General features: G+C 42.6%; 1 protein-coding gene and 1 long non-coding RNA gene across 8 annotated transcripts; one reads left to right on the top strand and one right to left on the bottom strand.

Moving 5' to 3' along the window:
* Nucleotides 1–14,686: 14,686 nt before the first annotated feature.
* Nucleotides 14,687–65,936, bottom strand: prkaca.S (protein kinase, cAMP-dependent, alpha catalytic subunit S homeolog). Of its 7 annotated transcripts, none has more exons than XM_041587443.1 (11): nucleotides 65,854–65,936; nucleotides 64,339–64,446; nucleotides 33,488–33,549; nucleotides 31,805–31,933; nucleotides 31,584–31,682; nucleotides 31,389–31,471; nucleotides 26,661–26,787; nucleotides 26,272–26,367; nucleotides 18,558–18,680; nucleotides 18,114–18,278; nucleotides 14,687–16,378 (listed from the first exon to the last, which is right to left on the bottom strand). In XM_041587443.1, the coding sequence occupies exons 2-11, from the start codon at nucleotides 64,382–64,384 to the stop codon at nucleotides 16,253–16,255; spliced, it is 1,056 nt and encodes a 351-aa protein (XP_041443377.1). In that variant the 5' UTR covers nucleotides 64,385–64,446; nucleotides 65,854–65,936; the 3' UTR covers nucleotides 14,687–16,252. The 7 variants fall into 7 exon arrangements, with proteins under 7 accessions (XP_041443377.1, XP_041443378.1, XP_041443376.1 ...); XM_041587444.1 differs by having other exon boundaries at nucleotides 65,819–65,929; XM_041587442.1 differs by having other exon boundaries at nucleotides 64,339–64,496; nucleotides 65,854–65,877.
* On the top strand, nucleotides 53,145–54,659 carry LOC121402122. Its single transcript, XR_005966569.1, has 2 exons — nucleotides 53,145–53,341; nucleotides 53,643–54,659. It is a non-coding gene; the product is annotated as an uncharacterized LOC121402122 (long non-coding RNA).
* Nucleotides 65,937–72,089: the final 6,153 nt, after the last annotated feature.

The raw sequence follows: 72,089 nt of genomic DNA, 5'->3' as shown, positions 1-72,089 counted from the left end.
AAAGTCCATCCAGATCATTACAACCAAAGAAAAAATCAAATATGCTGAATAAATCTGATGCCACTTCTCAGCTGCCAGCAAAATCTTTAAAGAGTGCACCCTTGAAAAATAAAAAAATAAACAAAGGGGAAAAAGTTGAAATACCTCCAAAACCAGTGGAACCAGTAGAGTGTCTTGTGGACCTGGTGGAGTCACAAATACACAGTGAAATCAAACCAGAAGTTAAAGAAAGTGAGTCAGTGGATAAATCTATTGGTGCAACAAAGACACAAGATGAAAAGTTGAATTTAGACCCAGCTACTGAGCATGTGACCCAAGTGAAAGATGAACTAAGAGCATCAGAGACAGATTTAAACACTTATGTTGTAGAAACAGCTCATCATATCATTAGGCCATTACAGCCCTCAGAGAGAGCTCCAGCAGAACTAAGAGATAGTCTAATGGTCCAATTAAATTCCCAGATTGAACCAGGAGAAAAAATAGTCCAATCACCATTGTCAACAGTTTCCATAAATGATACCTCTGAACAGCTACTAGCTATTAATTCTTCAGTAGAAACCTATTTAACAGAGACTCTGACTGAATCAATGCAAACTAAAGGGCCAGAGACCCTTCAAGTGGACTCATCTGATAATACTTTAGAACAAGATGATAATACTATTTATTTCGTACAGCTATAAAACACTACACTGGGAACTGTGGAGAAGTCAGAGGAATCTATAACACCAGTAATGGAACTAGAAGAAATTCCACTGCAGCCTGTCAATGAGACGGATAGAGGAGAAGAAGTAGAGATTGAACCAGAAAAACAATTAGACTGCTTTATGACATACTTGGGAAGTGTAGACTCATCACAGTTTCATTCAGAACTTCTTTTACATAAAGTAGAAAATTGTTCAACAAGTCAAAATAACACAGTAGAATTCAGATTCAAGAGAATCAAAGAATCTTCATTGAAAGGGATCCCATCTCCAGAAGGATCCTCATCAAAAGAAGGAGTAGCCTTTGAACAAACAGTGAGACCTATAACTCCTTCAACAGAATTAACTGTGTCTCCTATAGGGCTAGACCAAGAATCATTAAAGGCTCCCATAGAATCCCAGACAGAAGCTGAACCACCAGAATCAACCACACCTGAAAAGACCTGTAGACCAGTTAATGATTCATTAGAGCAGGTACTGTTATTAAACAATGCAGATATATTGGATTTAACAGTGGAGCCAATAAAGCCTTCTAGGGATCAAGTCAACATACCCACTGAAATGAAAACTATGGCATCTCACAGAATTAGCAATATCTGAGGAGGAACACAAAAATGAACTTAGTTCCAAGAATATATTAGTTAACCCAATAAACATTAACCACCAAGAAATACATATTGACACCAAGCCCATTTTACAACCATGCACTAGCCCAGGCCATGTTGATATGAAAACAGAGTCAATTAAGTCTCCTGCCAAATCATTAATATCTCCTAAAGAAACAATGATATCTTCTCAGCAATCACTAACCTCCATCACAGAAACATTAACAGAACCATTAGTCCAATCTACAGTGACAGAACAAATATCCTCTTTATTGCAAGCAGCAGTAGAGGGTCCATGTGATGTTCCTCCAACAGCTGATGTTAATATTAAAAAGGAAATATATGCAACAAAATCTGACTTACCAATTACCTCCACAAATGAATCAGAAAAAATTCAAGAGTCACTAGGACGAGATGCTATTCATTGGAGATCACAAGAGCTACAATAATGACTTCTATAAAGGAAAGAAAATCAGTAGTGAGTCCACTGATACTACCTAAGACTGCAATGGCATGTGTAAATCCCTTAGAAGAAACACTAGAATGTCCCTGAAGCAAGGGGTCCGCCCTGCGGAAGACTACACACTGGAGTTCCGGCAATGGGCGGATGATACTGAATGGAACCCTGCAGCACTAAAAAAATCAGTATCGCTTTGGGCTTTCATCCGAACTGAAGGATGAGTTAGCCCGTACTGGCATCCCTGACAGTTTGGAGGACCTCATCCTCCTTTCTATCCAACTTGATCAGAGGCTCAGGGAACGTAGAGAGGAAGAAAGGGCGGAGAAAGCGGGCCTTCCACCTCAAACTTGGATGTTACCATCTGCTCCTCCTCCGGTCCGAATGCCTTCCACCTTTCCTCCAGCTATGCCTCCACCCGTCTTCAGTACAGCTCCAGAGCCCATGCAGATCGGTGCCATTAGATCTGCTTTAACTCCTGAGGAGCGTATCAGGCGCCGCAGACTGAACCTCTGCCTTTACTGTGGACAAGCAGGCCATTTGCTTCGGGGTTGTCCGATCCGCCCAACGGGTAAGAAGTTGCTCGAAAAAGACTTTACCTCCTGCCATGGTCCTGTGCCTCTCCTGACAGTTTCTTTGTCTTTGCAGTGGGGAGACCAACAGGTAGATCTCCAAGCAATCCTTGACTCTGGGGCCAGTGGGTGTTTTCTGGACAATAAAGTAGCACTACAATTCCAGATACCGCTCCAGACCAAGAAGAATCCCGTAGCTCTCCGTGTGGCTGATGGTTCTCTGATTACCTCAGGTCCTGTGGTGCAAGAGACTGTTTCTCTTTTTGTTTTGCTGAATAAAAGGCATGCTGAAGTCATGAACTTTGATGTGGTCTCTTCTCCTTTATTCCCCGTTATCCTGGGATTACCCTGGTTGCAGAAACACAACCCATCTATCAACTGGGCTACCGGTGAAGTAAAGTTTCTTTCGAATTTTTGTTCCTCTCGATGTATTTCCTCTTCAAAAAGAGTCTGTTCTTTATCACCTGCCTCTGAAATCCATGAACTTCTTCCTCAGGTTTATTGGGAATTTTCGGACGTTTTCAATCAAAGAGGGGCTGACAAGTTACCTCCTCATCGTATTTATGATTGCCCTATTAATCTTCTTCCTGGGGCCCAGATTCCTTTTGGACGAGTTTATCCTTTATCCGAGTCTGAACTTGTGGAACTTCGCTCTTATTTAGATGAGAATTCGTCTAAAGGGTTCATTAGACAATCTTCTTCTCCAGCAGGAGCCGGGATTTTCTTTGTTGAGAAGAAGGATCATTCATTAAGGCCATGCATAGACTATCGGGTTTGAACAAAATCACAGTCAAAAATCGTTACCCACTTCCTCTCATTCCTGAACTATTTCAACGTTTGGCGGAGGCTAAGATCTTTTCTAAACTGGATCTCCGGGGCGCTTACAATCTGGTCAGAATAAGAGAGGGCGATGAATGGAAGACGGCCTTTCGTACTCGTTACGGGCATTTTGAATATCTGGTCATGCCCTTCGGTCTCTGCAACGCTCCTGCAACGTTTCAGCATTTTGTTAATGATGTTTTCAGAGACTTCCTTGATATATTTGTCATCATTTATTTAGATGATATTCTTGTTTTTTCGAATTCTTTGGAAGAACACAGATTACACTTAAAGAGGGTCCTGGCTCGTCTGCGCACTCATCAGCTGTATGCTAAGATCGAGAAATGTGTGTTTGAACAATCATCTGTGGACTTTTTGGGTTTCTTCATTTCTCCTCAGGGTATCCAGATGGACTCCAGGAAGATTTCTGCAATTCTTAACTGGCCAATTCCGTCTTCTAAAAAGGCCGTTCAACGTTTTATTGGCTTTGCAAATTTTTATAGAAAATTTATAAAGAATTTTTCCCAAGTTATCCTCCCAATCACTGAGTTGACTCGCAATAATCAAAAGTTTGTTTGGTCCACACAGGCTCAGGAGGCTTTTGAGAAACTGAAGTCACTCTTCACTTCGGGCCCAATTCTTCACCATCCGGATGTCTCCCTTCCTTTTATTCTGGAGGTAGACGCATCAGAACTTGCGGTGGGTGCTGTGTTGTCGCAGAGAACTGGGTTTCAAGAGGATCTTCATCCTGTTGCTTTTTTTTCTCGTAAATTGGCCAAGAGTGAATGCAATTATGATGTAGCTGACCGTGAATTACTCGCCATCAAACTGGCACTTGAAGAGTGGAGGTATCTTCTTGAAGGGTCTAAACATCCGATTCTAATCTTTACTGATCATAGGAATCTGGAGTATTTACGTTCGGCTAAGAGGCTGAGACCTAGACAAGCAAGGTGGGCTTTATTTTTCATGAGATTTAATTTTCATCTTACATACCGACCTGGGTCTAAGAATGTTAAAGCAGATGCTTTATCCCGAATGTTCTCTTCTGAAGACGAGGTTCCTTTGGCTCCTGAGACGATTTTAAACTCTAACAACTTCCTCCTGTTACAGTCTACCCTGGTAGATGGAATTAAAGACGCTTCCATAAACATCTCTGAACCATCATTAGTTTCCAAGGACGGTCTTCTTCTTCATCAAGGTAAAATTTTTGTTCCAGAACAGATGCGTTTAGAGGTCCTTAAGAATATTCATGATTCCAAATTGGCGGGTCATCCAGGTATCAAGAAAACCATTATCTTGGCTAAAAGAATATTTTGGTGGCCTGGGATGGCTAAAGACTGTTTTAAATTTGTTGCAACATGTGAAGTTTGCTCTAGATCCAAGGACTCTCATTCTAGGCCTATTGGTCTTCTTCAACCTCTGCCAGTGCCTTCCCGTCCATGGGGATCAGTTTCTTTGGACTTTATTTCTGATTTACCATTGTCCTGTGATTGTTCCACCATTGCTGTTTTTGTTGACCGTTTAACCAAGATGGCTCATTTTAAGTCTTTACCAAACCTTCCTTCTGCTTCTGAGACCGCTGATACTTTCATTAAAGAAGTGGTAAGGCTCCATGGTCTTCCAGATGAGGTGGTGTCGGATCGGGGAGCGCAATTCACATCACAGTTTTGGAAATCGTTGTGTGGAGCACTCAAGATTTCAGTATCCCTTTCCTCCGCCTTTCACCCTCAGTCCAATGGCCAGACTGAGCGAACTAACCAAACTCTCGAGCAATATCTGAGATGTTATTCTTCGTACCTCCAAGACGATTGGGTGAATCTTCTTCCTCTTGCAGAATTTGCTTATAATAATTCCCACCATTCTTCAATCAATCAGTCCCCTTTCTTCGCAAACTATGGTCTTCATCCAGTAACTTTTCCCTCTGCCATTGTTTCTGATATTTTAGCTCCTGCTGTCAAGGACCGATTAACTTTTCTATCCAATAATTTTCAAAAACTTCAAGAAAACATGAAGAAGGCTCAACAAAATTTCAAGATTTATGCCGATCGGAGGCGGAGAGGTGACCCAGAGTTCAAGGTGGGTGACTGTGTTTGGTTATCAACTGTTAACCTTAAGCTTTCTTGTCCCAGTAGGAAGTTGGGTCAACGTTTCTTGGGTCCCTTTCCTATTATTCGTCAAGTCAATCCTGTGGCTTTTCAGCTTAAGCTTCCAGCATCCTAGCACATCCATCCTGTGTTTCATGCTGCACTTCTGAAACCGGCCTCAACGTTCCGGTTTCCTGGGCGTTCGACTCCTCCTCCGCTTCCTGTGGTGGTCGATGGTCAAGAAGAATTTGAGGTTGAGGAGATCCTGGATTCCAGATTAAGAGGCAAGCGTCTTCAGTATCTGGTGAGGTGGAAGGGTTACGGTCCGGAAGAGAATTCTTGGGAACCAGCGTCTAACATCCATGCTCCGGAGTTGCTGGAAAAATTCCATGGAACTTACCCTGGTAAGCCTTCTGGTTGTCGCGTCCTGAGGCCGCCCCTTGATGGGGGGCAATGTGAGAATCTACGCATGCGTCCTGTCCGGCGCAGGCACGGGCGCGTTAATGCGTGCCGGCGTGTGACGTGGGACGCCGGCGACGGTCGCGGACCCGAAGGCGTCGGCGACGGTCGCGGGCGCAAGGACGTAAGCGGAAACGCCAGTGATGGACGTGCTGGCGTCAGTTCCGCGACGTCAGCGCAATGACGCCGGTTTGGCGCCAAAGTATCAGTACTTAAACCAAATCCGGACTGTGATGCATTGCCTGGTTATTAGGTTATTTTGACTGAAACCCTAGCGTCTTTATACTATTGAATTCCTGTTGTTGACCCTTGCCTGTACCTGGACTACGATTTCTTCTGCCTGCCTCGACTCTTCGGCCTGTCTCATCGTTTACAAACCTCGCTGCCTGCCTTTGACCTCGGACCTCCTGACCACGACTCTGCTTAATCCTTTTGTACTTCGCTTGATCGTCTCATTGGATACTCTCCACAACCCTGCTCCCTGTTCCACTCCAGGTGGGTAGCGGTTGTGTGAGGCGCTTGTGGGTTCAATATCTTCAGCTCCAGCTCCTTCTACGTCTGGATAATACCGGTAAGCCTGACAGACTCTTATGAGCAACTAGAAGAAATCCATTTTGCAGAAACTGTAAATTATATACCTGAAACCTCGATACCTTCAATAGAATCACAATCTGCCACAGAAATAGTGAAACATCTACTAGAACCAGACGAAGACATAACATTTCCTCTTAAACCTTTATCACCAACTGTAAAATCAGTGGATTTAGTGGAGGTAGCAGGGAAACCTTTTACACAGCCTTTAATATCTCAAGTGGAACCTCTGATATCTTAAATGATAACATCTCCAGTTGAGTTTCTAAATGAGTCAATTGAACCAGCAAGGCCTTTGGAGGGCATTTACCATCATCAGCTGAAATAGTAAAGTCTCCATTAGGCGTAGTATCGCTTTCAGTAGACTCTGTGAAAAAACAACCTATAATGGGAGCAGTGGGTTTAGTAATACCTCATGAGCAAACTCAGTTGGAAGCAGCTAGTGTGGAAGAAACTTTAATAGATTCTGAAAAATACCTGGCAGAACATGAAATGTCTTCAGTAAAACCTACACATAAATTAAATGAAGTAGGTCATTCAGCAGTGAAATCTCAGATAGCATCTGAAAATGACACCGAAAATAGTTTTGGCATTAGTAGATACAAAATGCAGTTTGGCTACAATGGGACCATCTACAGATCTAGTACAACAGGAAAGAGGCGATTCTTCCCTGAAATCAGAGAACATACCGACTAGCCTGGTATCAACAAGTGAATTAGGGTCATCAGATATCTCATTGGAAATGGTGAGATCTGCAGAATCAGTGGAACCAATGAACTTATTATGGGAAAAGGCAACATCTAGACATACGATAATCGTTACTGAATGGAAACCATCACGTTTTCCCTCTTCCAGTGTGGATATGCCATTTCCACAACCAGAAGGTATTCCCCATGGCATAACACAATTAAGTGATGGAGCTAAACATATCACTCCAGGTGACACTAAAGATACTTTTGCATCCTACCTTTTTGTCACAGACTCCTGCATATCCTCAAAGGGGGAGGACAGTGAGCCTTGGGTTTTGGTAAACAAAGAGGAGCTGGCTGACTTTAAAGAGTCTGAGGAAAGACCACACCGACCTGTCTTGCTAAGCCATGAAGAGAAAGAAGTGTGTGAGGAGAAAAAAGTTGAAGAGGAAGGTGAAACTATGGCCTCACAGTGCAGCACACTTAGTGACCCCTAACTTGCTGATCAGAGCAGTAGTGAGACTAGTACCCCAGAAGAGCTCAGGATTTATGAAGATACAAGCTCAAGGGTGGAATCACACTCAGGTGACATGGTTACATCTCCATCTACTATGCTTACACCTGATCCTGATTTAGGTATCCACATGGGTCAAGAAGAAACAGGAGAAACCTCATTTGAAACTCCAGTCCAAAAAGGTCAAGAGACATCTAATCAGCTTCATGATGACCGCATGGGGGACAGATCGCAGGAACCAGCTTCCCCATTAAAATGTCATCCCTTAGAGACTGACACAGAAAGAAGAAAAGGGGAGGTTATTGATTTTACATGCACCCAAGCAGAAGCTGGAGGCAATGAGGAGGAGGATGAACGAGCTGGGACTCTCAATGCCCAAAGAGGTAATTGACATTTTATTGGTGGTAGCAGGAACAAGATTATAATAAAAAAAATTTTTTTTAGAAGCAAGCTTTTGGTGCTGTTAAACATGCTGCAGTTGGTTGAGAATATTTGATCTGGGGGTCAATTAATTAAGGGACACTTTACAGATACAGTATGTAGCAAACAACAGTCATAAACCATCCGAGCCACTTTTTAGTCCTTAGCCATACTTGTGTGCCTTCAAAAATTTAATTGTTTGTCGATTTACCTTTTCATAACTTTGTGTTTTCTAGTTGCCTGTCCTTCTTTCCTTTCTTCTAGTTTTATAGTTTTCCTTCTCAAGCAACTACCCTCAATCCTACACCATTGCCCTTAGTTCTCAGTAGGTCTCGTTCTTCTCTGCACTTCTTCCTTCCCGTTTCTTGTCTTTTCCCAGGTGTATCAATTTATTTTCGCTGTTATACCTATAAATTTCCTTTAATAAACTTTCATTTGTTTCTACAACTTGTGACCTGTTTTATTTGTGCATGTGTCCTGTGTGTGTGTCATTCTTTTTGTGAAGTTTTGTCACTTGTGTGGTACTGTGTTTTTTGTGATTTGTATAATTTCCTGAGTTTCGTTTAAGCTATGATATCTAAAATAATAGTAGCATGTCTGCCCTACTGTCTTACCCATATACAGGCCTGTCCTTGCATTCTGAAAAAGACACATTAGGGAATGGGTCGGGGGCATCACTGTATTCAAAGGGTGAATGCAGGTCTCTTTGTTCCATTTTAGTGACACAGCATTAAAAACTAGGACTGTCCCTGGATTAAAAGGACACTTGACGGCAGCACAATGAGCTCCTGCGTATTTCTTGCCAAATTTTTATTTTGGGAATTATTGGCCATTTCAGACTGGGGTTCCAGGGCCCACGGGGCTGCCACCATAAAGGCCCTAACACACATCTCTGGACCTCCTGCCCCAGATGTTTGGTCCACCCAGGGTGTACCTTGTTGAGCACCTTGTTTTCTATCTTTGCAGGCTCGATTGGGTCCGGGGGGAGGCCTGGAAGCAGCACCCAGCGTTTCAGTGGGAGAGAGCCTGAGGCCGAGTCCAGCCCTGTTTATTAGTTCCATGGCCCCCCACAGATCTTAGAGTTAGTGAAACTCTCATAGTAGCTATAATAGTTTGTATATAGGCCTAATCTGATCTCCTAAGTGTCTGGCCATGTGGCATAGTAGTGTGCCTTAACTTGTTATAAAGTTGGGCACTTCTTTGAGAGTTTCTTGAGGTGTTGCGGACATTATCTTTGGATAGTCTCTTATCGTACATATGGTAAATAGGCCAGTGTACAGTAAAATGCCATGGGTTTGCTTTACATGCCACTAAAACCAGCCTAGACTGTTAAATGAATTGTTTTCCCTACCCCTTTCTCCAGGTGAAACCATTGCCCCTCCTGCTGAAGGACTCTACACCATCTATGAGTCGGAGCGAGGAAGCCAAGCGCGTAGCCCCAGAGGAGCAGAGCTGGGCTTGGTGGAGCAGATCATTGGACGGACCTTGTTACTGGTAGCCTCTGACGGAGGGAGTCACAGTGGGCTGCGGGGTGCTGAACTTGGCAAGTGGGCAGAGCTGCTGTCCCCTTTGAATGAATCCCATGCCAGCATTACATCAGTCACCAGCTTTTCCCCAGAGGGTGATGCATCACCACAAGGGGACTGGACAGTGGTTGAGGTATAAACATTTCACTGATCTTGGTCTGACCGACAAGGCCATGCAAGCAGTGAGCTATGTCATGTGTGCAATATGTGTGCAGTGGTTTGAGTGAACTGAGCAGTAAATGTGTGTGTAGAATTGTTCATGTGTCAGAAGCTTTGCATTGCTTTCAGATCCTGCAGATGTTCCATTTGGATGGGCCTTGCTGCCTGCCCCTTGCTTCAATCCCTCAGTGCATTGTCATTGTTATGACAAACTGCCACATATGGGGCAAGGCGGTTACTGCAACATCAAACCCTATCAGGCTCATCCTAGCAATGGTAAATGTGGTCGTGGTGGGGTCGCCTTAAGCAAAGAAATTATTTTTTATTTCTGTGATTTCCATTGTTTAGAGGACCTGGGTATGAGAGTATAGTAATGAGAACGTAGTAACCTATAGCAACCAATCAGTGTTTAGCTTTTTGAAGCCAGCTGCAAGTATAACAATGAATGCAGCAATCTGATTGGTTGTCATGGGTTACTGCCCATGGGCAAATTTGCCCAGTGTTGATAAATGACCCCCATTGTGTTTAAGATTATATATATATATATATATATATATATATATATATATACATATATACATATATATATATATATATATATATACACTAATTACACTTGTACACTAATTACACTTACACTATTAGTATTAATTGTGCCCATGTACAGTAGATAAAACCCCTATATATCCAATCATCGACTCTCTAGCTCTTGTGAGATCACCACTCTCAGCATTATTTGGTTGGGCCACATAAAGGTTCATGGCATGGAAGAGGTTACGAAGAAGATTCTCAGATATGAGATATATATTGAATATATTCCATACACAGCCTTTATCATTGGCAAAAGAACAAAGAATGCATTTAGGGGCTTACCTACCTCCCATTTGAAGAAGAGCGTATTTATAATTCATTTGTCATTATTTCCAACGATAATACTGTCTGGCCAGTCTAAAGGCCAGTAAGGGTGATAGTTAGGTAGAATTTTTTCTCTTAAATAATCCTGAGTGCCAACCCCGAAGCTTAAACTTTATTTCTTATTTTCTGACCAAAGCCATGGATTCAAACCATGGTTAAACAGCCTACTCAGCAAGATTTCTATGCATGTGTAAACTTATGAAGGAAGAGTAGAGGTTCAAAAAAATGTTGGACCTCCAAGAGGAAGCTTAACATTTATTTCCAAAACTGAGCCTTGCACCATGCCAGTAATTCATTATGGTAATGAGAAGCACAAACATCTGATGGCCAATGACATTCTAAATGCATTTGGGAGAAGTCTATTCAAACCAACTTGACAAACAAAAGTGAATGAGTGTATATAAAGGCAAAACAATACAGACAGACCAGAACCAGTCTTAATGAGGCCATAGCCATAATAATTGACCTTTTCTAAGACCATTGGTTGCAGGAAAGATCATTAATTTTCAATAAAGACATTTAGAGATGAATCATTAGATATACAGACAGAAACAGTAGAATTCTACCTGTATCTAACGGTTCAGCAGTAAAGACTTCAAAGGTGCCTGATCACAATTTTCCGACTTGGCCAATCGATGAGTTGACAGACAGCTAACTCTTTTGCCGATAGCGGCCGGCTCATTTTCCGCCATCCACACTAAATCTATATGTGCACTTATGCTCATCAGGCTAACTCAGCTCAGTGTTTCCGAATGGTGGTTGGGACAAAATGGCAATGCCAAAGACAAACTGAAGGGAAGATTTGTGTTCACTGAATATTTCTTCTAGATAGAATATTACCAAGATGGGCGTGACAAAATATTTTAATCCAAATTGCGTAAAAACAACAGCTTTAACACCTCTAGGACTGTCTATATCAGTTAGAGCCACCCTAGCGAATGGCATATAACGGAATAGAGGTCACCAGTTCGATAGAACAACTTGGCCATGTTTGCTTTTATGCGGAGGCCATTGTAAGACAAGAATGAGAATAATGCGAGCTAGAAGAGTACATCAAGAACCAATGAACTAAAAGGGACATTTTAAGGGTTTGAGGCTCAAATGCTAATTATGAGTGTCTTCTTTCAAGAGTCTATTGAACACAAAGCTTTAACTTTAGCATGCAAAGGACGGTTGGTGATTTTGGGTTCTTGGCTGGGCATCACCCAAGCAAAATCTCAGAAAGCTTTGGACGATTTTCATAAATCGTTAAGACAGTCCATGTGAGACATCACAGATTTTGGGGCTGAAGATCCCCATGAAAAGCAGTATTGGATTTGAAACGGTTTGTGCCTTTGGAGAGTAGCTTCTCTACTGGAACTAGCAGTCTGCCTGGTGTTACAAATCAAAAAAAAAGGCAGTAAGATCCTATTACAAGCCAGTGTGGAATGTGGGCAAGGAATGGATAGTTACCATGTACCTATTGTAAATATTCCGCTGCCAGAACTTGGGTTATTCTTCTCTTAAGTTGAACAATTTGCTGATAGGCGAAGGAGATAAATATAAGCTCAGACCTTTTTCTAGGCCCACTGCCCCCCATAACATTAGTAACATAAACAGTGAGCACTGGAGACAGACAGGGCAGGAGATGTTATAACTGAATTATTTGCCAACTCCTGTTCTATTTCTGGTGGTTTTGCTGTTCCATCAGTGACAAGCCAATTGGAGAGACCGCACACCCAAACAGCGTGTCCTGGTGCTCGGTGGTAGGGGAATCGGCAACCACCCAACCAAGGTACGTAGAAGAATCACCAGCACACAGGAATTCAGTTAGCAGGGAAAGCCCTTGCAATTTTATTAATGCAGTGCATCGTTTCGGGTTGACAAAGTTTTTGCTTGACAAAGGGGCGTGCCCCGAAACGTTGCACTGCATTAATAAAATTGCAAGGGCTTGCCCTGCTAACCGAATTCCTGTGTGCCGGTGATTCTTCTATGTTCCATCAGTGATGCAGCCAAAGGGTTGTGTCACCCTAAGACTTTCTATCCGCAGGTTACAGATTAATGTAGCATACAAAGAAAATAATAACAGCCTGAGGCACAGACGTTGGCACCTGCTCTTACTTCAACTACAAAGAGATTGGCCTTAAGTGTAAAAGGGGCATTATTCTAGGTTATGTTTGGGTCACACCTGCTTTTACATGAATAAGGGGATGGATTGCACATCAGCGCCGTTCGTTGTTTCTTTATACCACATTCCCAGAGGGAGGTACCTTCTGAAGCAACAACTGCACCCAAGGCCAGAACGAAGTAGGTAAAATACCCATGTTGTTGTAGGCCAGATGGGCACAAGCAGTTCATATTTGGTATTTCTTATCTTTCGATTTAGTCCCTCTCCCACTCATCTTCCGTTCCGAACATAACAACCTAGAACAGAATTATCAGATGAACGAAACAGCGCAATTTTTTTTTAAACAAAACTTTATTTATTTGTCTCAATTGTTTACAGTATAACACATGTATGAAGTGAGTGCCATAATAACTATAACATATATATATATATATATATATATATACACACACGCACATATATATCTGTATGTATATATAGATATATGTAATAGCTAATAGGTTCAAAGTGAAAAACTTAACTGAAAGTCACAGATCTGCCTCAAGATGACCGTTTCTCCCACCATCTATGACTGTGAGGGTGCCCGCATTTGATTGGATATATATATATATCCGCAGGGGTTAAGAGATATCTGACCTTCACATGTAGGTCTAATAAGCAGGTGCTTAAGAGTCACTTACTGTACCTGCCAGAGCTGCAGGCTTCCTGTCTACGCACAAGAGTGGCGCCATCTACAGGGAACTCTCATTGTTCGTACACAGGCTAAGCTTGGGTTTCAGGTTTGGCCCTACACAAGGATGACATTGAGGTGCTGGGTGCAAGGCCTGGCTAGATTCCATGGATTAAAGAGGAACGTTACATGAAGTAGTTTGGGGTAGCAGTTCAGCTGGCGTCCCTTGTGGAGCTGGGCATTGTATCTCCCACTGCTGACATTCTACACTTAAAGGACCAGTAACATCAAATTTTTTTTCTTCAAAATTCGTTAGTATAGAACCAAAAAAACACACCAAAGCAAATAAAACTTTTAAATTGCAGAGCCTTTATTAAGAGATAACTTACCAAAATGCCACTTCTGCTCCTCTTGTAAAACGGCGAAAGGGCGACCATCCATGCAGCGGTATTTGATTTCTTCTCCCTGGCTATTCTAGTGACAGTTGGGGGAAGGCCGTCAGGGAGAGCTTATTGAGGCTGCGAGATAAAGGAGTGACGCGCTGGATAGTGAGGAAAGCTGTGAGAGAGGAGAAGAGCAGAGGGAGGAAGTCGAGTGAAGCTGGCCTGAGAGAAAGCGGAGAGACTGCAGCAGATGTGGAAGCTGCCTGCAGTTCGATCTGCTCATCACATGTGCTTGGGGCGGAAACCTGGCACTGACTTTTTTACGAGCATTTACTATGAGTTATCACCGTATTAGCTCAGATCCCGGCTGTCAGCCAGTCCATGCCTTACGTCAGGGCACAGTCTCTGCAACCTGTATATCAGATCTCCAGACATGCGTGCATTACAGGCCCCAACACAAGGGGTTAATTTTAGTCAGTCTACAGCCCACCCGTTGCTCCCCTCCTGCCTTTACTCATTGAAAAGCAGCTTTCTAATGCCGGAGGTAACATGGCCTATCAGCCAGCCACCAAGTGCAACTCCCGAGTCTGTGCCCCAGAACACCCAGGTCTCGCACAATGATTGGGCCGACTTGCTAAATAATAATTAAAGTTCCATTCCATTCTGTGTAGCGAACTGGGCGCATTGATCAGCATTAGACAGCCGTATCCACCCCTTGTATGCCTGTGGTTCGGCGCTCCGAATAGGGGAAGTGCTGCAGAGCGGACCTCAGCCTCCTTCACATACTTTCACTAGAATAGCCAGGGGGAAGAAATCAAATACCGCTGCATGGATGGTCGCCATTTTGCTGTTTTAGAAGAGGAGTTTTGGTAAGTTATCTCTTAATAAAGGCTTTGCAATTTTAAAAGTTTTATTTGCTTTGGTGTTTATTTTTCGTTCTATACTAACGAATTTTGAAGAAAAAAAATTTGATGTTACTGGTCCTTTAAGAAGGCCCTCGTAATTGCCCCCTGAACAAAAGCAGGGCCTTAGGGTATGAGCCGCTACTGATCTGTGTACACCGTGCCAATCAAACCCTTCATTCATTGGCCTGCATGGAGTGTGTGCAAGTTACAATAGCATTCCATTCATATAAAAACTAAAGCAGAAGGAGAAACATGATGTAAGATTTACAGTGATAAGGGCGGTCCTCTTAGACTCTAGCAGCCCGTCTACAGACTAAGCAGTGATTGACTCCAAGTGTGTGTGTGTGTGTGTGGGGGGGTGTTTGGATAAGACAATTGTGAACTTCCAAAAGTAACCAATCCGATGGTTTGCTACAATATTGATCTTAAAAGCTGTACAAGGATTTATTGCCTTTTACGATGCTTTACTGGATGCATAAGCCACCTATTGCAATCTTTTATACCTGTTGGCTGCCTTAAATAATAACCCTCTTTCTACCCAGAATTCCTCACAAACGTGTCACATGGTATAGGTGAATCTGTGATGGTCATTTGCACCCTGACATATATAAACAGAAGAAACTGTTTTCTCAGGTCCCATCTAGTTAGCGCGGAAGGCCTCCTAAAAACTGCTCCTCTAAATGTGATGGGGAGTTCGTATTTCGTAAAGCCAATGATTGGATAAGGAAGCCAAGGCCAAGATTTTGCAATGGAGTATAATATCAAGCACCTTCACAAATTCAACACCCCAGAGACTATGATGGCGATAATTCGGTCACAGCATAAATACGGAATGTTGTGCCCATTAGATGTAGTCATGTGACACGTCAGTCTCATTGGCTACCGCTAACAATGTGACACCCAGACAAAACCTGTTCAGGTAATGTGAATACTGAGTTGTATAGGGAAAAATGTGCTGGATGAATAGAAGGCATAAGAGAGGCCATTGTACAATTCCAACAGCAGATGCCCGGAGAGTGTTATGTAATGCATTTCTGATCAACCACCAGATTTCTAACTTTAGTATCAAAGCAGAGGGTTGGCTATTTGCTTAGAGATATAAGGACAAGAAACACCACACCAAAGATGCTGGAAAAAACAGGTAAAGACAAAAAAGGGAGATTTTTGGGTAAAACTGGCACATTGAAATTAAAAATCCCTCTACAATAGGCTATGAAGAAAAAGAATATTGATGGGGGAGGAAAATGTTTAGATTAAAACAGTTTCTCTGTTTATATACTATGTAAATTAATCAATAAAAACCAGTGGCTGGCTTGCTCCGAAGAAAATGGTTAAAAAAAAAAAAAAAAGAAACCATACATCGCCCATTCTGAGGGTTGAGGCTCTGCCCCCAAGGTTCTGACTCCACCCCAGAGGATCCAGTCACATTTAAATAAATTCTTGGCCCCTCAAATCTGTCACAGAAAGAGAAACAAAAGTGCTCAGAACCAGCACCACCAGATCCAGGATAAAACAGGATGGGTGCCATGTCTGAGCTACACCACCAATAAGCTTAGAAGGGATGGGGTAGTGTGAAAGGGAAGAGGTGGTTGTGTGCCTGTCAGAGCTGCTTGCTCCAACGGTCTCTCTTGCTTGATGGGCGTGTTTGGTGACTGCTCCGCCTTTACGGGTGCAAATTAAAAGTCAGAGAATTCTTTAGCGCATTTTTCAGTGATTGAAACTCTGATTTCTTCTTCTTCATAGTCGTCAAAATTACTGGTGTCTCCAGGACCCTTACATTTAGGGATGAAGGGAGCTTCCACCTACAAAGAAAAAATATTAGGGGTATAAACACAAGTCTGCTAGAAAGTGAGACGATGGAGTTAACACAGCATTCCTCATCTCTAAACTGGCAACATACCGGTAATAGTTGGCAGCAGGAGAAAGTGTGCCGCCTTAAAAACTAACTTACATACTGGTGCCCTCGGTTTCCCTCTAGAACACTCATGAGCAGTGCCACTGGGTCACTAACTATATGGCTGGTTCAGACAGATCAGGTGATTTTACAGCTATCTTGAGGACAGAGTTTATATTTAGGAAAAACAGCATTATACATTCTGATTGGCTTATATGCGATTTAAAGACTTGCATCAAAACGTTCAATATAATGACATCCTTGCCTACCGGCTGCCTGTATCATAAGCATATGGATAAAGAGAACTCACTATGCAGAGGTTTTAAAGGAGAACTCAACCCCCCCAACTAATAAAAGCCCCTACCCAGTACCCAACATACTCCCCCCCCATCCCCATATAGGTGATAACACCTATACGTGCCCCTGATCCTTTACTCTCCTATAGGTGCAGAGTAAACGCAGCGGAGCTCATGGGCATCATCTTCTGGCACTTCGGATTTATTCAGGAAGTGCCATATTGGTGCATGCATAGTTGGAGCAGTCTTCTGGTTTGTAGCAACTGCTCATGCACCAAAAGCGATGGAAATTGCCGAAGGGAAGGAAGATGACCCAAAAAATACAAAAGAGCTGGAAGATGGCACTCATGAACTCCGCTGTTCTTACTCTGCACCTATAGGTGAGTAAAGGCTTAGGGGGCACTTATAGTTGTTATCGCCTATGCGGGCAGGGGAGCAAGGACTATTTAGGGTACTGGGGCATTTATTAGTGGGGGTTTGAGTTCTCCTTTATTAGTGGGGGTTTGAGTTCTCCTTTAACTGGGTGGAAAAATCCAATTAAATACTATCCATACTTATTGGGATCATGGTGAATGCAGGTGCTTATTTCCCTTAAAAAAAAAAAAAAAAAAGCAGCTTTGCTAAAAGCAGGAGACTGTAGCACAAGCAGAACTGGATTTGGTGTTTGCCACAAGAGGGTCAAGATTTCTGCCTAGACTGACTGCTTTTAATAAAAGTACTACTTTGGGTCCAAATGTTATAACAACATCATCTTTGGAGAAGCTTCAAAACAGGGGTTTTCGCCTTCCTCTGGATCAACTAGCAGTTAGGCAGGTTATATATAGACTTAAAAGGTTGAACTTGATTTGTGTGTGTCTTTTCACCCTAACTTACTATGTTACTATGTATCTCAGGAATCCAACCCGTGCACCAAACCCTTCTGCTGCTGCTGAACTGCAACTCCCAAAACAGCCTTGCACTGTGAACAGTTAGTTGCAGCTTGGATGTCTGTGAGAGAGGGCCACTAATATAGGAATCTGAAAAAAATGATAGCTGTATATTATAAAGGAGTTGGAACTGTAACAACTTTGGGTGCACAGGGAATTGGGCAGGTAAGAAAAATATCACTCCTCAGGGACCAGATGGCCTGTCTGTAACATGTCTCTCTTTGTCACTCAAGGGATACCTTTCACCAACTCTAGGCTTGTCTTTGCATATATCTCTGGACTGTAATTGGTTCTGGTACATTTGTTGGGAAGGGATGTAAATCTGGAGGAGAGTATCTCTTTCCACTGAACTTCCCAGCACACAATGGACTCCCCACCCGGCAGCTATAACACAATCTTGTGTCTCTATCCATCCCGTCACCTTTTTCTGGTAGACTGCAATCCAGTCCGTTGTACTGAACCATTTGTGTCCCTTGATGTCTGTGACACCGTTCTTCAAATTCCCAAAACGCTTAGTCAGATCAACTTGCAAAAGATTTCTGAGAAGATCCTTCAGGTCGGAGCTAAAGTGAGAGGGGAACCGGACCTGCAGGGAGAAAAACAAATGTAACAAAAAGGATAAAGCATAAAAAGAATCATGTGGTGGGGGGGGCATGGACAAAAACATTGGGAGTCCTGATTTGTGTGCAAACAATGGTCTAGACTGTACTGATGCAGGGTGGGGGGAATACGATTGCAAGGGAGGACAAATACGGAACGATAGGAAGGTTCAAAGTGCTAAGAATGGTATGCTACTGGAATATGAATAGGGAGGAAAGAAGGTGAACAGAGTAAGGTTAAGATATAGGAACAAGCTTGGACTCACCTTCCCCGATACTATTTTTTCATAGATCTGAATGGGCTGATCAGCGAAAAATGGAGGATACCCAGCAGCCATCTCATAAATCAGGACTCCTAGGGCCCACCAATCCACTGCCTTATTATAACCCTGAAAGACAGAACAAAGCACTCAAATAGGCTCATACAGGAGATATTTACAAGTCATCTTTTGCTCTCATGTTACTAGACTTCCCATTAAAGGCTGCAGAAATTTAACCCTTCAAGAGTTTTTTCACCTACAAACTTTTAGTATGACACACATTAATAATTTAAGACAATTTGGTTTTAATTTTTTTTGTGGTTAGCTTTTTTTTTTTTTTTAAGATAAAATTTTATTGTTTTAACACGACACAAAACAAGAATAATATACGTATTACAGTTGCGATTGATTATAATAACTGAAATTTATATTGGTACAGATACAGTGTCTTGTCTATAGCTGTTGTTCATAACAGTAGTTAATAGTACCTATGTGGAAATGAGGATATAAAGCAAAGAGATGTAGATCAAGTGTGTACCAGGGAGACTGGGTCACATTAGGCCCCCCACACTGTGTCGAATTTGTCTGGTGCCCCTCTTGTTTTATATGTCAATTTAATTAATGGAAGAGCTCCATCTATCAGTCGTCTCCAGAAGGGTATTGTAGGAGGCGTGCATAATGCCTTTTTTTTTTGCGTAGAACATAAGGGAGCATAACCGCGTTCTGGCCACGTTGGTTGGTATTAGATCATCAATCACTGCCAGTAGGCATACCACCGGGTCGACTATCTGTGGTGTGTCCAGTTCAGTGCCCAGGGTCTCCAATACCTTGGTCCAGAATAACTGCACCGGGGGACAGAACCAGATCATATGGATAAAATTGGCACCTGGAAGTTTACATCGAGGGCACTGATCATCTTGTCTTTTTTCAAATTTTTTCAGTTTAAGAGGGGTTATGTATTCTTGGTGAAGTACCTTGTATTGTATCAGTCTGTCCCTTATCGAAATTAGGAAGCTGTAGGCCGTTTCTATTTCCTCTTCCCATTGCTCTTGGATAAGATCAGGAATGTCCTGTGACCATAGGCGGTTGACTCTATCAAAGGGGATTGTGACCGTTACCATGATGTTATATTCTAGACCAGTGCTGTCCAACTTCTATGGTACCGAGGGCCAGAATTTTTCCAATCTACATGGTGGAGGGCCGATAACGGAAGCCAGTGTTAGCCACTCCCTGTTTTTAGGCCACACCCACTTTAAACCACACCCATGTTACCGCAAGACCATGTCCACATTAATAGCACACCCAAAAACCAAATGGTTGGTGCTCACAGGGATCAGGGCCGGAACTAGGGGTAGGCAGAGTAAGCGGCTGTCTAGGGTGCCATCATTGAGGGGCGCACTTTTTTAAGTGTTTATTTAATAATTTGTTTCAGTAATCATGGTCACCCAGTTGGGTGGAGTCTATCTCCTTCCCCTTCTCCTTCTTGCCGGCAAATAATAGCTCCTTCTGTGCGGTGCACCGCGATATGCATACACGCGTCAATGACGTCACTGATGTGATGACAGAGAGAAGCAGAGAGCTGGTGGCCTGCTTGGTGTGGCTCACTCTCGCTGCTCTCAGCCTTGCACAGTTGCACTGAACTGAAGACATTCTTTCTATTACTGTGAAGTTTGAAGCTTCCCGATGGCACAGCCAGGTACAGATTTGGGGCCCATATGTTTGCCGTTGCTGCTGGGCGCTGGTACAGGTAAATAAATACTGGGGGGCAATATGATATGATCAGATTTATTTTTGGCTGCTGCTGACACAGGTAAAGATTGGGGGCAATATGATGGCTGCAGGAGGGCTGTATGATGGATGGCTGCTGAGCTTGCACAGGTAGAGGGGGCAGTAATATAAATGAAAAAGCATTGTACATTTTCTTGCGCTCTTCATTTAAAAACCATCATGGTAAGGAGGGAAATGGTAATGCAGGACAGGGGGCACTGTTTGAAGCTCTTGCCTAGGGTGCCAAACTACCTTGTGCCTGCCCTGGCTCATATGTGAAAAAAGCTAAGTCATATTAAGACATACCCTTAAATCCATATATCTCCTCCTCCCCTGTGTATAATACAGTACCCCAGCATATGATTAAACACCTTAGGGGCCACTAACAATAATTTTCAAATGCTAACAAACTCCCAGAACAAATACCAAAGTATGACACACACAGGCAGCATAGGGAAGACAGAACAGAGCAGGAGACAGGAATCAGGACCAGTCTAATATGTACTACATACAGTGACACAGGGCTGGTGTCCATTAGCATTTTGAAATAAAGTGTGAACAGGAGAACAATGTGGGCAGTTTCAGAATGGGTCTCAGGTGTGAACAGTACAGGGCTTTAGGGGAGTGAACAATAGAGGTGTCACAAGTGTGTTCAATGCAGGGGGATCACAGGTGTGAACAATACAGGGGATTAGTCTTAATTTGAGGTTTAGACAATGCAGGGGCCAGTTAATCTCTGTAGTGATACCTTTTAAATTTTACATATGGTAAACAGACACAGCAGGCAGACTTTGATGTGGAGGGCCACATTAGGGGGGGTCGCCAGTTGGACAGCCCTGTTCTAGACAGTAGTTTGCCAGGGGAGGGGTGATAAGAGAGTATTCTCTATATTGGCCATGGACATTGTTGGGGTAAGTGTGTGGAACTGTGCCTGAGTTGGAAGTATCTAGAGTTGGATTTGTTGACCGGGAAACCGCTCTTGTAGTTCATGGAGTGTGGGAAACTGCTTGTTTGGAACTAGGTCAGATGGCCTTTTTAGGCCTAGGCGTGTTCAGTACCCAAAATCAGGCAGGTCATGTAAGTGAGGGAGTAGTGAGTTGCCCCAAAAGGGAAGGTTGGGCGACAGATGAGGTACCGGGTGGCCCAGAAGTTTTAGCACCATTGACCTTGCCTTGTGTGGGGTGGCGAGAGTGCTTAGTAGAGTCACCATGTCAGAAGGATGCCTGTAGGGTTGGTTCCAAGGCAGTCAATCAAATGGAGGATGGAGGATCATGTTGGGATTGTAGGGGTTGGGGGAGAAACACCATTGCAAGTAGTAGATCTGGGAGGCCAGGTTATATAAATAAAAGTGTGGAAAGGCCAGTCCCCCTTTTGTGATAGGGGCCGTAAGTCTTTCCCAGGAAATATGTGGTGTCTTCTTGGCCCAAATAAATGGAAGTATAATTTTGTTTCCTACAAAAATAACAGGGAATAGTGAATGGAGTGTTATGGAAAATGTACAAAAGTTTAGGTAAGTAGATCATTTTGATGATACTTACTCACACCCATAGCATCAGTGGGAGATTAGCCCAGTGTTTAAGGATACCGGAAAGAGAGTCAATGATTGGGTCTGGATTGTGTTGTATAAAGGAGTGTGGGTCTGTGTGTATATGGACAACCAGGTATTTGAATGAGTTGGTCCACTTTAGGCGTAGGCCTGTGGGTGGTAGTGCTGGGGGATTAGAATCAACGGTGTAGAGTTGTGATTTTTCCTAATTAATTCTCAGCCCAGAATACTTCTCAAAGTTCTGTACTGTGGTGAGAAGGGTGGAAAGAGAGTATTCTGAGTCACCTAGGTATATAAGTATATCATCTGCAAAGAGGGACACCTTTTCAGTAATGTTGACGTATTGGAGCCCTTGTATGGTTGGACAGTCACCTATCAGAATTAGCTAGGGGTTTGATTGCCATTGCAAAGAGGACAGGGGAAGGGGGCAGCCTTGTCTAGTTCCCCTTACAAGCTGGAAAGGTTCAGAGATAACATTGTTCACTCTAATTTTGGCCGTTGGATACCTGTATAGCAGTTTAACCCAATTTATAAATCTATTTCCGAGACCAAATTTGTGGAGTACTTGCCAGAGGTAGTCCCACTCCACAGAGTCAAAGGCCTTTTTTGAGCCAAGGGAGACTACTACTGCCCGAGTGTTGCTGTTACTGTGGGATGTTTGTAAAAAGACGTCGGAGGTTAAAGTCAGTTGCCCTCCCTGGCATAAAACCTGATTGGTCTGGCTGTATTAGTTTTGTGATGGGCCGCGTGAGCCACATGGCTAGTATTTTCGCGTCAAGTGTTAATGAGAGATATTGGTCAGTATGAGCTACATACGCCAGGTTTGGGGATAACTATTATGACGGCTTCTAGAAATGATGGTGGCAGGGACACACAGTCCCAAGCAGCCTGGAAAGTTTCGAGGAGGTGGGGAGAGACCAACTCATCTAGAGACTTGTACCAATCTGGGGGGAGCCCATCTAATCCTGGGGTTTTGTTGGAGGGTAAGGTTTGTATTGCTGACCTCACTTCTTCAATGGTTATGGGTGCGTCAAGCCATGCACTTGCCGCAGGAGGTAGTTTAGGTATGGAATCTAAGAATTGGGTTAGCGGTGGTATGGTGCAAGTGGTGGAGGAGCTATATAGAGATTTGTAGTATTTGGTAAATGTTCAGCTATCACTTGCGGTTCATGAACCATAGTGCCGCTCGAGGTCAGAATTCTTGGTATGGCTGTGGAGGTCAGTTGTTGTTTGGTCAACATGACAAGTTTTCTACTATTTTGTCTCAATGATCAAAGATTCGCTGTTAACTGTAAAGTAAAGCTTGTTTGGAGATGGGGGAGCCACTGTAGTATCAGTTGTAGGGGGAATGATCGGACAAGGACTGTGGTAGATAGGAGATTTGTTGCACTAGAGGGAGTACCTCAGGTGTTGACATGGCTAGGTCTATCGGGAGAATGCTTTGTGCGGTAGAGAGTGGCAAGAGTAGGCCTTAGTGTCAGGGTGCTTCCATCGCCACACGTCAGACAGACGTAGATCGTTTGCCCAGTGTGTTAGGTGTATGTGGGACCCGTAGTGGTGGAGTGCAGCCTATCATTTGACAGGTCCATAACTTGGTTCATATCCCCCATTATGCAGGTTGGTGCAGGAGGCAGGTCAGCAAGTTTCCTCCCTAGGAGTTCTAATAGGGCAATATTAAATGGGAGTGGAGCGTATCCATTCACCACCGTCAAAGGTTTATTTGCAATAAGGCAAGCCATTATTATATATCTGCCATATTGGTCTGTTAGTTTGATTAATTCAAAGGGGAGATTTTTCCTTATAAGGATAGACACACCTCTGGAGTGTGTGGAAAATGAGGCGTAGAAGGCCCATCGCACCCATGGTTTTTTGAGGGCAAGAAGTTTTTGCCCCACCAGATGGGTCTCCTGTAGGAGCAGGATGGAGGGAGGATGACTTTTCAGGTATGACCACATAAGGCTGCGTTTGTATTTAGAGTTAAGTCCACGGACATTCCAGGACATAAAGCTATAGGACGCCATTTGAATGTATGGAAGGCATTATAACTGGATGACTGCATCCTGCACCAGGTAAAGCATCAATCACATAGTAGCATTTATGTATATACAAGAAAACAGAAACAACCCATCATATAATTTACCCCTTTCCCCACCCCCAAGAAACATTTGCCCAGAACTAAACACTTTCCCACCCTGCCCAAATTGGCAGGCATTATCCCAAAACTTAAACCTTTAAGGCACTTTCAAGGAAACTGGGAACAAATAAATAGCAATGCCACATATGTCACTGGTCATAACTCAGCCTTGATATTGAGAATTAAACAAAAGTGGCCCCACGAGTTCCCCCATTGTCCAGATAGGGCCAGTGAATGTTTAAATGGACTCGGCAAGTGTAGTGGTGTCACAACTCTCCGAATATAGAGTAACATATACTTGATCAAAGGGTGCAAGGACTGGTGATGATGTGTCCGTAAGGGTGGGTGTTGTATTACGCAGTTTAAATCTATGACTGTGGCTTGGGCACCCCCATAGATGTAACCACCATCTTTCACTTGTGAAGCTGAGGCCCAACAACAATTAACAGGCTTAGAAGGATAGGGCTCCTTTCCCACAATTGGAATCAGCGTCTGGGGCTGGCCCAAGGGCTCTGGCCAGGCCTTTGGTCCAGCCGGGCATTTGCTTCTTCAGGTGAGGTGAAGAAAACAGCTTTGGGGCCATCCACTATTCTCAGTTTGGCTGGGTACAGCATTGCGTATTTTAATTGTAAGTCTCTCAATCTGCCTTTCACTACCGTGAAGGTATTGCGCTTCCTTTGTAGGGCTGAAGAGTAATCAGGGTAAATGGAGATTCTTTTCCCCTCATGTAGAAGATCTCTCTTGATTCTTGCCATGGCCAGGATCGCGTCTCGGTCTCTGTAATTTAATAGTTTTAGCAGGAAAGGTCTCGGGCTGCTCCTGAAGCTGGCGGATGCCCAGGAACCCTATGGGCCCGTTCAACTACAAAGAAGTTAGAGAGTGCATGTTATGCCATCTGTGCTTTGAGCCACTCTTCAATGAAGGCTACTGGATCAGCGCATTCCGCTTTCTCGGATAGTCCCAGTGTTCCTAGATTGTTTCTCCTCTGGCGGTTCTCATAGTCTTTCAAGAGGTCTGCCTGGTTTTGAATTTGTTGCATAAGCTGTCAAATCTGGTCAGGAACTGGATTGCAAGTGTCTTCCAGTTCAGAGACACGAGCCTCCATGTTATTTACCCTTTCTCTGACTGTTTGGAGATCTGCCCTCAGTAGGGATAGATCAAATTTTAACTTCTCAATCTGAGTTGAAAAGGCAGTGCGTGATTTTGCTACGGCTGAGAGCAGGATCTTTACCCTCGGGTCATGTTGGGTGGCCATGGGCGAGGGGGAATAAGGTCTCTCATCCACCCTTCTATTTCCCTTGGTGGGGAGGTGGCCACCTTTTCAGGCTTTTTGGCAAATTGCTCCAGAGTCTTTTGTTTGGACCCGTATTTACCTATGAGGAGGACAGGTTAATGTCAGTGTACGGGGTGTCGCTAAGAGGAGTTGGTGCTGTTTCACAGTGTGTTGTGGATGCCACAGAAGGATTAGCCTTACATAAAGAATGTAAGGCGAGTATTTACCCTGGTGGTAGGGCTCTGCATTTCAGGGTGTTGTAGTTCACTTGGTGTGTTGGACTGGCAGTGGTAGGGTTAATTTGTAGAGGGAGCAAACAGTGCTACTACACAGGAGACCCAGTGAAGAGAGCTATGACTGCTCTTTAAATTTCCCCACAGTCTCCAGCAGGACCCAAAGAAGGGCAGTTCTGTATATTGCCTCACAGGCAGAGGCTCTGGTGGTAGAGTTAGGTGCCCCAGGGATCCGTGGGAAATAGTCCAGGTGGTCGGAGGGTCACTAAGAGTCCCACCTTGCCTTCTGTGGTACAGATTAGGCAGTCTATGTGATTTTCGCCACCTGTCTGGCGCTTCTGGACAGGCCGGCCTGTGGCAGGGACCTACACGAGACTGCGGCTTCACTCGCAGTAGTAGGCCGCGGCTAGAACTTCGCAGCCAGCAGTCACCTGAGGCTGGTCCTTTTGCGGTACAGCTGGCACCAGTGTTCGGAGGTCCCCTGACTGCTGTAGAGGGGCAGATGGACTCAGATGGGGTAAGATTTGGATTTTTAATCCCAGGAGCGTGTTTAGCGGAGAGTTCCAATTCCCTGATCTGTACTGTGCCTGTAATGCTGGGTGTGAGGCTGATAAACAAAGTCTCTAATATGGCAGGTCCTAAATATACCAGGGCCAGTGACGCAATTACTTTGGTGTCCAAACAGTTCTGTGACAAAGAGCTCTTATATACTAGGAAGCTCTGAGCATGAAGCCAAGGAAACATCCTACAGGTAGGGTCATACTCACCTTGCTAAGGATTATTTCTGGCGCAAGGTATTCTGGTGTCCCACACAGGGTCCAGGTCCTCCCTTTCACTCTCTTTGCAAATCCAAAATCTGTCACCTGGAAAACATGAAGAAACATAAAGACTTATCTGGTTTCCCAAATATCTCCACGCGCCCCTATTGATTTATGTTGATTATTCAACGGAAAGTAATTGTGCTCATTATTGGCATTTGACTCCAAAGAATGTTCTTAGTCTGGTCAGTGGATATTTATAAAGCCGGGTGTAAGTGATACACTAGGTACATGCCCTGAACTGCAATAATGTAAATTATATAGTTAGAGGGTTTTCTGAATCTGCACAAGGAATCTGTAAGGAAGCTGCCCATCTGCTGCTACGAGGGGAGCATTACCTGGATATACCCCTGCTGGTCTATGAGAAGATTCTCTGGCTTCAAGTCTCTGTATATAAGATCCAGGGCGTGTAGATATTCGAAAGTTAATACAATCTGGGATGCATAGAAGCGTGCATGAGGTTCACTGTGAGAATAGAAGGAACAAAGCTTTAGTTAGAATGAAATGTACAAATACCTCACATTCTAATGAATACTGGCTGCCTGCCCATTATATTACAGTCTAATTCTTTATACATATATATATATATATATATATATATATATATATATATATATATATATATATATATATATATATATATATATATATATATATATATATATATATCTTATAATAATCATTCGGAAGGGTTTTTTTTTACAGTGAGGGCTGTGAAGTTGTGGAGTTCTCTTCCTGAATCAGTCATACAGGGTGATACATTAGATAGCTTTAAGAAGGGGTTTGATGGTGTTTATCAAGTGAGGGAATACAAGGGTATGGAAGATAGCTCATAGTACAAGTTGATGCAAGGACTGGTCCAATTGCCATTTTTTGGAGTCCGGAAGGATTTTTATCCCCTCTGAGGCAAATTGGACAGGTTTCAAATTGCGTTTTTCACCTTCCTCTGGATCAACTAGCAGTTAGGCAAATTAAAATAGAGTTAAAAGGTTGAACTTGATGGATGTATGTCTTTTTTTCAACCTAACTTACTATGTTAATACAAAATTCCAGAAATACAAGAGGGTGTACAAAAGAGGAAATACAAATACCAGAATCCGCACCATCTTAGTGAAAAACTTTGATAACATTGCACCAGCTGCCACCAGCCACGACCTTCTGAGAAGGAAAACTCAGCTCATGCTCCTTCCCAATGAGGTTCCAGAACAACAGATGCAATACAGCCAATATTACAGAGATTGATTACAGTGAGTCCAATGGCCATGTAAACAGATTGTTTGGAATAGCAGGCGCTGGTGACATAGATGCCACCAAGGGAAAGCCCTGAGACACCGACATTGATATCACAGTAGGCACACGGCAATGAGTTGCTTTAATGGGACTTGCAAGTGTCACTGAGAGAAAGGAGCCGGAGAATAGAATCCATATTCCCATATGGATTAACTATTTTCTATCCATGCAAAGCATCAGACTTCAGTCTCGTTCTGCCAATTTTCCTACAATACATGCCCATAAGAGGGTCCTTGGAAGATAAGCCTCGGCATCCTATGGCAGAAGCTCCAACATTCACCGTGGTCATCATGAACTTACAGAAATACATTTTAAAGGAGAACTAAAACCTAAAAATAACAAACAAGGGAAAGTTGTGCTCACCACTATTTTTTAAAATCATTAGGCGGGGGTGCAATGAGGGTGTGACCACAAAATACATATAGTCAAATACAATAGGTCCTCTGCACTCAACCCATTATCAATATATTTAAGACAGAGACATTTTGTGCATACTGCTACTGAAAAATGCCTTACCCTTTAAACAACACAGGGATTGTTTGTCCATATATTGCAATATATTTAAGCTGGCCAACTACGTCAAAGTCATCCCATATCTGGCCAGTCCTATGCTTAATTTTCATCTGATTCATTAAGAATTCAATTGCTTAATTATACATTTTACAAAGGGACTAAGTTTTACCTGCAACTTACTAGTAATAAATACAGTATATTGCAATATATGGACAAACAATCCCTGTGTTGTTTAAAGGGTAAGGCATTTTTCAGTAGCAGTATGCACAAAATGTCTCTGTCTTAAATATATTGATAATGGGTTGAGTGCAGAGGACCTCTTGTATTTGACTATATGTATTTTGTGGTCACACCCTCATTGCACCCCCGCCTAATGATTTTAAAAAATAGTGGTGAGCACAACTTTCCCTTGTTTGTTATAGTTATACAGGAGCAGTGACCAGCTCCATGTTGTAGCTCCCACCCTTCCCAGCTATAGTGATCCCACTGTTGTCTAATAAAAGGGCAGCCAAGTTTGGGAGTTTTACTTTGAAAGCAGCTAGTAAGTTGCAGGTAAAACTTAGTCCCTTTGTAAAATGTACAATTAAGCAATTGAATTCTTAATGAATCAGATGAAAATTAAGCATAGGACTGGCCAGATATGGGATGACTTTGAGGTAGTTGGCCAGCTTAAATATATTGCAATCCATGTGTTGTTTAAAGGGTAAGGCATTTTTCAGTAGCAGTATGCACAAAATGTCTCTGTCTTAAATATATTGATAATGGGTTGAGTGCAGAGGACCTCTTGTATTTGACTAAAACCTAAAAATAAATGTGGCTAAAAAATGGCATATTTTATATACTGAACTTATTGCACTAGCTTAAAGTTTCAGCTTCTCAATAGCACAAATGATCCAGGGGGTCACCATCTTGGAAAGTGTCTAACACTTACAGTACATGCTCAGTGGGCTCTGAGCAGCTGTTGATAAACTAAGCTTAGGGGTTGTCACAAATTATCAAGCAGAAAATGAATATTGGTCTGTAATATAAGATGATGCTACAAGGCTGATTATTAAATTCTGATACTAATTGCACTGGTTTCTGTATTATGAAAATGGTTTATTTACATGAAGCAGGGTTTTACAAATGAACTGTTTTATGCAATAATTTTACAGAGACTTACATTGTTTGAGGGGTATAGTTTAATGTTCAGCTCCAGGCGTGAGTATGTGTGTATGTAAGTGCATGTGAAAGAGAAAGAAGACTGTAAGCATCACCGAGACTGATGTGAATTATGGACAATAAAGTGCCATATAAAGGGTATGAGAATGGTGGCGTACTTCTGCAAATGGGTGTATGGGTATATTCTCAGTCTCTATAATTGTCTATGCAAATATTAAGATAAGCAGAGTGCACTGATAAACGAGACAGAAAATGTTCAACACAGGCCAGAACTTCCTCAAAATGCCAGTGGGTCTCGCCCACAGCAGCTGCGAGAGGGAACAAGTAACATCCTGGTGTGAGAACTAGCACTGACTGAAAGGAGGAGGGTAGCTGGGATGGATGTAAACCATTATGAGAACATCAAAATCTAAACCTATGAAAGTTAAAGGGGATGTTCACAGATTGTTCATCAGAAATAAATACTTTTTCCAATTACGTTTTTCTCATATTGAAGTGTAACTCCAATTTTTTACCTTTGTAAAGTAGCTCTGAGAAGGGGTAGCCGACCCTGTGAAGTGTTCTAAATCCATACATTCAGTTAATGTGTTTCTTATGTTTGGCCCTGCTGAGCGCCACAAAAACATAACTTAAGCTTTTTGAATAGTAAATATAATTTCAAGAAACTTTGCAATATACATCAATTAAAAAATATGCAAACTTTTCATGATTTTTAATGGTTTCTGACAGTTCCCTAAGCCTAGCCCCTGATCTGTCTGACTTTGCTGTAGATTCCTGCAGTGGGTCGGGTACCCGCGGGTTACCCGCAAAAAAATTGGGTACCCTGTGGAATGAGGGTAGGATTTTCAGCTGTGGGGTAAAGATGCGGGTCAGGTTGTGGTTCTCTTCTAAATTTCTTATCTTATGTTATATTGTCTATATTTAAGTCCTTTTAAATTATCATAAAACTGGTTTCTGCCCCGCCAATTTTTGATGATGTAATTTTTTTGTTTTCAGCAACACTGCTTTGTTTGATGGTGGTTAGTGGGTTGCGGATAGGGTTGCCACCTTTTCTGAAAGAAAATACAGGCCTTCCTATATATTTATCTTTTTCCATTGGGATCAGCCATCATTTTTAGCGGCAAAGTGGCAACCCTAGTTGCGGATAAGGCAGTTGCGGGTTCGGGTCGGGTAGAGGATCAAAGTGGGTAAATATGTGGGTTGCAGTTCGGGTTGTGGGTTTGGGCCTTAGAAATTAGTTCCACACAGGACTCTACTTTGTTGATCTGGCCGACTATCGTTACTTTGTATCAGCAGCCATCTGTCTTTAGCCTGCATCCTCCAAACCCACACAATTCCCTGCACACGCGATTTCAATAAGGAAAGGAACATCACAGTGCAATGCATTGTGGGATATGTAGTTCCTGCATGCTCTCTGTAAACTGTGCAGAAGTTGTTACAATTCGTAACATCAGTATTTTAGTCCCTCTTTCCCTGCCAGGACTTCAAATGATGCAAAAAGAGAAGAACTGTTAAACAACTGGATTTAAGCATAGAAAATGGCAATTATTCATAAGAAACAGATAACTGTGATGGGTATATGTGGGCCTATTTATCAAATTTTGTTTGGAAGTCGGAGTTCCTTTTAATATATCAGGTTATGAGATATTGGCTGACCTGACCTAAGTTCAGCCCATAGATGGGGGCTTCTCAGAGGGAATTCTAAAATATTAAGAACAATAAAGGCGCCCAGGGTCGGATTGGGGGGGGGGCCTGGGGCTGCAGTCTAAGGAGCCCCCTGCCACAAAGCCCCCTCCATACCCCGGCCACAGCCGCAACCTCCCCTTCAGTGCCCGCCACCCCCAGGGGGGTGTCTGGGCTGGCAGGGACCACTGGATTTTTTCCCGTTGGCCCAGTCAGACCTTGAAGGCGACCATAGTGTAAGATCTTGGTTACTAACACATCTATGAAAGACCAGACTTTAAAGGAACAGTAACATCAAATAATGAAAGTATTTTAAAGTAATAAAAATATAATGCAGTGTTGCCCTGCACTGGTAAAACTGCACAACTATTGTTTATATAAATAAGCTAAGTGTACCTATGGGTCAGGGTTGTACCTACCTGAAGCGCCCGATTCTGCGCAAATGAGAGAACATCTCCCCGCCGGCTACATACTCCATGACCATATACAGATTGGTGTTATCCTGAGGGCAAGAAGAACAGAAACAGGCAGGATAATATAAGAAACATTATAAAAGGCGAGGCAATAATTCAGAAATTTCAAACTATTCTGCCCAACTTTTCACTCCGACTTACCTTAAACGAATACTCCAGCCGCACAAGGAATGGGAAATTCACAGCCTGCAGTATCCGTTTCTCATTCAACGTGTGCTCAATCTGCTTCAACTTCACCACCTGGTGGGGCAATCGGAATTACAAACTGGAACTGGGTTCTCCCCAAACAAACCTCCACCACCAAAGGTGGTGTAAAGCTAAACAAGGGGTAGATATAGAAACATAAAATACCGACACCATACCTTCTGCTTGTCCAAGATTTTCATAGCAAAGTGACTGCCATTTTCTTTGTGCCTGACCAGCATTACGCGCCCAAACGACCCGGTGCCAAGAGTTTTCATTCGCTCAAACTGGTCCAGATTTGCTGTGTTCTGAAAACATGGAAAGGAAGGTTCAAGGGAAAATAAACTTAGAATTCTATGCCACATGCATATAGGCTATAACTACCTGTATATCTATTATCTCTCTCTCTGTCTCTCTCTCTCTATATCTATCTATCTATCTCTCTATATATATATATATCTATCTCTCCTTCTCATTTAAGGAAACTCCCAACACACTGCCATTTAGTATATAACTTGCATTTATATTATTTTTGCCAAAGTGCATAACCTTGCATTTATCAACATTGAACCTAATTTTCCAGTTTACTGCCCAGTTTTCCAACTTAGACAGATCACTCTGCAAAGTGGCAGCATCCTGCATGGAACCTATAGTTCTGCACAATTTAGTATCATCTGGAAAAATACAGTACTTTCAATGCCCACCTCCAGGTCATTAATAAACAAGTTGAAAAGCAAGGGACCTAGTACAGAGCCCTGCGGTATGCCACTAACAACACTGGGCCAATTAGAAAATGTTCTATTTACCACCAATCTTTTAGCCAGTTCTCTATCCAGGTACAAATACTATGTTCCAGGCCAACATTCCTTAAAGGAACAATAACACCAAAAAATGTAAGTGTTTTAAAGTAATGTAAATATAATGTAGTGTTGCCCTGCACTGGTAAAACTGATCTGTTTGCTTCAGAAACACTACTATAGTTCATATAAACAAGCGGCTGTGGAGCAATGGCGGAAATTGAAAAACGGCTAAAAGGCACAGGTTAACGAATGGATAACAGATAACAACATTAGACAGACAGAGCTTATCTGCTATCTGCTGTGTAACTTGAGCTTTTTCTCCTTTGAATGGCTGCCCCCATTGCTACACAGCAGCTTATTTATATAAACAATAGTAGTGTTTCTTAAGCAAACACAACAGTTTTACCAGTGCAGGGCAACACTGCATTGTATTTTCATTACTTTAAAATACTTATTTTTTGACGTTACTGTTCCTTTAATTTAACCAGCAACAGTGTGTGGCACTGTATCAAATGCTTTAGCAAAGTCTAAATAAATCACATCCACTGCCATCCCAGAATCGAGATCCCTGCTTACTTTCTCATAAAAAGAAATTAAGTTAGTCTGGGAAGATCTATTACTCATAAAACCATGCTGGCACAAACTCATAGTATTATGATTTGCTATCCAGTATCTTATCCTTTATTAACCCTTTGAAAAGCTTTCCTACCACTGACGTCACATGAACTGGCCTATAGTGTCTCTCTCTCTCTCTATTAATCTATATCTATATCTAGTATATCTTTATCTAATACAGTATATCTATATCTAGTATATCTTTATCTAATACAGTATATCTTTATCTAATATATCTTTATCTAGTATATCTTTATCTAGTATATCTTTATCTAGTATATCTTTATCTAGTATATCTTTATCTAGTATATCTAATATATCTATAATATCTAATTTAAAGCACACACCCAATTGGCTGCCATGGTTTCTAAGACCTTGACCAAATTTGGTTCTTGCCGTTACCTTAATCCACCCAACTACCCCTCATAACAGCAAGGGTTTCTTTACCTGTGCTGGACTCTCCCATTTTTTCAGAAAATCTTCTTTTGCTTTTGCCAGAAATTCTTTCACTGGTGAGAGAGAGATTGAGAGAGAGAGAGGCAGAGAGAGATAAAAAAAAGAGAATGAAGGGGTTAATTAAAAAACAAATGGCACACTGGAGAGAGAGAAGGAAGGAAGGAAGGGATATATCAAGGGCAGAGAAAGTTTTAGATCAACAGTGTTGGCTTTTATGTGAGCAGCCAACGAGACAGGGTTCGTATGCCTGTCTCCAAATCCAAAGGCATATGGCTCAGATCAGTACCCAGAAAGTCAGGGCATAGCTACACTTCTACAGTCGGGGTCTTATAGCCATATGATGGGTCTTAGAGGGGTCGTTCACCCTTACATTAGCTTTTAGTATGATAGACAGTGATAATCTGAGACAATTTACAATTGGTTTTATAATGTGTGTTTTTTGAGTTATTTAGCTTTTTATTCAGCAGCTCTCCAGTTTGCAACTTCAGCAATCTGGTTGCTAGGGTCCTGATTACCCTAGCACCCATGCATTGATTTGGATGAGAAAAGGGGATTTAGTTTACTCACCGATAAAGCCTTTTCTCTGAGTCCCGTTATGGCAGCACAGGTGACCGATGCACTCTTCCCTTCAGGAGGCAGGATGGCAATAAGAAAAAAAGAATAGGCTCTCCCCCTAGTCTCCTCCTCTTCCCGGCATTAACCCCACCCTCAACAGTTCTGACTAGCACAGCTTACACAGGCAGAGGAGAAAAAATAGCTCAAGGGTGGAAACTCCCTGTGCTGCCATAACGGGACTCAGAGAAAAGGCTTTATTGGTGAGTAAAGTAAATTCCCTTTTCTCGGTACGTCCCGAGGCAGCACAGGTGACCGATGGGTCCTTCCCAAAGCTGTAGAGTGGGTGGGATTAGTAGGTAAGGAGAAGAAAACGTGTGGAAGGAGTCTAGGTACAGGAGAAGAGTGTGATCTAGCCCTAACATGGGCAACTGAGGGTGCAAGGCTTACCCCACAACTGAATGAAGAACTTTGCGGCCGAAAGCCGCATCAGATGAGGAAAAAACATTAAACTTCTAAATCTTTGTAAATGTATGCAGTGAGGTCCATGTTGCGGCCTTACAAATCTGTTCAGCTGAGGCATCGTGTAGTTGGGCCCAGGATGTGCTGAGGGCTCTGGTTATGTGAGCAGATGCCTTAAAAGGTATATGTTTGCCTTTGTTTTGGTAGATCAGAATGATAAGGCTTTTAATCCATCTTGCGATGGATGCTTTAGAAGCCCGAGTTCCTTTCCATAGCGTACTAAGAGGGAGTCTGATGTTCGAAAGTCCTTAGTTCTGTGGATGTAGAACTTGAGCGCCCTGACTACATCTAGGCTGTGTAATTGACGTTCTTTAGTAGACTTTGGATGAGGGCAAAGAGATGGGAGATTGATCTCTTGATTACTACTTTAGGCAGGAATGTAGAGTGCGTAATAAGACTGTCTTCATGGAAAATGCAGAAAGGTGGTTTATAACCAAGAGCACCTAGTTTTGAGACACGTCTTGCTGAGCATATGGCTACCAGGAATGCCACTTTCCAGGTAAGCAATTTGAGATCAATAGAAGCCAATGGCTCAAATGGCGGAAACTGTAGAGCTTGGAGCACTACGTTTAAGTCCCATGGTGGTACAGGACATTTGTATGGAGGTTTACTGTATATACTCGAGTAGAAGCCGAGATACCTAATTTTACCTACGAAAACGTATTGACTCGAGTATAAGCCTAGACACAACTACAGCCCTGTCTCCCAGCAGCGCACATTCCGCCAAAGCGACCCCCCCCCCCGCAATCAACCAGACTTTTTTGCAAAGTTGATGGTGACAGAGAATTGCCAAACGGATTACTGTGTGCATTGTCCCACTACCATGTGCAGAGGGTGCTGTGTGATATTGCCATCACTGTTAATCCTTCATATAACCAACAGTATATACGGTAATATGTCCTGCGGCTTGACGTCCGGATGCAACGCTAGCCGCTGCTGGAAAAATAGAGAAAGGGCCGACGACCTTTGGGGAACTGACCCCTAAGCCTTTATCTAGACCTTGCTGTAGAAAATCAAGGAGAACTGGTATGTTCATTTTGAAAGGTTTCTGGTCGGAGTCTGTGCACCAACGGTTATAAATTTTCCAGATACAGTGATAACGTGGCTGCAGTGACGCTCTTGCGGGCCTGTAGCAGCATGGTCATTACTTTGGATGAAAACCCTTTTTCTAGCCAGATGGCGCTCTCAAGAGCCATGCCATGAGCGCTAGTTTTCCCAAATCAGGGTGGCGAGAATCACCCTGGCTGAGGAGGTCCGGTATCAGTGGAGAGATGTATTAGATCGGAAAACCATGCTCTCCTGGGCCAGTAAGGTGCGATCACTATGGCCGTTGTGCAGAACAGTAGCAGGCAGCGTAGACTAGCATGAATCATGGGTATTGGAGGGAAAATATACACGAGATCGAAATTCCAGGGGGTTGTCATCGCGTCCACTGAGAACGCTTGAGGATCTCTGTACCTGGTGTAAAAGCAGTCCACCTGATGGTTGAATCAGGACGCCATGAGGTTGATCTGTGGAAGTCCCCAGCGTTCGACAAGTATCTGAAAAACGGTTCTTTGAAGACACCCTTCCCCTGGATCTAGGAAGTGGCGGCTGAGGAAGTTCCCTTCCCAGTTTAACTAGCCTGGGATGTAGATTGCTGTTAGTTGACACTGGTTGGCCTCTGCCCAGTGAAGTAGTCAAGACACAACTTGCCAAGCCGAGTTGCTTCGTGTGCCTCCCTGATGATTGATATAGGCCACCGTTGTCGTGTTGTCCGACTGAATTTTCACTGGCCTGTCGCGGAGCAGTTATGTCCAGTGTGTGATGGACAGGTAAACAGCCCTGTGTAGCTTCGCCTCGAGAGCGGACCACTGGCCTTGCACTGACCTTTGTTGGAATACCCCTACCCAGCCTCGCAGGCTGGCGTCCGTGGTGACTATGGCCCAATCTGTCCTTGAGCAACATTTTCCATTTAGTAGGTTGGCTGGTTGCTGCCACCATTCCAGTGACCGCTTTGTTGGCTGTGAGATTGTGATGTTGGCTGTGAGATTGTGATGGACTTTGGCCCACTTGCGCAGGAATTCCAGCTTTAGAGGGCGCATGTGGAATTGGCCGAAGGGGACCACTTCTATGGAGGCAGTCATGAGGCTGTGCATGCAAAATCTGGTGTTGATGCGAGTGGCTGTGGCGAATTTTCTGGTCGCTTTTGAGAGTTTTATGGTGTCAGAAATACCTTGTGACAAGCTGAGTCTAGCTGGACTCCACAAAAAAGGATGGATTGTGATGGAGTCAAGGTGCTTTTGGCATGGTGGAGTGAGTGAGTGGGAGCTCGTAGTAGTAAGTCGTCGAGGTACGGGAGAATAAATATGCCTTGTTGGCGCATGTGTGCTACCAGTGGCGCCATGACCTTTGTAAACACCCGAGGCGCTGTCGCCAGGCCGAAGGGCAAGGCGCGAAATTGATAGTGATGTCCCTCGGATGCAAATCGAAGGTATCTTTGGTATTCTGTGTGAATGGGGATGTGTAAGTAGGCGTCGCGCAGGTCTACTGTTGTGAAGAAGTCTCCCTGTTGGACATTGGCTATTACGGCCCTGAGTGATTCCATCTTGAATGTGGGGACACATAGGAACTTGTTTAGTGCTTTCAGGTCGAGAACCGGTCTGAAGGATCCGTCCTTCTTTGGTACTAGGAACAGATTGGAATAAAACACCAGCTTTTGTTCGTCGACCGGTACTGAGACGATCACTTTGGCCAATAGCATGTCCCTGATCGCCTGTTTGAGTGCTGCCCGTTTTGGAGGGGATATCGGAATATTTGACGTTAGAAATTTGGTGGGGGGATTGTGGTGAAAATGGAGTTTGTAACCGGAGGAAACAATTTGGTGTACCCATCTGTCTGTTGATGTGGGCGTCCACCTACCACCCCTGCAGACTTGGGAGGGGCTTGTATTCCAGGCTTCTCGCGACTTGTCGGAGGTCCCCTTCGCGGGGTGCCTCTGATAGTTCCATGTTGGCTCCTTGGTATTGTGGTAACCTTTAGAGTATGAAGGTTGGGGTTTGGAGTGTTGTGGTGAACGGCAGTTAGCTGTGGAGGGACGACAGGGACGCTTGAATGGTGTAGTCGTGGTTCATTGTTACTTCTCTTGTGGAAGGAAATTGCGCTTTCCCCTGGTAACATTATTGATGAGGGGATCTAATTCAGGGCCGAATAGAGAGGTCCCTGTAAACGGCAGTGCTACTAGATTTTTCAGGTCTTCATCCAAAGCACCCTTCATGCCACTATAGCCATGGCAGAAGACTTTGAAAGGAGCTTTAAGATGTCCATAGATCCGTCACAGAGAAAATGAACTGCCTGAAGAATCTTTGAGAGATGTGAGTGCATATCAAAAGTTTCATCTGTCGTTGCAGAGAGGGCTTCTTCTAGCCATAGAACCATGGTTCTGGAGACACAGGCTGAAGTCACTGTGGGTTTAAAGGCAGCTGTGTTTGAGGCAAATATGTTTTTTTAACAGATTTTCTGCCCATCTATCTAGTGGGTCTTTGAAAGAGGTCCCATCCTCTAAGGGTATGGTGGCTGGCTTTGCCAGTCGGGCCACTGGAGCATCAACTTTAAGGATAGTGTCCCAGGTGTCCTTATGGGCTTGATCAAAAGGATAAAGGTTGTCCAACTTCTTATCTTTGGACAGTTGTCTGTCCAGTGTTTTCCACTCCTTTTTTATGAGGGTTTCTACAGTCTTGTGTACTGGGAATTGCTTTTGGTGATGCTGTGTGGTACCAAATAATTTGTCTAAAGTCTTTTGCTCTTTGTGTTCTTCCTCAATGCCCAGTGTCTCAAACATTTGTGTTAGCAAGGAGTTAACTGCCTCCGTTTGTGATTTATGGGACACCTCAGTGGTATGGATGTGAGAATCAGTGCTCCCGCATTCACTGGTATTATCCAGAGCTGGAGGTTTCCCCTCAGATGAATAGTCATCAGTGTCTCTTTGTGGTGACTGCAGTGGTGCAGTAGTGGAAGCCCTTTCGGGAGGTGGTGCTTGTTGAGTCACTTTTACTGGTGCAAGTTTTTCTAGGGAGGAAGACATAGTTATAAGAGCTGCTTGGAATTTCCGGAACCAGTCCGTTATACGGACCATCTCCTTGGTGTGAGGAGGTTTTGTTCTTTTTGTGTTCATGTGCACATGGGCCTTCTTAGGGGGGGGGGGGGGGGGGGAGAGAGAGAGAGAGAGAGAGAGAGAGAGAGAGAGAGAGAGAGAGAGAGAGAGAGAGAGAGAGAGAGAGAGAGAGAGAGAGAGAGAGAGAGAGAGAGAGAGAGAGAGAGAGAGAGAGAGAGAGAGAGAGAGAGAGAGAGAGAATTAGGCACCTCCGCGTACTGCTGTCCTCCGCGTACTGCGTCAGCGTGAATGCGTTAGGCAGGTAGTGTGCGCCCTTTTCCTCTGCCGTCCACAATTCCACCTAGTTAGCGCCGGCTAGTAGCTAGTAGTGTACCTTTATTGCCAGTGGTGTGGAGGGGGGTGCGGTAGCGCTGTAGCATACCGTAGCACCTCACCCTTAACTCGTGGCAGCGCTACAGCATGCTTCTTTATATGACTTAGACCGTCGTGGGGGGAAGTAGGTAGGGCTGCAGCATACCTATACACCTTACCCCCATTCTGGAGACAGCACAATAGCATGCCCGAGATTCCAAAATGTCGCAGGATTACCATCAAAAATTACATTAAAATTGGAGATGAATAACGAATATACAAAGGAAAAAATGTAGAAAAAATTAAGGAGGTGCCTCCTACCTCCAGGAAGCAGGACGGCAAAGAACTGTTGAAGGTGGGGTTAATGCCAGGAAGAGGAGGAGACTAGGAGGAGAGCCAATTCTTTTTTCTTATTGCCATCCTGCCTCCTGAAAGAAGAGTGCATTAATCTATCGATCACCTGTGCTTCCTAGGGACGTTCCCGAGAAACCAGAATATGAATAGGAGAGGGTCTGAATAGAGAAATGAGTAATAAAAAGTAGAAATAACAATACAGTTATAGCCTAACAGAACATTCTTTTTTTAGATGGGGTCAGTGACCCCCATTTGAAAGCTGCAAAGAGTCAGAAGAAGGAGGCGAATAATAGAATAAATTAAAGACCAATTTAAAAGTTACTTAGAATTGGCCATTCTAGAACATACTAAAAGCTAAGTTAAAGGTGAACCACCCCTTTAACAAGCGTGTGACCTCACCACCAAACCAGGGGCATCATTAGTACTGGCGGGGAACAGTCTGAGTGGGCTTCTTTATTCATACTGTCTATCCAACCACTGGCCTTTAATGGACTACAATTCAATTTCCAACAACCCCTGACATAGGCTTGTGGTGGGTGCTAAAGTTACACAGAAAAAAACTTGAATGTTGACAAATTGCCTCTCTATTCCATAATGGCAGCTGCACATAGAGGAAACTGGATCTATTCTAACAAGGCTCAGCTATTTGCAGGGCACAGGATGAGGTGCCAATAATTATTCTTACACAATAGGAAGCCCCTATGAGTAAGGTGTGAGCTATACATACAGGGCAGCACTGAAGCACCTGTTGCACGGCTGCTTATCACTCCTTCTGTTAAGCGCAATGTAACGCCCCAGGGCTAAATCTGACACAGTACCTGATGTCTGCGCAATCATTTTCATACAGGTGCACTGGAATAACATACTGTAACCAATTAAAGGAATTGTTCAGTAAAGCTGTGCAAATAGAAAGGTTGTGCAAATTAAAAAAAAATATATAATTCTAATATAGTTAGTTAGGCAAAAAATGTATAAAGGCTGGGGTGACTGGACTGGCCCACAGGGATACCAGGAAAAGTCCCGGTGCACCCAGGTGTCAGTTGGCCCTCATGCTGCTAAACTTTTGGCCTATTTCATGGCCATTCCCTATTTCTATGAGAACAAAGAGGCTAAATAGGTGGAATAATAGATTATAGTATGTACAGAAAAGAGACTATGAGAATAGAGGTTGAGTGAGGAGTACCGAGGGTGGGCCTCTGGTCTAAAAACTTTTGGTGGGCCCCCGGTCTAAGGTTTTTTGGTGGGCCCCCGGTCTAAGGTTTTTTGGTGGGCCCCCGGTCTAAGGTTTTTTGGTGGGCCCCCGGTCTAAGGTTTTTTGGTGGGCCCCCGGTCTAAGGTTTTTTGGTGGGCCCCGGTCTAAGGTTTTTTGGTGGGCCCCCGGTCTAAGGTTTTTTGGTGGGCCCCCGGTCTAAGGTTTTTTGGTGGGCCCCCGGTCTAAGGTTTTTTGGTGGGCCCCCGGTCTAAGGTTTTTTGGTGGGCCCCCGGTCTAAGGTTTTTTGGTGGGCCCCTGGTCTAAGGTTTTTTGGTGGGCCCCTGGTGTCCCAGTCTGACACTGGTCTAAAATAATAGCCAGTAGACAAAAATTACCGGCACACAGGGGCGAGATGCAAGCCGGGAAACCCCTGTGTGTTTATTGAGTTGTAACGTTTCAAGGGCACGCCCCTAGGTCTGATGAAGGGACGCACCCCCGAAACGTTATAACTCAATAAACACACAGGGGTTTCCCGGCTTGCATCCTGTCCCAGTGTGCTGGTAATTTTTGCCTACTAGTACATTGGAGGGTGCTGTCCCCTCCTACTGTGCATCGGACCATCACAATAGGAGAGGCCTGGGTGTGCTGGTGGATCTTTTAATTTATAAATATAATAGCCAGAACACTACTTCCTACTTTTAAGCTCTCTTGGTTTCCACTGATTGGTTACCAGGCAGTAATCAATCAAAGACTTGAGGGGGGTGGGACATGGGCCATAACTGTTGCTTTTGAATCTGAGCTGAATGCGGAGGATCAATTGCAAACTCACTGGATATTTATGTCCCATGTTGCCCCGCTTCAAGTCACTGACTAAAACAGAGTTAGAGAGCTGAAAAGCAGGAAGTTGGATTCTGTCCTATTATGTTAGACATCCAGTCACTCCAGTCTTTATAAATTACATTTTTGACTAACTGTATTAGAAACATTTTTTTATTATGCACAGCCTGTCTATTTACCCAGTTTTTATTTGTACACTGAACTGTCCCTTTAAGCACAATGTAACACCCCAGGACTGAATCTGAAGGGGAACTTGATGTTAGAGCAATCATATTTATACAGGTGCATAGAAGCTGGAATGAGGAAACTACAACTCCCAGCATGCACAGAGACATGCCGGCTGTTAGAATCCAGATCGCTGTACACATTCACTACATCAAGAGACAGCTTCTGAGTCACAAAAATTCAATTTGTGTCTAATACTAAACATTAGAGTGCCACAGTGCAGATAGACTAATGAGCACAAATACACCTTTGGAATGGATTATGCAGAAGCCTATTATCCAGTAACTTCCCAAATACAGACCTTTAGCAGAAGCAAACACTGCTCATGGCTGTCACGTGAACTGACAGTACAAGAAAAGAGACAGCCTTAAAGGGGTGTTTCACCTTTACAGTAACTTTTAGTATGTTATAGAATGGCTAATTCTATGCAACTTTACAATTGGCCTTCATTTTTTTTTTTATAGTTTTTGAAATTTTCCTTCTTCTTCTGACTCTTTCCAGCTTTCAAATGGGGTTCACCAAACCCATCTAAAAAATAAATACTCTGTAAGGCTACACATTTATTGTCATTGCTGCTACTCATCGTCTATTCAGGCCTCTCTTATTCATATTCCAGTCTTTTATTCAAATCAATGCACGGTTGGAAGGGTAAGCTGGAGCACTGCTTTAATGGTCCCTAGGCTCGGCGGCTCAGTTCAAGAATGTCCACAGCCCGGTACTGGGCCGCGGCCCGGTGGTTGAAGGCAATAAAGGAAGCTGCAGGGAACACATCATCTCCTACACATACACACCATAGAGGGGGAAGTCCTAGCCAACTTCACTGGCTGCACAGCCCAATTCTCTCTGCCTAGAGACTCCATACTGCCTTTCCAGAGACTATTATCCTCTGTTACTATAGGCACCATCTCTTCCTACTATACCTGCTATCCCACAGCCACAGTTCCTTCCCAGAGACTATTATCCCACTGTTACTATAGGCACCATCTCTCCCTACACAGGAAGGCACCAACTTTTCCTACCATCCCACAGCCACCGTTTCTTCCCAGAGACTATTATCGCACTGCTACTATATGCACCATCTTTAACTATTATAGAACTTACTGAATTTCTGCACAATATTTAGACCTAACACAACATATAGAAAAAAAACCTGGACCATATAATTACAAAACTTACCAACGACCTACAAGCCTGGGCAAACCTTCCACTAACTCTATGGGAGAGAATCAGTCTAATTATAGCATAAATAATACCCCAGTCCATAGTCCTCAGTCCCTCTTCAAAAGGATCAACCGCCTGGTTATCCCTTTTATTTGGAAACAAAAAAAACCCTAGAATTGCCTGGGTTAAATTGACAGCAGCAAAAGAGGATGGGGGCTTAGCCATGCCCAACTTAATCAGCTATTCTATTTAGCAACAACTATACTACATATACTGGTATTAGAGGGAAATTGTGGAAGCACTCAAGGCTAAATCAAAATATATTTAAATATAATGGAAGTGCTACTTACAATGCACTTCCCTGGGCCCCTGTCTCATAAGTAATTCAGTATAAATGCAAGTGCATGTTTACAAAACAGGGGTTTTTAGTTACCAAAGTTATGATCATAAAATTGAAAAGCCACAAAGGTAATGCTATTATGCAGAGAAACATTTCTTTTTAATAAGTAAGTTAGGGACCGCCATATGGGGTTTACCTTGACGTGGTATGGTGGCTTTTCAATTTTATGATCATAACTTTGGTAACTAAAAACCCCTGTTTTGTAAACATGCACTTGCATTTATACTGAATTACTTATGAGACAGGGGCCCAGGGAAGTGCATTGTAAGTAGCACTTCCATTATATTTAAATATATTTTGATTTAGCCTTGAGTGCTTCCACTATTTCCCTCTAATATAGTATATTGGCCTGAAGCTGTGGCCTAGCTTCATGTGGTTTTTCAATAGCACCCCATACCCACCCCTTAAAACTAATGGTGGTCCTACGCTTTTAAATGTGGGCGTTGGTTTGGGCAATCACTCTCTCTTAAAAGCCTTTACTGGCGGGGGAGGATTCAGCCTTCAAATTGAAACCAATGCTCAACATACATTGAACACAGGTAATGCTATTATGCAGAGAAACATTTCTTTTTAATAAGTAAGTTAGGGACCGCCATATGGGGTTTACCTTGACGTGGTATGGTGGCTTTTCAATTTTATGATCATAACTTTGGTAACTAAAAACCCCTGTTTTGTAAACATGCACTTGCATTTATACTGAATTACTTATGAGACAGGGGCCCAGGGAAGTGCATTGTAAGTAGCACTTCCATTATATTTAAATATATTTTGATTTAGCCTTGAGTGCTTCCACTATTTCCCTCTAATATAGTATATTGGCCTGAAGCTGTGGCCTAGCTTCATGTGGTTTTTCAATAGCACCCCATACCCACCCCTTAAAACTAATGGTGGTCCTACGCTTTTAAATGTGGGCGTTGGTTTGGGCAATCACTCTCTCTTAACCCTTTCCCTGCCAAGAACGTAGCTCCTACGTTCTTGGTTAAAAAGGCTTTATGTGCCAAGAACGTAGGAGCTACGTTCTTTAGTAAAAACGCACCCTCTCTGCACAGAATCAAAATCGCAAGTGCAGAGAGGGTGCAGCAGCTTCTAAACCCCCTAGGCAACGAGCCTACCTGATCCGATGGGTCCCACGCTGCCCCCCCGCGCTGTGACGTCACAGTCACATGGGATCTGCAGGGGGGTGGGAGATCGTTTGTAAAAAGCACCCTCTCTGCACAAAATAAAAATCAGAAGGTGCAGAGAGGGTGCAGGGGCTGTGCGATCCCCCTAGGCAACGAGCATTAGGGATCTGATTACTCCCTCGTCGGCCCCCCCAGCTGTGACGTCAAAGTCACATGGGATTTGCTGGGGCAGTTAATTCCGGCCCCCAGGCGACACCCACGCATTCCACTGCGCACTTGGAGGATCGTGGAGCTGCTGCAGCTGAAGACTTCACTGTGCTGGTGAGATCTGCGCTGATCTACAACAGGTAACACACTTGCACAACTAAAACACTCACACAATACACTTTCTGTACATTTTTGACTAATTTGACTTTTTTTTTACAGATTTAGTTTTTTTCTGATTTTTGTACACTTACTCACACTTTACTCACACCTTACACACACCTTACACACACCTTACACACCTTACACACACATACCTGCACTGTGTAAGTGTGATTTATTTTTTTTTTTTACTTTGCCTTTATTTTATTCTGCCTTTTCGGCCTTTACCTTGCCATAAACTTGTATTTGTTAGTATTTTTCTAAGTTTGCAAAGTTATTATTGAATTCATTTGATTTTATTGATTTTACTGTATTGTATTATTTTATTTCAGTTTTGCATTGAATTGTTTTACTGTATTCCTTTTGTTCATTGCTTTCATACGTGTGCTTGCTGGGATTTTTGGGGGTTGTTTTTTCCATTGTCTATTTTTATTGCATTTTAGTTTTCTGTTCATTTACTTGCATTTGCTTGTTCTTTGGTATTATTCTTGTTCTTTTTCTTGTTCTTTGTTCTACTTCACTGTGCTTTATTCTTCACTGTTCTTGATTGGGTTGCTTATTAGTTTGCTAGTGATTTTGATCTATAATCACTTTTCTGTTTTATTGCTTTTCATTGTATTGCATATTTATTTGCGGGTTGCTGTTTGTCTTTTGTTTTTTCATTGATCTTATATCTTGAATTTGCTGTTACAGGGGTTAGGTTTTTCTTTTTATTTGCCAGATTTGCCTGCCAGAGTTCTAGAGGTTTCCAGGGGTTGTTTTTTTTTTTTTCTTTGTCTTGCAGGGAGTTCAAGGGGTTACTGACAGATTTGTTTATATTCTGGTGTGTGTGCTTTTTTTTTTTCTTTTTCTAGTCCTCATCTTTGCTTTTGTTGTCCCAGTTTTTCATTGATCCTTTTATCTTGAATTTGCTGTTCTGTATTAGATCTTGAATCTGTAGTTGAATTGGTTCTGTTTTATTACATTGATTTGATTTAGTTTGGTTATATTAGTGGTTTTGGTGTTCTTATTGCTTTTCTCTTTTTTTTTTTTAGTTTGCTATTGCAGTTCACTTCTTCGTGCCAAAAAAATTGTTCTTGCATATTCGTTTTTGATTGTTATTGGTATTTTTTTATTTATTGATTGGCATAGAATAGTGACAGGTTCCAGGGGTTAGGTTCTCTTTCTTTCCCAGATTTGCCTTCCAGAGGGTTCTGGTGGTTGGTTTTTTTCTTTTCTTTGTCTTGCAGGGAGTTCAAGGGGTTACTGTCAGATTTGTTTATATTCTGGTGTGTGTGCTTTTTTTTTTTTTCTAGTCCTCATCTTTGCTTTTGTTGTCCCAGTTTTTCATTGATCCTTTTATCTTGAATTTGCTGTTCTGTATTAGATCTTGAATCTGTAGTTGAATTGGTTCTGTTTTATTACATTGATTTGATTGAGTTTGGTTATATTAGTGGTTTTGGTGTTCTTATTGCTTTTCTCTTTTTTTTTTTTTAGTTTGCTATTGCAGTTTACTTCTTCGTGCCAAAAAAATTGTTCTTGCATATTCATTTTTGATTGTTACTGGTATTTTTTTTATTTATTGATTGGCATAGAATAGTGACAGGTTCCAGGGGTTAGGTTCTCATTCTTTCCCAGATTTGCCTTCCAGAGGGTTCTGGTGGTTGGTTCTTTTCTTTGTCTTGCAGGGAGTTCAAGGGGTTACTGTCAGATTTGTTTATATTCTGGTGTGTGTGCTTTTTTTATTTTTTTTTTTCTAGTCCTCATCTTTGCTTTTGTTGTCCCAGTTTTTCATTGATCCTTTTATCTTGAATTTGCTATTCTGTATTTAGTTCTTGAATCTTGAATTTCTGTTTTATTACATTGATTTGATTGATTTGGTGTTTTAGTGGTTTCGGTGTTATCGCTTTAATTTTTTTAGTTTGCCATTTCAGTTTACTTGTTCGTGCAAATAAAATTGTTCTTAAAAATGGCCAGAATGTTTTCCGCAGAAGAGGCTGCTGCATACTGCATGGCATCCAGCTCAGAGGAGTTTAGCGACTCCGATTCTGAGTATGTGCCTCCTAGATCAGAGAGTGACTCATCTACTGAGGAGTCATGGGATAGTAGTGGCACGGTAAGTGCTCTGGAGGAGCCCATGGAGGTAGATGAGGAGGTTGTGCAGGATGAGGAAGAGGGCAATAGGGCTGATGCTGCAGCTGGAGGAGAGCCTGCGTGGGGCCTCCTGGTAATTTCCCCCTTGCCATTCCCCCATTTACTGCAGTCTCTGGAGTTAAGGTGGACACTGGGAATTTTCAACCGATTGATTTTTTTCAGTTGTTTTTGACAGAGGCCATCCTACAGGATATGGTCCTCTATACAAATTTATACGCTGAGCAATACCTTGTCCAAAATCCCCTGCCAAGGTATGCTCGAGCTCGTGCGTGGCATCCAACAGATGTAAATGAGTTGAAGAGGTTTTTGGGACTCACATTGGCCATGGGTCTCATAAAGCCAATTCTTTGGAGTCATATTGGGACAGCACTACCGTGTTGTCCATCCCCATTTTTTCTGCCACAATGCCAAGAAACCGGTATCAGCTACTGCTCCGGTTTCTGCATTTCAACAACAATGCCACTGCTGTACCCCCCAATGAGCCCGGACATGACAGGCTGCACAAATTGAGGCCCCTTATAAATAGCCTGTCCGAGCGCTTTAGAGAAGTGTATGCCCCATCCCAAAACATTTGTATAGACGAATCGCTTCTCCTTTTCAAAGGGCGCATAAAATTCCGGCAGTATATCCCAAGCAAGCGTGCCCGCTATGGGATAAAATTTTATAAACTGTGCGAAAGCAGCTCTGGGTACACAAGTTTTTTTTAATTTATGAAGGGAAAGACTCCATATTAGATCCCCCTGGTTGTCCCCTTGACCTGACTGTCAGTGGCAAGATTGTATGGGAGCTCATCTGTCCCCTTCTGGGCCAAGGTTACCACTTATATGTGGATAACTTTTACTCGGTATCCCACTGTTTAGAGCCCTATATTCATTGGATACCCCAGCCTGTGGCACTATAAATCGTACCCGTAAAGGACTGCCCAGGGATCTCCTCGAGAAAAAATTGAACCGTGGAGAAATTTATGCCCTTAGAAATGATGAGCTCCTTGCCATCAAATATTTTTGACACAAGAAACGTTTTCATGCTGACAACAATCCACGATGAGTCAGTAATCACAGAACATAGAGTTGGTAGGCCCCCTAAAATCAAGCCTCGCTGTTGCAAGGAATACAGCAAACATATGGGTGGTGTTGATAGAACTGACCAACTCCAGCACTATTATAATGCCACCCGCAAAACAACGGCCTGGTACAAAAAAGTTGGCATCTACTTGATCCAAATGGCCCTCCGAAATTCATATGTTGTATATCAGGCAGCAGTACCAGGCCCAAAATTGACCTATTATAAATACCAGCAGCAGATACTCCCTGCCCTGTTGTTTTGTGGTACAGAGGGAGGCCGGGCCAGAGATGCCAGCTATGCCAGCAAGTGACAATGTAGCCAGGTTGATAGGAAAGCATTTCATAGACACGCTTCCACCCACACCTGGTAAAAAGTTTGCCCAGAAAGCCTGCAAGGTGTGCCGCAAAAGGGTATCAGACGAGATACACGGTACTATTGCCCAAAGTGCCCTCGCAACCCCGGGTTATGTTTCAAACCGTGTTTTGAAATATACCATACTGAGCTGCACTACTAATAATGATCTTGTATGTTGGTGTGTATTGATTGGCGTTATATTAAGAATTGGTGTCCCGCTTTGTGCAAAATTTATATTCAGGGCATTCATAGCATTTTATGTTCTTAATTTTGTATTTTCTTTTACCTCAAATGTCCCTAGGGCAATAGATCACACTGGGGGGTGTAGCCAAATGAGGTGTTCAGTGATGGACAAGGGCGCCCAAAAACTTGTGGTGTGTGATGACTCCATGAGATCATTTCATCTCACCTGCTGATGACTTTATCTCTCTGATGCCACAAAGACATTTTTTTTTTTACTGACACCACATAAGCTCCCTCTGAGTGCAGTTGCTGAGTATATTGGTATTTCGGATTTTACTAGTATATTCGGTTTACCTGGAATTTTGGTTAGTATTGGTTTCTGCTTTTTTTGTAAAGTGATATGCACTTCATAACTTTCTTTGTTCAACTGCCAACCAAAACCCTGTTTTGCCCGTAGTTGGTAACAGTTTGCATTTCAAAAGTTTAGGCTAAATGCAAACTGTAGTTTTTCTCTTGATTATGGATAGTAGCAGTACTGTACTAAATGTATAACTGAGATTATTTGAGAGCAACGGGCCACTTGATTGCACTGAAAGCTGACCTTGAGTTTTCAGTTCAGATTCTTTATTTCTGGGTAATATATATTTTGTTCTTGTGTAGCCATTCATCTTTTTTGCAGAATTGTGATTGGCACACCACATATTGCCATGCTGTGTCGGTTTACTGAAGAGTACAGATCAAACAAAAGGGTCCAAACATGCTCCACTAAACAGATAATGGTAAGTAGAATATTCAGTATCTATTCCGTAGGTTTTTGCTGCTTGTGTTTGGGTTTTTGGAGCGAAATGTAATTGAGGTTTTTTTTCTTCATTCAGACCAAACCGTTAACCTTTACAAAGAACTATCCACAAATCTGCATGTAGGAAAGCAAGAATGTGGCCACTGAATATCTGCAAGTCTGCACTTTCAAGGATTATATACTTTATAGCGGTATTTCACAGGTAAGGGGGTTAGTTTAGACTGCAAACCTGGAAGGTATGCCCTTAGAGTGCAGCCCCAAATGTAGCTATTGCCCATGCTTTAGAGTATTTGGTGGCAGTGTCTGTAGGCACACCCCTACATTTGTGCAGTGGCATAACAAGTATGTGCCAGGCCTGCCCGGCCCCGCAAGTAAAATTTTCTGTGGACTTGGTATGTGATCCTGCCCACAACCCCAAGCGAACAGGAAGGGCTGCGGACAGATGTGTGCATCGGGCACTCTGAAACTTTTATTAGTGGGGGGTCTGGTGCACGCTTCTGTCCACAACCCTCCCCAGTTCACAAGCTATACCGGGCCTCCTTTTCCCCGGTCCCGCGACCATGGGGATTGCTTCCTCTATTGGTTATGCCACTGCATGTGGGGTATTGTTTTGTTCAGGAGAAGTTGCAGATTGATATTTAGCAGTTTTATTTTTTTTTTTTTTAGTTTTTACAGCAACTCCTAACTATCAATCTGTAACTGATCCTGAACAAAACAATGCCACACATGCAGGGGTGCACCTAGAGGTGAAGCCTCCAAACACCCCAAAACAGGGCCAATACACAAGGGCAATTTCAGCTGGAAAATTTGGGGCTGCACTCTAAAGTGTACACCTTGCTGTTTCCCCAGCCCAAACACCCCCTTACCTGTGAAATACCCAGACAAACCATATATTCCTGGAAAGTGCACACCTGCAGCTATGCAGGGGCGCCATCCTTGCTTTCCTACATGCAGAATTGGAGGTGCAGTGCTCCGTAGAAGTTTAGCATGAAATAAAGGGGGGGGGAAGGGCCAAAGTTAGATTTCTCCCCAAAATTGCCATGACCAAGAAGAAAAAAACCTACTAAAAATCAATCTGCAACTCCTCCCAAACAAAATGATACCACACACGCAAGGGTACACCTAACGACACGGTCACCAAACACCCTAAAACAGGGGAAATAGATACATTTGGGGCTGCCCTCTAAGTGTACACTTTGCAGTTTTCCAGTCTAAACACCCCCTTACCTGTGAAATACCCCCCACAAACTATATATTCCTTGAAACTGCACACAAGCAGCTATTCATTGGTGCCATCCTTTCTTTGCTGATCGATTTTTAGTAGGTTTTTTCTGTTGTCATGGCAATTTTTAGCTATTTCAGGCTAGACTGTAAACTTCTTCGGAGTGCTGCGCCTGCAATTCTCCGCGTATGAAGGAAAGGTTGACGCAGATGAATGGCTGCAAGTGTGTACTTTCTAGGAATATATGGTTTGTGGGGGTATTTCACAGGTAAGGGGCTGTTTAGGCTGGGAAACTGCAAGATGTGCACTTAGAGCGCAGCCCTAAATTTTCCAGCTGAAATTGCCTTTCTGCATTGGCCCTGTTTTGGGGTGTTTGGAGGCCGCGTCTCTAGGTGCACCCTTGCATGTGTGGTATCGTTTTGTTCAGGACAAGTTGCAGATTGATATTTAGTAGTTTTTTTGTAGTTTTCACGGCTATTTTGGGGAGAAATCGAACTTTGTCTCCATTTTTTTGTTTATTTCCGGCTAAACCGTAAAATTCTTCAGAGTGCTGTGCCCACAATTCTCCGCGTATGAACGAAAGGATGGCGCCAATGCATAGATGCAGGTGTGCACTTTCTAGGAATATATGGTTTGTGGGGGGTATTTTACAGGTAAAGGGGTGTTTAGGCTGGGAAACTGCAAGGTGTGCACCTAGAGCGCAGCCCCAAATTTTCCAGCTGAAATTGCCTTTCTGTATTGGCCCTGTTTTGGGTTGTTTGGAGGCCGCGTCTCTAGGTGCACCCCTGCATGTGTGGTATCGTTTTGTTCAGGACAAGTTGCAGATTGATATTTAGTAGGTTTTTTGTAGTTTTCAAGGCTATTTTGGGGAGAAATCTCACTTTGTCTCCATTTTTTTGTTTATTTCCGGCTAAACCATAAACTTCTTCGGAGTGCTGCGCCCGCAATTCTCCATGTATGAAGGAAAGGATGGCGCCGATGAATAGCTGCAGGTGTGCACTTTCTAGGAATATATGGTTTGTGGGGGGTATTTTACAGGTAAAGGGGTGTTTAGGCTGGGAAACTGCAAGGTGTGCACCTAGAGCGCAGCCCCAAATTTTCCAGCTGAAATTGCCTTTCTGTATTGGCCCTGTTTTGGGGTGTTTGGAGGCCGCGTCTCTGGGTGCACCCCTGCATGTGGGGTATCGTTTTGTTCAGGACAAGTTGCAGATTGATATTTAGTAGTTTTTTGTAGTTTTCAAGGCTATTTTGGGGAGAAATCTCACTTTGTCTCCATTTTTTTGTTTATTTCCGGCTAAACCGTAAAGTTCTTCGGAGTGCTGCGTCCGCAATCCTCCGCGTATGAAGGAAAGGATGGCGCCGATGAATAGCTGCATGTGTGCACTTTCTAGGAATATATGGTTTGTGGGGGGTATTTTACAGGTAAAGGGGTGTTTAGGCTGGGAAACTGCAAGGTGTGCACCTCTAGCGCAGCCCCAAATTTTCCAGCTGAAATTGCCTTTCTGTATTGGCCCTGTTTTGGGGTGTTTGGAGGCCACGTCTCTAGGTGCACCCCTGCATGTGGGGTATCGTTTTGTTCAGGACAAGTTGCAGATTGATATTTAGTAGGTTTTTTGTAGTTTTCAAGGCTATTTTGGGGAGAAATCTCACTTTGTCTCCATTTTTTTGTTTATTTCCGGCTAAACCGTAAACTTGTTCGGAGTGCTGCGTCCGCAATTCTCCATGTATCAAGGAAAGGTTGGCGCCGATGAATAGCTGCAGGTGTGCACTTTCTAGGAATATATGGTTTGTGGGGGGTATTTTACAGGTAAAGGGGTGTTTAGGCTGGGAAACTGCAAGGTGTGCACCTCTAGCGCAGCCCCAAATTTTCCAGCTGAAATTGCCTTTCTGTATTGGCCCTGTTTTGGGGTGTTTGGAGGCCACGTCTCTAGGTGCACCCCTGCATGTGGGGTATCGTTTTGTTCAGGACAAGTTGCAGATTGATATTTAGTAGTTTTTTTGTAGTTTTCACGGCTATTTTGGGGAGAAATCGAACTTTGTCTCCATTTTTTTGTTTATTTCCGGCTAAACCGTAAAATTCTTCAGAGTGCTGCGCCCACAATTCTCCGCGTATGAAGGAAAGGATGGCGCCAATGCATAGATGCAGGTGTGCACTTTCTAGGAATATATGGTTTGTGGGGGGTATTTTACAGGTAAAGGGGTGTTTAGGCTGGGAAACTGCAAGGTGTGCACCTAGAGCGCAGCCCCAAATTTTCCAGCTGAAATTGCCTTTCTGTATTGGCCCTGTTTTGGGGTGTTTGGAGGCCGCGTCTCTAGGTGCACCCCTGCATGTGTGGTATCGTTTTGTTCAGGACAAGTTGCAGATTGATATTTAGTAGGTTTTTTGTAGTTTTCAAGGCTATTTTGGGGAGAAATCTCACTTTGTCTCCATTTTTTTGTTTATTTCCGGCTAAACCATAAATTTCTTCGGAGTGCTGCGCCCGCAATTCTCCATGTATGAAGGAAAGGATGGCGCCGATGAATAGCTGCAGGTGTGCACTTTCTAGGAATATATGGTTTGTGGGGGGTATTTTACAGGTAAAGGGGTGTTTAGGCTGGGAAACTGCAAGGTGTGCACCTAGAGCGCAGCCCCAAATTTTCCAGCTGAAATTGCCTTTCTGTATTGGCCCTGTTTTGGGGTGTTTGGAGGCCGCGTCTCTAGGTGCACCCCTGCATGTGTGGTATCGTTTTGTTCAGAACAAGTTGCAGATTGATATTTAGTAGTTTTTTGTAGTTTTCAAGGCTATTTTGGGGAGAAATCGCACTTTGTCTCCATTTTTTTGTTTATTTCCGGCTAAACCGTAAACTTCTTCGGAGTGCTGCGCCCGCAATTCTCCATGTATGAAGGAAAGGATGGCGCCGATGAATAGCTGCAGGTGTGCACTTTCTAGGAATATATGGTTTGTGGGGGGTATTTTACAGGTAAAGGGGTGTTTAGGCTGGGAAACTGCAAGGTGTGCACCTAGAGCGCAGCCCCAAATTTTCCAGCTGAAATTGCCTTTGTGTATTGACCCTGTTTTGGGGTGTTTGGAGGCTGCGTCTCTAGGTGCACCCCTGCATGTGTGGTATTGTTTTGTTCAGAACAAGTTGCAGATTGATATTTAGTAGTTTTTTGTAGTTTTCAAGGCTATTTTGGGGAGAAATCTCACTTTGTCTCCATTTTTTTGTTTATTTCAGGCTAAACCGTAAAATTCTTCGGAGTGCTGCGCCCGCAATCCTCCGCGTATGAAGGAAAGGATGGCGCCGATGAATAGCTGCATGTGTGCACTTTCTAGGAATATATGGTTTGTGGGGGGTATTTCACAGGTAAGGGGGTGTTTAGGCTGGGAAACTGTAAGGTGTGCACTTAGAGCGCAGCCCCAAATTTTCTAGTTGAAATTGCCTTTGAGTATTGGCCCTGTTTTGGGGTGTTTGGAGGCCGCGTCTCTAGGTGCACCCCTGCATGTGTGGTATCGTTTAGTTCGGGACAATTTTTTCTTTCTTATCTGGCTTCATTGAAAATTTTTATTGGAGATTTTTTTCTCAAATTGACTTTTTACTTTGTGACTGTGATAGTGTTTCAGAAAAAAATAAAAAACTTGAAAAATATTGTTGAGTTTTATGGTGGTTTGTGTGATGGCGACTACATTTACAGCAAAAACTACACAACAACTAAAAACCTAAAAGTATGCGGTTTCTAAAAATACCTAATTTATGGGGGGTTTTCACTTCTTTCGTTAGATATACCATGTTAACCGGGAGATACACTTATCTATTTTGTTTTGAGGTGAAATTGTACAAAATGCTGTTTCATTATTGGGGTGTCCTGTGGACAAGAAAAGTGGGATACCAATATGTATTTCGTATCGTTGGATTCAGCAGAATCAGGGTTTTTACAAACAGTAATTTTTATCGGCATATGTAAGATATTTTGGGAAAAAAGACACAAAATATAAACCCTTTTTTCTTTATTTCACTTTTTTTTTACATATTTCACTCAAAATTTTTGTTACATCTCCAGAATAAGTAAAAATTTTTTTTACAGTGTTCAAGCCCAAATCGTTCTGAAAAAAACAATATATAATTTGCCATATTTCGTGTAGGTTTTCTTGTCAAAAAACCTAACTAAATGCAATGAGTTCAAAATGTCTGAAAACTGCTTGGCAGTAGATGTTCACTTTTGGAACAAATCGGCTGGCAGTGAAAGGGTTAAAAGCCTTTACTGGCGGGGGAGGATTCAGCCTTCAAATTGAAACCAATGCTCAACATACATTGAACACAGGTAATGCTATTATGCAGAGAAACATTTCTTTTTAATAAGTAAGTTAGGGACCGCCATATGGGGTTTACCTTGACGTGGTATGGTGGCTTTTCAATTTTATGATCATAACTTTGGTAACTAAAAACCCCTGTTTTGTAAACATGCACTTGCATTTATACTGAATTACTTATGAGACAGGGGCCCAGGGAAGTGCATTGTAAGTAGCACTTCCATTATATTTAAATATATTTTGATTTAGCCTTGAGTGCTTCCACTATTTCCCTCTAATATAGTATATTGGCCTGAAGCTGTGGCCTAGCTTCATGTGGTTTTTCAATAGCACCCCATACCCACCCCTTAAAACTAATGGTGGTCCTACGCTTTTAAATGTGGGCGTTGGTTTGGGCAATCACTCTCTCTTAAAAGCCTTTACTGGCGGGGGAGGATTCAGCCTTCAAATTGAAACCAATGCTCAACATACATTGAACACAGGTAATGCTATTATGCAGAGAAACATTTCTTTTTAATAAGTAAGTTAGGGACCGCCATATGGGGTTTACCTTGACGTGGTATGGTGGCTTTTCAATTTTATGATCATAACTTTGGTAACTAAAAACCCCTGTTTTGTAAACATGCACTTGCATTTATACTGAATTACTTATGAGACAGGGGCCCAGGGAAATGCATTGTAAGTAGCACTTCCATTATATTTAAATATATTTTGATTTAGCCTTGAGTGCTTCCACTATTTCCCTCTAATACATATACTGGTACAATCTTAACCTACAGAATTCCAATACGACATTTCAAGCCACAGTAAAAAATTTTATTGTGTGTTTACATCCTCTAATTTTGGAGCCAAAGAATCTCCTTTTTTCAATGCATTACAAATAGAGTTGCAGTGATGGGGGTGGGTTAGAGCAGTGATCCCCAACCAGTGGCTCGTGAGCAACATGTTGCTCTCCGACCCCTTGGATGTTGCTCACAGTGGCCTCAAAACTGGTGCTTATTTTTGAATTTCTGGTTTGAAGGCAAGTTTTAGTTGTACAAAAACCATGTGTACTGCCAAACAGAGGCTCATGTAGGCTGCAAGTCCACATAGGGGCTACCAATTGCCAATAACATTCCATATTTCACACCCCTAGGAACTTCTTGCATGATTATGTTGCTCCCCAACTTATTTTACATTTAAATGTGGCTCACGGTTAGAAAAGGTTGGGGACCCCTGGGTTAAAGAATGGTGTAGTCAAGTTGTCAGTGACTGGAGATCTGAAAGTCTAACCTTTCCTCCTGGTTCACAGGGCCAGGCCCTGGAGACAGAAATCATTATAATGATTTAGAGGCACATTTATCAATCGAATTGTATTAATAAAATCAAATTTTCTAAACTGAGATAAATAGAATCGGCCCGAAAACTCATATCGAATTTAAATCTAATTCGATTTGAATTTAAAATACTTGATACAAAAAACCTTGAATGTCAGGAAGGCTACAAACATCTCCAAATTGATCGCTGGACCTCTCCCATTGACTTAAACAGCAACTCGGCAGGTTGTAGGTGGTGAATAGTTGAATTCGAGTTTTTAAAGGGCTAGAGTACATGGTAAATCTTGAAAATCTCATAAAAAATTTAAAAACTCTAATCGAATTTCCGAAGTCCCTAGTCGAATTTTACAGCTTTGACCATAAAAACGAAAATTCTAATTTCGAATTTTTAATTCGACCCTTGATAAATCTGCCCCTTAATCTGTACCCCCCTTGCAGCATCCTGCCAACAGATGAGGACAAGGGAGTAGCAATGGCCCTGTGTGTGCGCATGTGAGGGCCCTGGGTAGAATTCTTCCATTTTAGAGGCATGTGGGTGTCTCAGGTCACCCAGCCCTCCTTCCCAGAATGCAATGTTTTGTATTAGGACTTCTGCCCTTTTGCTACAGATTCAGTATGTGCCCTGCTGGCACCTTCAGCATAACTCAAAGAGCGCCCTCCTTTACCCACTACCCAGCCGTGGCCTAACAGTTTGTTCTGTAGTACTGTAGCACTCCTGCCCCTCGCGATTCTGGTTAGGGGGAGAGGGACTGAGCAGAGAAGTCAGTTTCCATTGCCAGAAGATGCTTCTGGAAAGCATTGACAGCAGAGATCCAGGTTCTGCTTTAATGGGATGCAATGCCTCGCAGAGGGGTGGGAGACGCCCAAAACTGACCCTGTTATGAAGGGGGAGGAGCTTGCTATAAATAACTGCTAACGGATTAACCCGGGATGAAAGCTCATTAGCAGTAACCTGCCATACAGCAATCTTAACCCTTCTGCTGCCAAATATCTGCTCAGTGTCCTGTCTGCTACAAACCTACAGTGACTCTCACCTAACCCCTTACTCTCTACCCTTGCTCCTTCCTTAAAGGAACAGTAACACCAAAAAATGAAAGTGTATTTAAGTAATGAAAATATCACGTATTGTTGCCCTGCACTGGTAAAACTGGTGTGTTTGCTTCAGAAACACTATTAAAGTTCATATAAACAAGCTGTTGAGTAGCAATGGCAGAAATTGAAAAAAGGCTATATGGCACAGGTTAAATAATGGATAACAGATAACACCATGATGTTCTACAGAGCTTATCTGCTATCTGCTGTGTAACTTGAGCCTTTTCTCCTTTGAATGGCTGCCCCCATTGCTACACAGCAGCTTATTTATATAAACAATAGTAGTGTTAATGAAGCAAACAAAGCAGTTTTACTGGTGCAGATCAACACTGCATTATATTTTTATTACTTTAAAACAATTTCATTTTTTAATGTTATGGTCCTTTAATGAGCTGTTCAGCTTCGCTACTGGATTTTATGACATTTTGTGGAATCATTTCATTTTTTTAAAATGTAAACCCATCTTCGGAGTCCCTGTGTAACATTATCTAAAGCCCAACTATTTTATACAAAGAAAAAGAGGTGCTCAGCACTCAGCAATTACCAAAGACATAAATCAATCAATTAATAATCAATTAAAGATGTGGTTTACCTCTAAATTTTTAGTATGTTATAGAATTATTTGCCTTCTTCTTCGGACTCTTTTCAGCTTTCAAATCATGTAATGTTATTGCTACTTTAGATTACTAATTTTTCTGGGTCAACTAGCAGTTAGGCAGGTTAGACATGTGTCTTTTTTCAACCTAACTTATTATGTTTTTCAGACCCTCTTCTATTCATATTCCAGTCTCTCATTCAAATCAATGCATGGTTGCTAGGGTAATTTGGACCCTAGCAACCAGATTGCTGTTGCAAAATGGAGAGCTGCTCAATAAAAAACTTATTAATGCAAAAACCAAATAATAAAAAAATTAAAATCAATTGCAAATTATCTTAGCATATCACACTCTACATTGTTAAAGTGAACAACCCATTTAACTGAACATACAGTGCATTAGAGATAAGGAAACAAAAGGAAATTTAAAAAGGGGTGGTTCACCTTTAAAGGAGCAGTAACACCAAAAACCAAAATTATTTTAATGGAATGACAATATAATGTACCGTTTTGCTGTGCTGGTAAAACTGATCTATTTGTTTTAGATACTCTACTATAGTTTATATAAACAAGCTACTGTGTAGCCATGGGGCACCCATTCAAATCTGAAAAGATAGAAAAGGCACAGGATACAAAGCCGATAACAGATAAGATCTGTAGTATACAATGGGATTATTCAGAGTTTATCTGTTATCTTGTTGCATGACAATTTTATGGCACAGGTTGTTGAGGAGCCAACCAGAAAAAAAATGCTATTCTGGATCTAGTGATCTCAAATGACCCACAACAAAAACCATGACTTTCAGAAAAGCTAATTTTAGTGCCTTCAGGGCTGCCCTTCAGAGCATTGATTGGGGCATTAAGTTTTCAGCTAAAAACACAGAACAGAAATGGATGCCATTTAAAATTATATTAAATCATTACTGTTCTCAATTTATTCCCTTAAGGAGTAAATGTAGAAGCTCTAAGAATCACCCTATGTGACTTAATATAGAAGTAAAGAAGTTAATAGGAAAGAAGAGAAAAGCATTTAAAAACTACAAGTCTGTTGGGACAGAAGCTGCATTTAATGAATACAAACACTCTAATAAATGTTGTAAATCAGCAAAGAAAGGAAATGAAGAGTGCATTGCGGCGGAGGCTAAGACTAACCTCAAAAAGTTTTTTAAATATATTAATAGTAAAAAGATGCAGGTTGAGAGTGTTGCTCCATTAAATAATGGTAACAGTATGGTTGCAACACATACAGAAAAGGCAAATGTGCTAAATCAGTTCTTTTCTTGAGTGTATACCATAGAGGAGTCCAAGTTCCCAGGCTCACTTCATAGCTGCACTGATGGCTCAGCTCAATCTAGTCAGTGGCTGACTCAGGATATGATCCATAAAGCTTTAATAAAAATGAATGTAAACAAGGCTACAAGGGCCTGATGGCATACACCCCCAGGTTCTAAGAGAGCTTAGTTCAGTTTTAGACCAGCCCCTATTTCTGATTTTCTTTCTATTCACTTTCATATGGTATGGTACATATGGATTGGAGAAAAGCTGTCATTCCAATATTTGTAAAGGGATTACGATCTCAACCTGACAATTATAGGCCAGTAAGTTTGACATCTGTGGTGGGCAAATTATTTGAAGGCTTGTTAAGGGATCAAATTCAAAATTTTGTCCTAGTGAATGACATTATGAGCAGCTCAGCATGGCTTTATGAAGGATAGGTCATGTCAGACAAATTTGATTGCTTTTCATGATGAGATAAGTAACATGCTGGACAGTGGGTCTATTTGGGACAGTGTGATCTATTTGGATTCTGCCAAAGTGTTTGATAAAGTGCCCCACAAACGACTGCTTTCTAAACAAAGGACTGTTGGGCTTAATGAAGTCATTTGCGCATGGAAACTGGCTACAGGATCGAGTACAAAGGGTGGTTGTTAATGGTACATTCTCTACTTGGAGTAAGGTTCTTAGTGGGGTCCCTCAGGGCTCGGTATTGGGTCCGCTTTTATTTAACTTGTTTATTAATGACTTAGGGGAGGGTATTATAAGTAATGTATCAGTGTTTGCAGACAACACAAAACTATCCAGCCCAATAAATTCCATCCAGGATGTGGCATCCTTGCAACATCTTGACAAACTGGCAATCTGGACAGCTAAGTGGCAAATGAGATTCAATGTTGATAAATGTAAAGTCGTGCACCTGGGATGTAAAAATATCCAAGCCACTTATACCCTTAATGGGACTGCACTAGGCAAATCCATTATGGAAAAGGACTTTGGAGTCATTGTAGATGATAAACTTGGCTGTAGCAAACAACGCCAGTCAGCAGCATCAAGGGCAAATAAGGTCTTGAGCTGTATTAAAAGGGGCATTGATTCACAACAGGATGAGTTCATTCTTCCACTTTATAGAGCACTGGTAAAGCCCCATTTAGAATATGCTGTACAGTTTTGGTCTACATCACTCAAACAGGAGGACATTATTGTATTAGAGAGGGTACAGAGAAGGGCAACTAAGTTGGTAAAAGGTATGGAAAATCTTGGCTATGAAGAAAGACTGCCCAAATTGTTGATGTTCACGCTGGAGAAGAGGTGTTTAAAGTGGACCTGTCACCCAGACACAAAAATCTGTATAATAAAAGTCCTTTTCCAACTAAACATGAAATCCATTTCTATTTTTTATTAAAGCATTCATAGCTGTTATAAGCTCATTTAAAAATCTCAGTTGTCAATCAAATATTGTCTGCCACTCCTCTATGCCAGTGGCATAGAGGCGGGGCAGACAATTACTTTCACTTCCCATTCAGCACTTCCTAGATGTCACTGCTCTCCCCACATTCCCCCATTCTCTTTACCATTTAATTGTATAACCAGTGCATCGGGATGGACATCGGGTCCCCTATTCTGGTGCACAAACAAGATTTTGAGATGATACAAGGCTTGTCTTAAAGGAGAAGGAAATAAAACTAAGTAAGCCTTATCAGAAAGGTCCATCTAAATATACCAGTAAACCCCCAAAGTAGTGCTGCTCTGAGTCCCCTGTCAAAAGAAACACTGCATTTCTTTTCTTCTATTGTGTACACATGGGCTTCTGTATCAGACTTCCTGCCTTCAGATTAAACCTCATTGCCCTGGGCAAGAGCATGCTCCGTTTGCTCCTCTCCCCCCTCCCTTCTCTGCTGTAATCTGAGCCCAGAGCTATAAGTGAGCAAGGAGAGACTCAGGCAGGAAGTGATGTCACGCCATGTTAATACTGCAGCTCCTATCCTAAACAAACAGAGAGTTTCTAGAGCTTTTTACTCCGGTATGGTAAAACATTCTACAGAATAAATATAGCATTCTAGCTTGCACTATTGCAGATATTGGCGATAAAATGCCTCCGTAGCTTTCCTTCTCCTTTAACTAAAGAAGTAGCTAGATATGTTGTACATTATGTTTTGGGCTTCTGTACCAGCCCAAGGCAACCACAGCCCTTTAGCAGTAAAGATCTGTGTCTACAAAGATGCCCCAGTAGCTGCCCATCTTCTTTTCTGCTGATTCACAGCACATGCTCTGTGCTGCTGACACTTATGGAGCTTAGGGACCCACTCACTATATATAATACACATAGAATAGAAATGTCACAATATACGTCTGATTAGTAATTAATACAGATAATTACTACATGGCAGCACAGAAACCAGTGCAATTTGCACCAGAATTTAACAATCAGCCCTGTAGCATCAGTTTATATTACATGCCAACCTCCTTTTCTGCTTGATAATTTGCAACTACCCCTAAGCTTAGCTACTCAACAGCTGCTCAGAGCCCACCGAGCATGTGAGTGTCACATACACTTTCCAAGATGGTGACCTACGTGTCAAATTTGAAGTCCTGGATCATTGCTGCTATTGAGAAGCTGACATTTTTGGCTGGTGCAATAAGTTCAGTATATAAACTATGGTATTTTTAGCAATTCATTGTTGGGGTTTAGTTCTCCTTTAAAAAGTCAGTGGTCTGAAATCATTTTGCATGGATATCACTGCACAGTGTAATTAGTGGACAGATGAAAGAAAGAAGAGGTTTGTTTGTCAACATTAAATATTAGAAACAGAGTATCAGGTGCAAAACTCTTCAGAATAGAAAAATCTATATTGAATTAAATTTTGTGTAAACCACCTGGTTAAAGTGTTTGGCACCGAATGTTTCCTCTGTACAATGCACTGTACTTTGTTTTTAAGGTCAAGTCTGTCTGTTTGTGCAGCAGATCTTATTTACTCATAACATGCATGGGCGTTGGCAGAGCTCATTATAAATCAAAGGCACAGAGGCCCACGAGTCCTTTTGTTCTTCTTCAGTAAAAGGGCTGGGCAACAAGGGTTTACGGCTGTACCCAGAATTCCTGGTACTTCCTAAAAAGGTGAGTTCTGATACTGGAATTCCATTGCATAGTTATTGGATCTGTTACACGGAAACCCATTTTCCAGAAAGCTCCAAATTACAGAATGACCATCTCCCATAGACTCCATTATAATCAAATAATCCAATTTTTTAAAAGATATTTCCTTTTTCTCTGTAGTAATAAAACAGTTCCTTGTACTTGATTCAAACCAAGATATAATAATCTGTATTGGAAGCAAAACCAGTTTACTTGGTTTATTTACTGTTTACAAGATTTTATAGACAATCTATGAAGATCCAAATTACGAAAAAATTCCTTATCCAGCAAACCCCAGGTGCAGAGCATTCTGGATAACAGGTCCCATATCTGTATAGGATTCAACCAGTTATCCAGGAAGCTCCAAATTATGGGAAAGCCACCACCCACTGACTCCATCAAGAACTCCATTTTTTTTTTTAAAGATTTCCTTTTTTTTCTGCAATAAAACAGTAGCTTGTACTTGATCCCAACGAAGATATAATTAATCCTTATTGGAGGCAAAACCAGCCTATTGAATTTATTTAATGTTTCCATTATTTTTTAGTAGACTTAAAGGGGTTGTTCACCTTCCAAACACTTTTTCAGTTGAGTTGTTTTTGGATTGTTTCTCAGAAAAAAAAAGACTTTTTTCAATTGCTTTACATTTTTCACCAGTTTTCCAAAATCTAAGTTTAATGTAGTCTGGCAGCTCAGTAATTCAGCTGCAGACTCTGAACTGTTACAGTTTTGCAACATTTAGTTGATACATTTCTCAGCAGCATCTCTGGAGTATTAGCAACTATTGTATCAATTTTAACAGCTGCCTGTAAGGAAACTCAAGAGATTCTACTCAGCAGGGACATAGATAAGAAACGTATTAACTAAATGTATCAATTTAGAACAGTTTACAAGATCGGCGACCCTCCCTCCCAGAGCAAGCGGCTTCAGAAGGTGAAAAATGACACTTACACTTTAAATATTAGAAAAACGGTCATACATAGAAAATGGAAAGTCATTGGAAAAAGTCTTTATTGCTGGTGATCTATCTGAAAACAACTAGTTGTCTGAACCACCCCTTTAATGAATCTCAGGGATTCTGCTCAAAGGGACAAAGATAAAAAATGTATCAACTAAATGTATCAATTTAGAACAGTTTACAGCCCCCCCCCCCCAGAGTGGCTTTAGAAGGTGCAAAATGACACTTGACACAAAATATGCTTCAATATTTTAAAAACAGTAACACATAGAATATAGAAAGTAATTGAAAAAAGTCTTTATTTCTGCTGAACTGTCTCAAACCAACGAGCATTCTGGATAACCGGTCCAATAACTGCACCGTAAAGGTATGGGATCCATTATTTGGAAACCTGTTATCCAGAAAGCTCCAAATTACAGAAAGGCCGTCTCCCATAAACTCCATTTTATCCAAATAATCCAAATGTTTAGAAATGATTTCCCTTTTCTCTGTAATAATAGAACAGTACCTTGTACGTGATCCCAACGAAGATATAATTAATCCTTATTGGAAGCAGAACCAGCCTATTGGGTTTATTTAATGTTTACATGATTTTATAGTAGACTTAAGGTGTGAAGATCAGAAGGGGTGATTGTTTTTTTCCTCTTGCTTCATAGCTTTCTGCCTGGCATTTGTGTTTCTATGGACACTGCTGAACTGACTAGGACATGGAGTTGTTTAGGCTGGATTGCCGTGGGCAATTTTCTTTTTGGAGTGGAAACAATGGAACAGTGGAATGAGACTGAAATATGAATATAAGTGGCCTGAATAGAAAGAGGAGTAATAAAAAGTAACAATAGCACATTGGTAGCCTTACAGAGCATTTGGTTTTAAGATGGGGTCAGTGACCCCCATTTACTGGAAAGTCAGAAAAAAGCAAATAATTCTAAAACTATAAAAAATAAATAATGAAGACCAATGAAAAATTGCACATTATTGGCAATTATATAACATACTAAAAGTTAATTTGAAGGTGAACCACACCTTTAATAATAATTCTATATACATGTTTATTTCCTTGCAAGGAGTTATTAGTGCATCCCTCCCATACTCTAGCAGGAGGAGTACTACATAAAGAGGAGGAGCACTTAAACTGAAGTGTAGTTACAGTAGTGAGGATTAAATGCAGGAGACAGTGAACAAGCCTGGGAGATCATACTAATCCTTATATGGAAAAATATCAAAGTAATGCCAAGTGAGGGAAGTACTCACCACTTTCAATCTCGCCACCCTTCTTTGTGGTAGCCGCGTTGCCCATGGTGGGGGGCGGACGGGTCCTCTAAATTCTGGACAAACGCCCCCCACCAATAAGTTTAAGACCTGCGATGAGAAATCAGTCCGTTACTTCTGGGTTACACATCGATCAGCATCTGTAGGGAAAAGCCTTAAATATATTATCCCGAGGGGCTAAAATGTGCCCAGGACTAATGACGGTCTTTGTGAGGTGGTAGTGTTGCTGTAGGGAACTATCTAGCAGTGTCTCCTCTTTCTTTCCACACCACAAAAACATAAAAGCAGGTTATGGGGCTCCTGCTGAAAAATTCGAGAGGGAAGCTGGATTGTAAGCTCCACTGGCCAGCGACTGGAGTAAATAATGCAGAAGCGTATATATATCTCCTTGAAGAAGCAGCACTCACAGGACATCAAATCATTTAGGGCTCTTACAGACGAGCGTTTTTACCTGCACTCCCCTGCGTTCCGTTTTTCAGCGTTCAGCCACAGGGGAGCGCAGGAATAGACGCATTACATTTTTTCCAATGGGGCTGTACTCACACAGGTGCGTGTAGGCGCCGAACGCAGGTTGAGACGCAACATGCTGCATTTTTCCTGCGTTCGGCGCCTACACGCGCCTGTGTGAGTACAGCCCCATTGGAAAAAATGTAATGCGTCTATTCCTGCGCTACCCTGCGGCTGAACGCAGAAAAACGGAGCGCAGGTAAAAACGCTCGTCTGTACGAGCCCTTATTAAGAATTCATCACCAACGTTTCGGCTGTTGCACCAGCTGTTCTCAAAGTCCAAAAAAGATTTTGAGAAAGGCTGGTGCGACAACCGAAACATTACTGATGGATTCTTAATAAATTATTTATTGTCCAAACTCCAGGCCTAAATTGTGGTACTTGGGTACCGCCCCCAGAATGGCAGAGGGGTGTCACTGATCAAACCTGCCTTCCTCCCCACCCTATGGCTGAAGGGGGCACCCCACAGGCCAGCCCACCCCTCACACCTGTACAGAACCCCCGTCGGAACAGCGCCCCCTTCAGTACCTTTAGCAAGAGCAGCAGCCGCACTACTACTGCTCCCTGCAGCTCCAATGTCACATAACATGGCAGGAACAGTTGTAATGTGCAGTCAAGTAACTACTACTGCCTACCCCAGCCTCCAGGCTGTGCCCCAGGTAGCCGAGTAAACAAACTCCGAGCACCCCCTCGTACCGCTGGCAAGGAATGCTGGGAATTGTAGTGCAATGTGAGCAGGGGAGACGCCGGCTAGAGAGCCACTAACAGCGCCTTGGGCCTATCCATACATAAGCTAAAAACCGCAGCTCAGATACCTCTGGGAAGCGATATGACGGGCCTGCTGGCTCTCCTCCCACCGGACGCATCCAGCACCCGCTCGTCACCTCTAGAACCCCGCAGGCCGCGGAACCTTTTCCCTCCTCCTCTGCGAAGCCTCCAGGACCCCCCCACTCACCTAATTAGCTCCGCCTCGTTCGTCGTCATACAAACCTTGTAACCCAATCACGGAACGTAGCCCCTCCCGCCCCAGGACAAGCTGCCTCGAACGTACTCCCCTAGTGCCCCTCGTAAGTCCCACCCCTTTTTAGACGATCATCGGTAAAGCGGTAAGGCCTAATCCCACCTCCCCTCCCTGTCACCCAGGAGACGGGAGTCCTGACGTCACACAGGAAAAAAGCCCAATGAGAAGGCGTGGGAATCAACTGTCTCCGCCCAACGCTTTCTCATTGGCTATAGACTTGCTCTGACTGGCAGCAGAAAGGCGGGACAAATCTGCAGGTAAATGATTGGATCAGTTGCTGCGCTGACACCATCGGGCTATTAATAGAGAGTGCAGAATCCCGCCTCTTTCAGCTCCAGGGTTATTAACTCGGTAACCGCTAGAGCTTCGAAAGCGGGTAGTAAACGACGGCAGAGTGCGCATGCGCAATTCAGTCTGACGTTTGTATGTACGTTAGTAATACTTTTCCCATGCGCGCACAGAATGATGTGCGCTCTTTTGACACTATGTGTTTATTAGTTGCCTCATGAGTTAAACATTTTCTTTCCTTTCTGTTTTTGGCCTTAGTCTTGTTGCATGGCTCTCATTGCATATCCATGTCTTAGTGCGAGTGGGCCACACGCCCCACACGTAATAGCACGGTGACCCCAGTATGGGACAGTGACTCACAGTATGTAATAGCATGTGACCCCAGTATGGGATGGTGACTCACATTATGTAATAGCACCAGGGCCAGACTGGGAGTTAAAAGCAGCCCTGGCAAAAACTTCTATGCAGCCCACGTGCGAGCAGAATATACAGGTTTTAAATGGCAACAAATGCTATACACAAAAAACAATATTCAATAAAATGCCCAAGGTTTTGTCACGAAAAGTAACCCATGGCATCCAAGCTCAAGTTAGAATGCAGTTATTGGACCCTGCAAATCTTTATGGCAGATACGTTTTTTTTTATATGTGGAATTTCTCTGAATATAGCAAGGTCAGCATAAAGCATAAATTTACCAAAAACCAAGAGAGTTTGAAACCACATAAAATAACAGGCATTGTGAGTAATGGTACTAAAATTACATGCTGCATTCTTTGAACAATAAGCCCTTATCAACACCTGCATAAGTGGCTATATAAACAGTAGACATTATTGTAAACATTCTTTGAAAAGTCAGCTCTAAGGGGGGGCCCGGCCGTGCCACACTTTTGTGATTAGCCGGGCCACCCTTTACCTAATCGAATAGTGCCCGTCCTTCCTAAATTTCATTGGTGGTCAGCAGCAGTTCCAGTTGGCTGCGACCCGTGCGTACGCATGACGTCAGTATGCACTGGCGCAGTTGTAATAAAGAAGTGTGTAGCCTGCCGGCTGCAGTCAGAAGACGCGACAGGAGACGGCGGTGCTTCTTCCTTGGAGACAGAGGTGTTTCGTACTGGAGACGAAGACGCCGCAGGAGAAGAAGCCATCTGAGAAGGAGACTGCCGTGGAAGAAGACATTGTTAAGGAGGCACAAGAGAGACCCCCGTTACAGGTAAGTTCCACTGAAGGCAATATAGCCCCTGGCCACCAATGTGTTTTCATAATTTGAGTAGGAGTCCACTGGCCACCAATTGTTTTTTACAACTTGGGCAAGGTTTTTTTTGTAAAGGGGCCCTGGTTTGAAGAACTTGTAGGGGGCCCTGGTCACTTGTTTTTTTGAACCCCTGGCCACCAATCAATGTCTTTTTATAATTTAAGTAGGAGTTCCCTGGCCACCAATTATTTTTTATAACTTTGGTAACATATTTTTTTGGAAATTTTTAAGGGGGGCCCTGGCCACTTATGTTTTGGTTTTATTTCTTTAACTTGTAGGGGGCCCTGGCCGCTCTTTTTTTTTCTTTAACTTGTAGGGGGCCCTACCCGCTCAGGTTTTTTTTCTTTAACTTGTAGGGGGCCCTGGCCACTTTTTTTTTCTTTAACTTGTAGGGGGCCCTAGCCGCTCAGGTTTTTTTTCTTTAACTTGTAGGGGGCCCTGGCCGCTCTGTTTTTTTTTTCTTTAACTTGTAGGGGGCCCAGGCCACTTGGGTTTTTTTTTCTTTAACTTGTAGGGGGCCCTAGCCGCTCAGGTTTTTTTTCTTTAACTTGTAGGGCGCCCTGGCCACTTGGGTTTTTTTTCTTTAACTTGTAGGGGGCCCTGGCCACTCAGGTGTTTTTTCTTTAGCTTTTAGGGGGCTCTGGCCTCTTGTTTTTTTTTTCTTTAACTTGTAGGGGGCCCTGGCCGCTCTGATTTTTTGTTTCTTTATTTTTTGGTATAGTTTTCATTATATGCCTGGCTGCTTTGTGGTGCCTTGTGCTTAGCTGAATGTTTTTTTTGTTTCCCAATTTTAACTTGCACTTTAGTAGGGTGAAGAACTTGTAGGGGGCCCTGGTCACTTGTTTTTTTTGAACCCCTGGCCACCAATCAATGTCTTTTTATAATTTAAGTAGGAGTTCCCTGGCCACCAATTATTTTTTATAACTTTGGTAACATATTTTTTTGGAAATTTTTAAGGGGGGCCCTGGCCACTTATGTTTTGGTTTTATTTCTTTAACTTGTAGGGGGCCCTGGCCGCTCTTTTTTTTCTTTAACTTGTAGGGGGCCCTACCGCTCAGGTTTTTTTTCTTTAACTTGTAGGGGACCCTGGCCACTTTTTTTTTTCTTTAACTTGTAGGGGGCCCTGGCCACTTGTTTTTTTTTTCTTTAACTTGTAGGGGGCCCTAGCCGCTCAGGTTTTTTTTCTTTAACTTGTAGGGGGCCCTGGCCGCTCTTTTTTTTCTTTAACTTGTAGGGGGCCCAGGCCACTTGGGTTTTTTTTTCTTTAACTTGTAGGGGGCCCTAGCCGCTCAGGTTTTTTTTCTTTAACTTGTAGGGCGCCCTGGCCACTTGGGTTTTTTTTCTTTAACTTGTAGGGGGCCCTGGCCACTCAGGTGTTTTTTCTTTAGCTTTTAGGGGGCTCTGGCCTCTTGTTTTTTTTTTTCTTTAACTTGTAGGGGGCCCTGGCCGCTCTGGTTTTTTGTTTCTTTATTTTTTGGTATAGTTTTCATTATATGCCTGGCTGCTTTGTGGTGCCTTGTGCTTAGCTGAATGTTTTTTTTGTTTCCCAATTTTAACTTGCACTTTAGTAGGGTGAACACTTTTTTGCACTTTGCCGTGGAACTTTATTTTGACCATGCCCATTTTGTGGCTACACCCCCTAATTGAAAAACCAGAGCAAAAAAGGGAGCACTCACTGTTCCAATGCCGATGCGCTGTGCTTCCACGTGAAAAAGCGCTTCTCGTAGCGTATAATCCAAGTGAAAATCTTCAAAAGACACGGAGCACTTGTGAGGCTAAAACCATACTTTTATTATACAAATATCATTAATATCATGACGGGATCAAACTTAACACACTTGACGCGTTTCGTGGACCAAACCACTTCCTCAAAAGCATGATTAGTTTGACTGCACCTGAACATTTTAAAAGGCTCTTAGATCACACCTCCTAAAAACATTAACCCTATATAGTATCTCGTTGCTAGGGGATATTTAGGTAGGTTTGAATTATAATATCTATACGTGAACAAAATATATATCATATACATTTATCAATAAATCAATTCCCTGTTCAAGTTCTTCAAATTTAGGAAGAAGGGCTAATAGGTTATTATTCAAATAGCACATGCAAAATAGAACATGCAAATATTCATATACCTATGTTAAATGCCAGGACTGAAAATCAAGATTAAATATACATTATACCAATTCAGTAATAAATCACGCAATAATAATTAGTAAAATCCTAAAATAATAGTTTAATATCTATAAATATTTATGTAATTTATTTGCATGTTTATTTTCAAGAGAGGATAAAAAGGACAGAAGCAGGCAACCTGGGGACACCTAATGGAAACATGGAAACACCAAAAGAAACATGTCAGTTCCCAATTACGATTCAAACCTCCATTGGTTTCTGTAGTTCTAAGATGGTAAATCCAGAACACCTCTAACTTAGAAAGGGTTTTACTTTTATCCCCCCGGCGTATGTTCCACTTAGGGCTGTCTATAATCTGGAATGTAAAATTTGATATTTTAGCATGATGTTCAATAATGTGTTTGGCTATCGCAGATTTGGTATCACCTCTCTCTGCGGCTGATAAATGTTCAAAGAATCAAACGCCAGCACAACGTGTAGTTTTACCCACATATTGTGCCCCACAAGCACATGTAGCTAGATAGATGACCCATCGTGATTTACAATTAAAGTGACGTTTGATTGAGTAGTTTTGTTAGTAACAGTGCTCACAAAAGAATTGGACATATTTAGAACTGTGCAAGCTTTGCATCTAGTTCGACCACATCTAAACGTCCCTTTGTAGCTAAGCCAGGTGGGTTCGCTGTTCTGGGTTTTGGACTCGTATAAACTAGGGGATAACCAAGACGCTAGAGATTTACCCTTACGGTATACAAAGGACGGGGTTTGATCCAAAGAAAGCTTTAATACAGGATCTTGTAGAAGAACACCCCAGTGTCTGCAAACACTCCTTTGTATGTAATGGGTATCCCTATTGTATACGGTACTAAAGCGCAAGGTTGCTGCCTGATTAGGTTCACTGGTTAACCTCTCTCTTTTACGTCTGATGTTATGCCTCAAAGGATCTGATCTATTATTCAGGACAGCTCTGTCATAAGCTATTTTGATATTCTTGGAGTCATACCCACGTTCTAAAAACCTATCCCAGAGCTCCATAGCTTTCTCATGAAAAGTATCCCAGCTGGAACAAATTCGGCGCAGTCTTGAAAACTGGCCTACAGGAATACCCTTAATACACGAGACTGGATGGTCGCTCTGGGCATGTAGAAAGGTGTTCCGTGTGATTGGTTTACGGTACAGTGTGGTACTAATCGTGTTCTGATTACAAAATCCCACAAAGGCAAGCAGGGATTGATCATCCCCATCCCGTATCCCTATACAGTCGTCAATATAGCGGTAAAACCGAATTATGTGTTTGCGATAAGGGTTTACCTCTCCAAAGACATGGTGCCTCTCCCACCAACCCATGAAGAAATTGGCATATGTGGGAGCAAAGGAGGCGCCCATGGCGGCCCCACGTCTTTGGAGATAAAAACCCCCATTGAAATAAAAATAATTAGAGTGTAAAAGAAAATCAATGGATTTCAATATGAATTCATTTTGGATATCTGGAAAACATTTCTCATATGATATCCAGAAGTCTATTGCTTGTAGTCCAAGGCTATGTTCAGTGGATGAATATAATGCAGTAACATCCATGGAAAACCACCTATAAGTTGGACACCAATGAACATCTTCAAATTTGTTAAAACACATTGTTCTATCCTTTAGATAGGTAGGGAGCTTTTCCACTATGGGCATTAATAAACTATCAACATATTTAGAGAGACCTTCATTAAGGCCCCCAATACTTGCTACAATTGGTTGACTCTTCACATCAGTTAAAGACTTGTGAACCTTAGGAAGTATATGGAAGATTGGTATTACAGGATTGACACAATTTATAAACTCGCAGTCTGACTTACTTAATATGCCTTCTTCAAAGCCCATAGTAATCAGAACCTCCAGACCTTTCCCAAATTTATCAGTGGGGTCCGAAACCAATTTGGTATATGTTTCAGCATCCCCGAGTTGTCTCATCACTTCCTCCTCATAAAACGTGGAGTCCATGACAACCACGGCCCCACCTTTATCTGCATTTTTGATAACAATATCTTTATTTTTACGTAAGGCCGTGAGTGCCATGCAGAGCCGGGCCAACCCAGCCAGGCGCCCTAGGCAACCTGGCTGGGAACGGCGCCAGCTGAGTGCGCATGCGCCAAACTGTGCTCGGACACGCATGCGCACATGCGCAGAAGCGCTATCACAAGAAATTATCTGTGGCAGTCGGCGAAAGACAGGACCGGACAATGGGGTAGGTGTCAGAGCAGGTATGTGCCTGGCGCCCCCCCAGCTTTGCGCCCTAGGCACGTGCCTACTCTGCATACCCCTAGTTCCGGCCCTGGTGCCATGGACTCCCCCCGGGTAAGATTCTTGGGTCCTTTCGATGATTTATGTGGTACAGCTAAAGCTTCAATATATTTTTGTACTAACCTGTGAAAAATTTCAATATGGTTACTTTTAGATTGTACAGGATAATATACAGATTTGGTTTTCAAGCCTGTGCGTGTAATACCTCTTTCTAAATCATTTGAGGGTTCATTTTCT

The sequence above is a fragment of the Xenopus laevis genome, chromosome 3S, assembly GCF_017654675.1.
Source record: "Xenopus laevis strain J_2021 chromosome 3S, Xenopus_laevis_v10.1, whole genome shotgun sequence".
Classification (NCBI taxonomy): Eukaryota; Metazoa; Chordata; class Amphibia; order Anura; family Pipidae; genus Xenopus; species Xenopus laevis.
The sequence above is the reverse complement of the archived record's forward strand: the minus strand, read 5'-3'. Positions and strand labels throughout refer to the sequence as shown.

What these genes read in the sequence shown, in the direction of transcription:
- prkaca.S (XM_041587443.1), bottom strand. Translation starts at nt 64,384, where the DNA reads ATGGGCAACGCGGCTACCACAAAGAAGGGTGGCGAGATTGAAAGTG. An exon ending in AAATCTTGGACAAGCAGAAG is followed by an intron (nt 31,683 to 31,804) that starts GTATGGTGTCGG and finishes TTGCCCCACCAG; the next exon opens with GTGGTGAAGTTGAAGCAGAT. An exon ending in TTGCAGTCTACCAGAAAAAG is followed by an intron (nt 16,379 to 18,113) that starts GTGACGGGATGG and finishes TTTTCTTTGTAG; the next exon opens with GTGGAAGCTCCCTTCATCCC.